Raw genomic sequence first — 70,579 nt, 5'->3', positions numbered from 1 at the left:
TGGAGCAGTAGAGCAGCACAGAGGTTGGTAGTGCTTGTTAACATAGTGGTATGGGGCTATTGGTCATCTGTCAATGTGAAAAGGGGAAACCATTTGCCTTCATTGCAATTTAACAAGCCAGTAAGACCTTCAAAGCAGGCATCACCTAAGGGAATCAGAGCAGAACAGAATTTCATAGTGGCTATGTTGAAAGCTGTATGTTTGGGGGAGGTTTAAGTGGTTTTTTTTGTTTGTTTGTTTGTTTTGTATAGATTTTTTAGAATTTTTACTCTGCTTGGAACATGTGTCCTCTTATTCTTCATAGGTCATCTTTCTATTCCCAAATTCCATGTCATTTTGGGAACTCTTCAGACTCCTTATTATATAATTAACCAGGTCTGGGCACGGCACCTTGCCAATGCTGTCCCACCACACTTGCGTGGGGTTCCCTCTTGATGAGCCATAGGGGCGCCAACAGCTTTCCTGACAGGAAGGCGTCTGAGCGCTCCTCCATAGGGCCCTTTGGCTGAGGCTTCTTCAAGTACGTTTGAAAATCACGTCTGTCTCCCTGGAACATGGTTCTTGCGGTGCGCGCAAGCACCGGCCTTCTAGGTGAGATGGCTGCACTGTGCCCAGCCGCCTCACACACGCTTCTGAAGGCACCTGTGTTCTCTGGCAAGAACGTGTTTAGGGACGCACCTTTCCTCCACAGTGTTGTTGAAGGGGAAGGCTGCTCTCTCAGCAGACCTGTTTCTCGCTCCCAGGGAAGGGCCTGGTACGTTCCTCAAGCCTCCACACACCCTGTGGAGAGCACTGCTGTCTTCTGCCTGGGAGGATGCTGTTTTGGGGTGACCGGCTCTCACGGCGGTTTGGGCCCTGAGCCTCTTCGGCACCGGGCATGGGCTCTGGCTTCCAGAACAATGCTAGACGAATGGTGGCTTTCCCCGCCCTGTTGTTCCTAAGAGTGGAGTGCATGGCAGCGTGCTGCCCCTCCTGAGGCAACCAGGCGTTCATTGAACGGAACCTTCTGCACACACCTCGGTGTCCTAGGTGAGGTGCTTTCCGATTTCCTCTTGCCCCCTACGCACTGTGTGCTACACGGGTGTTCCTGCGCAAGCCCATGTGTGCGGCTGCACCATCTCTCGCTGCGGCTATCAGAGCCAAAAGGCCCCTTCGCCACAGACGTGTTTCGCGCTCACCGGGAAGCACCAAACACGTTCCCCGAGCTGTCCCACACACTTCGGCAACACCTGCGTCTTGCAGACGGAGGCTGCTTCAAGGTCCCCAATCTTCACTCCAGTGTCGCCCCTGGGCCTTAAGACCAAGCCCCCTCCCTGGCTTCCAAGCTTAGGTTAAGAAGCCGATGCCAAGAGCCCTATGCAAGAAACGCTAAGACGCCTTCCTGTCAGCAAAGCCGTTTCCACGCAAGTAGCTCATGAAGAGGGACAGCCGGTGTGATGCCTGTGTGACAGCATCTGGGAGGTGCGCTGTGGGAATCCATGAGGAGGAATCCAGTCAAGGACGCATCCCTCCATGAGCTACTGCCTCCCAGTCTGGCTGGAGGGCTAGGCAAAGTACCTGGTGCAGGATGCGGAAAGGAACACACCCTGGGCTCTGAAGAAGCAGTTCTGTAGAGCACTCCTCTCCAGGTGCATCTTTTGTCACTAGGGCCCACCTCTCTCCCAAACTATCTCAGAGCCAGGGAGACTGCCTTGGGATTAAAGGGCAGGGCTGCAGCTTCTGGACTGGGATGTGACAACGTCCCTGTCCTCGGTGGGCTGGAAGCCAGGGGGGTTAGAGAAGAGGAGAGAGCCAAGCAGAGCAGAGCAGAACAAGGAGAGGAGAAGAGAACAAAGGAGAACAGAGGAGAGCAGAGGAGAGGAGAGGAGAGGAGAGGAAAGGAGGGAAGGCCAGGTGGCCGGCTGGGCCAGGCCCAGGGCGCTGGGTGGGCGCTGGGGGGCGCTGAGGACACAGCGCGCGCGCCCCGAGGACGCACCCGGTTGCCACCCGGGGAGGCACACTGAGGCCGGGCTAGGGAGTCCCGGGATGGGAGAGTGCCTGGACGGACTTTGGCGAGGCCCCGGTGCCGCAGGCATCTGGGCCCCTGGGCGGGCGGGCTGGGAGGCAGGCGCCAGGCCCAGGGCAGGTGGAGAGGGGAGCCACAGCTCGCGCCGGGGCCCAGGAACCGCGCATCAGGCTCTTGGGGAGGCCAGCTGCCACAGTAGGCATCTATGGCCATACCACCCTGAATGTGCCGGATCTAGTCTGATCTTGGAAGCTAAGCAGGGTCGGGCCTGGTTAGTACTTGGAAGGGAGACCGCCTGGGAATACTGTAGGCTTTTTTTTCGCCCCCAAACGCTTGTCTTTGGCCTTCCTCTTCTCTCTCCCCCTTCGGCCTCCCTCCCTCTCCCTTGGCCCCCACTGCTCTGAACCCTGGCTAACGCGGCGGCCTCCCAACAGTCCCTGAAAGCCTCAGCCCCTGAGCCCGGTCCCCTCAAGCCCCTTAACCCTTGACCCCTGGCCACCCCAGCCCCAGCATCGCGGGACCCTGGCCCCAAAAGGGCGGCCCGTTGTACGGGAGGCCGGTCAAAACCCTGCCTTTCCGCCTCCACGGCAGGAGGCTCACCAGCGCTTCAGCCGGCCGCCATGGGGGGCTGCTGGTAGGGCGGGGCAGTGTTGGAGGGGGCTCGGGGGCCAGAGGAAGGGAAAGGGGGACCTGGGTGAGGACCATGGCCATGGACTCGGGGAGGGGTGTGGGGGAAATGATGGGAGTCTCCCTGCTGTGAAAAAAGAGAGATTGGAATTCAGGAAGGCTGGAGGTGCAGTCCTCCTCCAGCAGCGCATCCACACGTGGGAGAAGCCCTATGAGTGTAAGGAGTGCGGGAAGGCCTTCAGCTGGAGCTCCGTGTTTCTCCAGCACCAGCGGCTCCACACAGGGGAGAAGCTCTTCAAGTGCAAAGAGTGCTGGAAAACGTTCAGCTGTAGCTCCCGCTTTACAGTGCACCAGCGCATCCACACTGGGGAGAAGCCCTACAGCTGCCAGGAGTGCGGGAAGGCCTTCAATCAGAAGGTCACCCTGGTCCAGCATCAGCAGCTCCACACTGGGGAGAGGCCTTACGAATGCAGGGTGTGCGGGAAAGTCTTCAAGTAGAGTGCAAGTTTCACTCAGCACCAGAAGTTGCATGCTCTCAAGAAAGCCACACAAGTGGCAGGGCCAGCCACAGTTGGACCCCATTGCCCTGCTTCTGGCCACCCCTCTCTGCCTGCCCAGCATGAGCACTCTGCCCCCTCCGTGCCAGGGGCTGCCCCATCTTCCCCACGCCCCGCGTTCCTTCCTCCCTCCCTGCCTCTCTTCATGCTACTCCCCTCCTCTGATATGGCTAGTCCTTCCCCTGTTCAAGTAGTGCATTTCTTTCTCCTGGGAGCCCAAATCCTCCCCATGAGCTCCTTCATGGGCTTGACCACCCACCCACTTAGAGTTATCAGTTTCCCTGAGCTCCTGACCATGCCTGTGTTGTTTGTCTTCTGGGTCCGTGTGGTCATTATTGTTTTCCCAACTCTATTTATGTTCTCACGGTGTTTGAGAACCATGTTTGATTCTAAAACTTCTATCCCCTGGGTAGAAAATGCTAGGAGTTGTCCTTTATGGTGTCCAGTTTGGGCCTGTACCATCAGTCTGCACCTGCCTTCCTACTACATTAGGTAGAGTTTACAGAACATTTGGGAGCTTAAGGATATGGCATTCCAATGGCATGGCCTGTTGTAATTTAAGAAATAGGGAAGATGCAAAGCCCATGGGAGGAGGTAAGCAGAGAAAGTATCTAGTGATGGCTTTCAGGAATTATGGAGGGCCATTTGGTGGGGCAAGAGCAAGGCTCACTATGTAGAATGGGAGCCTGGGACTTCTTATTACCTCAATAATGACCATGATGAGGATCCTGTGTAACCAAGCAATAGACCAAGGAAATAACCAGTAGAAAGAATATGAAGTGATGAGTCAGCATTGATAGCAAGAATGTAGACTGTCTCTAAACTTGATTGGAAGGGGATGTGGTTCTCTTTTGTGGTTCTTTTTCTCTTTTTGTTCCTTTTCTATTCCTGTACACTTCCTTGTTTAATTTCAGTGCCCACGCAAACACATTGGTACGAAAAGTGATCTGGGACCGTGGGTTAGAGCACAGGTGCCTAGGTGTAGCCATCTCAATTCTACATGGAGCAAACTTGTTGGCCTCACACTGATGAGCCTCCGAGGGAAGGAGAGAAACCTAACCCTGTCTTGCTGTAGCTCCTGCCTCAGAGGAGAGCTCATAACTAACCATACACATATTCAGATGTGTTCTCACATCTACTCCACATCCTCTGTGATTAAATCTGCATTTTTGAGTCCTGGTACTTTTAAGTTAATTTTCATAATTAACACCAAGAAGTGTTTGTGGACACTAATCTTTTTTTTTTTTTTTTTAAGATTTTATGTATTTATTTGTTTGTGGTGCATGAGCTGAGTGAGGTTGGGGGGATGGTGAGGCAGAGGGAGAGGATGAAGGAGAATCACAAATCACAAGCAGACTCTGTGCTAAATGCTGGTCAGATGCAGGACTTGATCTCAAAACCCTGTGTTCATGACCTGAGCTGACACCAGGAGTCAACTGAACCACCCAGACACCTCCTGTTGGTGGGTACTAATCTTACCAGATGTTATGATGTCACTGGTTTGACCATACTTCTCTAATGGTATGGACCCTGATCCTTCTTGCAATCACTGCCTCAGGACAGTGTAGAAGCATGGAAAGGTACTTTAAATAGTTAAGCAGGAATAGAGCACTAAGGAAAAGATATGTATACTGTTAGGATAACACCTTACAATTATGTCTGCAAGGGAGGGCATAAAGAAGCATTTCGGTCTGGGCTTTGGTTAGACTTGTTGAGATATACTTAATAGGCCTTACCCTTTTAAAGTAGGCAGTTTGGTGAGTTTTGACAAAAGAATATAGTTGTGTAACCAAGATAAAATTTCCATCACCCTTAGCATAGGGAGAAATTTAAATAGTTTGTGGGATGTTGGTGGTTTTTCTTTATTTTCTTGCTTGATAAGGTTTGTGTAATATATAGAATTCAGGAGAAGAAAAGGCAGAACCAAACTTAACTTTCCCAGCTATAGTCGAGCTTCCAGACTATGCAAAATGCAAAGATCCCTCTCCTAGTATCACTGTTAAGGAAAACAGTCAAAATGTAGGAAAATGACAATGACTGGTTTCTTCATCATTATTTCTCTCACACACACATGTGATATATATAAAAGTGTCTTACTTATTTCCCACAAGCCCCAACACATCCTCAGGGTTTCTGGGAGGATTATAGCAAGGAAGGAAGTGGAGGGAGGTGAGAGCCTCTGAAGATAAGCAGAACTTCTCAATGTAGTTCAAGATTAGAAGGAAGCAAGGAGTGTACGGAAAAATAAATATCAGCTCTGGGCCGAAAAATGGCTTTTGATTCCTCACAGCCAATAGATTTATGGGTTTCTGATGATGGTGACTATTATTGTCTCATTTATTTTTTTCTTTTATCATTAATTCAGCAGGCAGGTAGGGTTCCCCACATTGTTGTGATACAGGCTCCATAGAACTTAGTAGATGTCAAAGGCTGACTGATGTGCTATTCTTAACACAGGAACTGGTGTTGCCGGTCGTTGGCACTCAATAGGCATGCAGGTGTTTTTTGACAAGGGCCATGTATTGCTCACAGAAAGGATGAATCTGTAAAAATAAACTCATACATCACTTAAAATCCAATGTAGAGTTCTTCCAAGAGTTTTATTTTCTCTAAAAGTGAAATGACTATGAACATACTGACTCTCCCCTCCCTCCCAAACTTATTAGTTTAACACAAGCAAGAGGACTGTCCACTTCCTTCAGGAAAAGGGTATGGGTATCATGTTATCAGAATTGTTTAGTTTGAGACTTTTGCCTTTGTCAGTGAGTTGGCAATGTTATTTAGGACACTTTGAAAATAACAGAAACCTATTTCAGTGCAAGTAAGTACACTTAATTATAAGGATTCCTATGTATAGCCTGGCACCAAGGGCAAGAATGCAGCAGGAGATCTGGAGCCTGGAAAAACCCAAGAGGGAACAACAGGCAGTCTCTGCTCTTTCTCCACTTCTCTCCCCACAACCACCACACCCACCCCACTTAAGATTTTATTTATTTGAGAGAGAGGGATAGAGAGAAACAGCAGAGGGGAAGAGAGAAGCAGGCTCCCCGCTGAAGAGGGAATCCAGCGTGGGGCTCCATCCCAGAACCCTGAGCTGAAGGCAGATGCTTAACTGGCTGAGACACCCAGACACCCCTCTTTCTTCATTTCTGATCCCTTCTTCCCTGTTTGCTGCACTCTCTGTCTCTAGGCACGTAGTAGAAGTTGCCACAAGTTTCGTGTTTACAACCCCATTCCAGGGAGCAGCCCAAACAATCTCCAAGACTGTGGCACATCCCTGGGGGAGAGAATCTGATCTGCCCAATTTAGGTGAGGTGTTCACTGGTCTACTCTTCCTGGCCAAGGGGTTATGCCACATAGTGTGAGTGAGGCTGCTAGGGCCCCACTCTGGTAAGGGGAAGAGTTAACTGAGCTGATCAGACACCGGGAAAGTATCTTTCAGACTTCTGAGAGAGCACCTTTTCTCTTGTTTTTGTTTTTTCAGGTCTCCTGACAACTAAGATAACTGAGGAGAAGCTTCAGGGTATTTTTTCCCCAGTGACTGGAAGCTTTTAGGAATTTACCTTTGACAGCTCTCTGTGGGCAGTGTTGATCATCTCCCATTAATGTTTCTTGGTTCAGAGTAAGCTTTCAGTCTGTGCATTCAGATCTCTTGTTGATGATTTGTGATTGGCTAGTTTTGGGGTGGAAGAGCTGGAGTTACAGGAAATGAGGTTATGTCCCCCTCTGATTTCCCTATGCTCTGTGTTTGGAGTAAGCAGGCTCTTCTGGCCATGGGTTGAGTGACAGTGAATCTCTGTGGCTCTTGGGCCTTTTTCTTTGGGGTCTGTGTATGTACCCCACTTAGCAGCTGCAAGCCTGGCTCCCTGGTTAGAACTCTCCATCTGGTTCATTTCTTGTTATAGTTCTCCTTGATTTTCCTTGTGTTTCCACAGCCACTCCAACACTGAAGTTGGGTGGTGATAAAAATGTGGCTGCATGATTTCTCCTTTAATCTAGCTACCACTGCCATGCCTCCCAAAGGAATAGGTCTCCAGCAGGTACTCCCTCCATCTCCCTTAACTGATCCTACCCTAGACCTGATTCCCTGAAGCTGAGATTGCTAAGTAGCACTGATGAAGTCCCAGAACCTAAGTCAGGTTCGGTGGGGTGAGGAGGTTCGGAGCCAACGACTAAAGAAAGAATTCTTAAGACGTCATTGGTGCAAAATGGTGGTTTATTAAAGCACGGGGACAGGACCCGTGGGCAGGAAGAGCTGCTGCTCTGGGTTGTGAAGGTGGGCATGTTATATACCCCACGGTTGGGGGGAGGTGGTGAAGGAATGGGAGGTTTCAACAGAGTTCTCACATGCTAGGGAGGGCCTACAAGGTGCCGGGGGGGGGGGGGGGGAGTCTTTTGCCCTTATGGCCTGATCAATGTCCGCTTTAGGTCAGGCATTAACATCAAGATAATTGGGAGATTCTTGGTGGGGCATTATGATCCGGCTATCATTTACATTCCCTTCTACCCCAGTCTCCTCCAATTTATGGTGGGAGGGGGACATTAGGGCTTCAGGAACCAAGAGTTATTTGCCCCTGGAAATTTGTGCTATTGATAAGGTAACCTCCCTGTTTAGGTCTCTAGGACATCTTGTAGGACAAGGGATATTCCTGTTCTGCAGGATTGCGATCCCTGCAAGTTAACTATTTATCGTTTTATGGAAGTCAGGGGTGCCTGAGGAATGCTACACATATGGAGGGGAGTGGGTGAAGAGGGGGTGCAAGGCGCCAGCTTTTGCTTTGTCCTCAGCCAGCCTCCTGCTCCCTCATCAGCACCGTCACAGAGCTCTCATTCAGGACAGCCCTTGTATCCTTTAACAGAGATCAGGCATACGGTGGGCAGACCTCCTACAGTCCAGTCTAAATTGAATGTGCTCGGGGGTCTTCAGTGTTTACAGTTCGGGCTAATTCTCTAGTTTTCGGCCTTGTCCTCAGGATAGCACTCAGTTTGTCAAGTCTGGCCCTACTAAGACCTCAGAGGTTAGAGCACAGACTCCACACCACTGTTATTTCATTTTTACCAGTCCAGCCCCTGGACTGGGTTCCAGGAATAGTGCGGGCTTCAGAGACGCAAACAGCTCTTTCCCTGTATGACGCGCCCTGCAAGCCAAGAAGTCTGGCTTTTCCATCACTGTTGCACATGGGATCCCCAAACATTTCCTTCGTTCCTGGCCCTCCTGCGGCCCCGTCTGTAGCCAGCTGTTGAGGTCTGCACAGGCAGGGTTGCAACCGGACCCTCCATACCGCCGCTGGACATCCGCAACACTGACACCTGCCCTGAGACCGCGCAGCTTCGCAAGCGCGGCGCGGGAGCGTCCCGGACCAGCGCACCACAGAGCGGGAAACCTCCTGCTTCCTAGAAGGGAGGGCGGGCTCCAGCGGTGTTTCCCGTTCGTCGCTGGTTGGTGGAGTCCTGGCGCTCCCGCGGAGAGGAAACTCGGTCGCCGGCGCTCGTGGTCCCCGTGAATTGCCGCTCTGAAGCGAGGCCGCTCCGCCCCTGTAAGGTCTGGCCGGCTTTGACTCGGAAATGCCCAGTCGAGGAGGCAGCTTACCCGCGCGCCAACGCGCTCCGGGGTTCCTTGGTCCTGGCGCGCACCTGCCTCGGGCCCGCCTTCCTATTGGCGGGAGGTGTTGCCTGGCATCGCCTGTTTCCCGGAAGTCCGAGCGGGTCTGCGCCCCCTGCCACCCAGCGGCGCACTTGAGCATCTTTTTCCTGCTCTGACCCGCGGTCCGGCCGGCACCTGCCTCTTGTGCAGTAGCCCTTCTCCGTCCAGGCGTCTTCTGCCCTCCTTTTCTCCAGAGGCAGCCTTTCTTAGTCGTGCTGTCAAAGATGAGCAAAGCCGGGCAGGTGTAATCAGTAATAATTATTACAGGAGGGACAGGAGTCCAGGATGAACTGGACTTCTGTACCAGTCAGAAGAGACTGGACCTTTTAAAGCGAGAATGGAGGAGGAGGGTGCGGGGTGAGCGGAGGATCCACAGGGTTAGGGGAAGTCACGTGAAACCCATATGGGTTTGCTGACTGGTGTTAGGGAAGTTTGGCTCCTACCCAGAGACTGGGAGACAGGGGCCCTGTCTTCAGGTGTTGGTGGGAACAAACAGTAAATTCTTTTGACAGCCCTGAATTTTCTCAGACAGACACTCTAAAAGTGGGCTAGGGTCATCCTTGGGATGTGGTCTTGAGCTGTTAATGTTTTGTTGGTCTTTACCAGCCCAGGTTAAGGCATAGTAGAGAAAAGGGCTCTGTAAAGCCTGGCTAGAGTTTGGCCAAGGACAGAATCTTTGTCAATGGTCAGAGTCACTGAACACATTCAGGAAAGACTATTTTCTCCTCAAATCCAAGCAGTCATCGAAGCCAGGATTCTCTCCAGCTGAAGCCCACTTCTGGCCAATGGAGTGTAGTGGCTTATTTTGAGAAGCCTTGTGCCTTGCCAGCAAGCAAGTGAGTGAAAAAATAAACGAAGGAGTAATTCTAACTGTGGTTGAGGGTAGAGGCCAGGCTGCCCTGATGTGATAGGATAGTCATTGTTCTGGGTCCAGGAGTCCAGGGATGGTGGGGAGAGATGGGGGAGTAATGCTCTTATGCACTGCAAGAGAGGGGCAGTCTCACCTGGAGGTCTTCTGCTGTCTGAGAGATCTGAGGCTCTTCCTTTTCCAAAATCAGGGAACCAAGCGGGAGGCTGGGACTCAGCAGCTATTCTCCAGAAAGTGTGGTCTTAGTTGATCCTGATAACCTTTCTTAGATTTGCTGTCAGAGAAGTCAGTCAAGGACTCAGGCATGACATGGTTCCCTGTGCTACATGGTTACAGAAGGTATATATGTGTGTCTATGCACATGAGGGTCTGTTTGTTTGGGAAAAATGGTTTGAGGTGAGATGAGGTTATCCAGGGAAATATCTTGGATTAGAGAAAGGACATGATATTCAGAAGATCCATTTAAATATATGGAGTAGAAGTACCTGCCAGTAAAAATTTCTGGGAATTATAAATCCATATCACTTTAAACAAATGAAGTCTCTGAACAGGCAAGAAAAGTCGTTTAGAGAAATATGTTCACTATGTAAATTGTGTAGGCAGAATAGCATAAGATTAGGACTTTGGTCTTCATTCAACAGGTATATACCGAGCACCGTGTGTGCCATGCCATGACATAGGCTTTGGCAGTATTGGGGAACATTACTAATGTTACATAATGTATTGAGTTCTTACTTTGATGGATTCATTAATTTAATAAATATTTATGGAGTTCCTACTTTGTGCCAATGGTCACTAAAATTGCCTTCACAGAGCTCTTGGTTCTAATGAGTGACACAAACAGCGCACCGGGGAGTGTATAATACACTATCAGGGAGTGATACATGTTAACATGGAAGGGTGGGGAAGGAGATAGAAAGTGACAATTCTGCATTGAATTAAGGGCAGTGATATTTGAGCAGAATAATGCAAGGGAGCAAAACAGGCAGACAAAATGTTAATGTCCTAAAGCGTGAACTAATCTTAAAATACTTGGGTTTTTAAGCAATAGAAAGAAGGCAAGGGCAATGAGCTAATCAGTAGTTAGAGAGGACATAAGAGAAAAAGAAAGGGAGAGGGACAGACGGAGTGAGCCGGGCCATTTCTTGTGTGTCTTTGATATTTTGTACATGGGCATGGCCTCCTCTTCCTGGAGCTATAAAGGAAGGTCTCACTGAACAGGTAATGTCTGCTTGGAGATCTACAGAAAAGGAAGAACCAGGGAGAGGCAGCCAGGCTGGTGGGAGAACAAACACAAAAACCAAGAGGTAGGAGAGGATTGGATTTGTTGAAGAGAAAGGGAAGTCAAGTGACCAGACCACACAGAACCCAGGGAAAGTATGGCGCTGGCTGAAGTTGTAGAGAAATGCAGGGGCCTGCTTTGTATGACCTTAGCTCATGGAAGAGATTTTGGATTTCATCATAAGAGCAACAATTGGCCATTGAAAGGTTTCTGAGTGCTTCATGCAGATGGGGCTACTGCATAGAAAGTCTGTTGAGGTTTGAGGGGCTAGTTAGACTATTGTAGGAGCCTACCCAGGAAATTGTTGCTCTCTTGCTATAGGGTGCATTGCTATCTGGGTCGAGCAAATTCCCTTTCTTATTTTCTCAAAATATTCTTAGCTAGTCTTTTCACCTATTCTTTCATATAAATTTTAGAATCTAGATTCTTTAGGATTTTGGAATAAAAATAATTTCCGGGGCATCTGGGTGGCTCAGTGGGTTAAAGCCTCTGCTGTCAGCTCCGGTCATGATCCCAGGGTCCTGGGATCAAGCCCCACATTAAGCTCTCTGCTCAGTGGGGAGCCTGCTTCCCCCCTCCCCCGCACCTGCCTCTCTGCCTACTTGTGACCTCTGTCAAATAAATAAATAAATAAAATCTTTTAAAAAATTATTTCCATTGGGATTGCCTTGACCTACAGATGAATTTGAGAAATGACAGTTTCATAAAACGAATGCTTCTCATTCAGGAACATGTTCTGTTGTCTTTTGTTCAGCTCTTATGTTTTTCAGTGAAGGAGTGTGTGTGTGTGTGTGTGTGTGTGTGTGTGTGTGTGTAAACTATAGATCATGTCCAATTTTTAATTGATTTTCTGGGCATAGTATTTCTTTTTCTATCACAATCTTCATCTCATCAGCTAATTTTTGACTGATCATGCCTCCCCTTCTGCGCCTAGCTCAGGGCTTGAGTAGGAAATTTTTGTTTTGTCAGCCACAGTGACCTTCAAGGACATGGTTGTGTACCTCACCCAGAAACACCAGGCCAGGCTAATGCCTGTTAAGAACCTGCCTCAAGATGTGGTGCTGGAGATTTATGGGACTGTAGCTTCTCTAGGTAAGTCCTCTCTTTCCTCTAGGACTCAACCTCTGTACCTTGGAGCTTCCTAGTTCTTTTCCCCTTACAGGCACAGGTGTCTCTCCTCAGCTCAGTTTTCATAACTCTGTGAGCTGAGTTCCCCAGTCATCAGACTCAGAGGTTCCTGGTTGAGAGGAGCCCTAGGTTCTCTTTAGTATTAAAACAGAGGTTCCCCAATTCCCATTTTGCCCAGAGCAGAGCCTCTTCTGGGAGGCTCTGGGCAAAAGCTCTTCTGGCTCTGCTCTGGGCAAAATGGGAAATGAAAAGTTTTCTGATGTCCTCCTTAAACCCTTGGTTCCTACCTCACCCTTGTTTTCTTGAGATCTTGGTCCTCTACTGCTACCCCTATTTTAGCGCATATTCAGATAGGCCCTCATAAGGTAAGTTTCTTAAGTTTCTTCCCGAGTGAGACAGGTGCAAGGGCTCCGAAGATTCACCTACCTTTTCCTCCTGGGTGTTTCACTTCCCTTTCCACCTGCTAAAAGCAGAGGATGGGCTGAAAGGAGTTCCAGAATCAACTGTGATGCCCGGTACTCTCCTGTTCTAATAGCTTTGCTGGAGCAAGGGGAGGTCTCATGAGCCCAGATCTCTGGACACAGGTTGGCGCAAAGGTCCTGAGAAGGATGCCTGAGTGGCTCAGTTGGTCAAGTGTCTGCCTTCGGCTCAGGACGTGACCCCATGGTCCTGGGAACAAGCTCAATGAAGGAGCCTCCTTCCCCCTCTGCCTGCTGCTTTCCCTGCTTGTGCGCTCACTCTCTCAGTCTCTGACACATAAATAAATAAAATCCCAGAAAAAAGAAAGGTCCTGAGAGATGTCAGTACAGGTAAGTAGGAGAACCTGTGAGCTTCCTTTCCTACTTCTACTCTCCCTTTGTTTTCCTTCTCAAATGGCTGCTGTGGGGGATGAAGATGGTCATTATTAAAGCATTGTAGGACATTTGGTGAAGGCTCAGTGGAGCATCGGCCCTGAACTAGATAGGATATTCCCTAGGGACCTATGTCTGCAAGGGTTCTGCACATTCTGCCACATATTTGTGTTACCACTCTCCTCCAGCCACACACCTTTTATTTCATATAATGGGATAATTTAATTTTCCACTATTTTCAATTTAGATATGTATTTTAATTACAATTAGAGGAATTTAGGCTCCCATGAACTAGCCCGGGAGAGCATACAGAACATTATCATTCATTGTTTCTATAAGAAAACTTAATTTTTCTTTTTTTTTTTTTGAGGTATTGTTTATTTATTTATTTATTTCAGAGAGAGGCCAAGCATAGATGAGTTGGGAAGGACAGAGGGAGAAGAGCAAGAATCCCAAGTGGACTCACACTGATTGTTGAATCCCATGTGGGGCTCAATTCCATAACCCTGAGATCCATGACCTGAGCTGAAATCAAGAGTTAGACACTTAACTGACTGAGCCACCCACGTGTTCTGAATATGTAATATTTCTTTTTCTTTTTTTTTTTAAGATTTTATTTATTTATTTGGCAGACAGAGATCACAAGTAGGCAGAGAAGCAGGCAGAGAGGAGGAAGCAGGCTCCCTGCTGAGCATGGAGCCCTATGCAAGCTCAATCCCAGGACCCTGAGATCATGACCTGAGCCAAAGACAGAGGCTTTAACCCTTTGAGCCACGCAGGCGCCCCATATGTAATGTTTCTAAACAGTGACCTAATGATAAACTCTATGAGGAAATCATGGTCATAACTGGGATGGAAACTGGCTTTCTTCATTTGAAAGAAGTCCATTAAGCAAGATTTTTAAAAATCCAGAAGAGTACATTGAGGCCTTTCCTATTCTTCTCAGCCTATCCCAATTTCTCAAACTATACAGAGCTTTTATGTAGCACTGCCACTTCTAATTCAGCCTTGCTGTCACTCTGAAGCAGTGCCTACTCAGGAAGGGCTCTCCCCCAGGAAGGACTTAAGACTATTTTGGTGAGAAAACTTCCCTGCATCTACTGTGAATTCTCTTTATGGGTTATCTTCATTAGCTTGCTAATGACCCTCACAGGGGGATTCAGGGAACTTTTATTTCATTCTTTTATAATGGGTAGGCAATAGGTAGGATTTGGGAGAAAAAAAAAATCAAAATGCAAGATTAGTGTATCCAGATACAGTCTGAGTCAATCCCAGATCTCTTAAGAAAAAAAAGAAACAAACAAACAAACAAACAAAACTGTAGGAAAAAAGACAATGATTTTGGTTTCTGAAAATTATATTTATTAACTGTTTTCCAGTAGTACTTATGAAGAAAACCCTGAAAAACCATTGTAGCAGTTTAGAGCAGGAGAGAAAAATATGGGATCTCTGTGGCTCTAGTTGATGGACAGAAATTTGTCCTATTCATAGCCCATCATATGGGGATGGGAACACTGAGAAGACTGAGACTGTATGTCTTAAATTGTTTGTAATAGTCCTTCATGGGCAGATAGTTTATAAAGAAGTTGATCATAATAGTAGATTTCAGAGACCTATTCTGCAGTGGGTTAGTGTTTTTTTTTTTTTTAATCAATGACAAGATAAAACAATAAAAGCCCATCTAGAATAATGCCTTATATACAATACAGGAAAAATAACATCTTTGATGGAGAGAAAAACCTTTGTAAACTGTACAGATAAGAAAAAAAAATGTAAGTGCTTTTCTTACACTTAACAGGAAAGTTTTTCTCAGATACTCAGTGACTAATGGAATTAGTTTTGGAAATAGGATTTAGGCTTGTAGTCAGAACAGGAACATTGGGCAAATGATAGCAGAATGAAAGAAGATACACTGAGTGTGAGGGAAAGTTTCCTTAGAAGAAAGTTTGAGTCCATAAAAGCCAGGCTGGGGATATATGAAAGGGAGAAGGACATTTCTATATATAAATGGCCTTGAAGATATGACTAAACATCTTCATTATTAAAGGGTGTGCTCAGCAAAAGAAGGAAGAATGAGGAGGACATCACGTCCAGAAAAGCATGGGTCCATTGTAGGGAAATTGTGGATTCAGCATGACAATTGTCCACGCTAAACAGTCCATGCTCAGAGCAGGGCTGGAAATTTGTGTGTTCATACTGTTAAGGGCAGAAAGATAGGTTCTAATAGGACACCTGGAGGGCAGCACTAAGGAAGTCATGGCCAACTATTAGGAAGGTCCGAGTCCTGTCCTGGCAGCACTCCATAATAAGCCGGATCAAACCAAACAAGTCCAAGATGGTGGATGCCATAACAGGAAACTCCTGACCAAATTAGGAAGAAACCCTGCTTCACACCCCAGATAATGAAGATTCTTCCCTCTAGTTAACAGCTGTCAATACAAGATAGAAACCCAACGCCTGGGCATCCATCTCTCTCTCTCGAGCTCACCAGCTCTCCTATCTCTAGAATGTACTTTTCACTTTAATAAACTTTACCTCTTGTGTCACTTAACCACTGTGCTGTGTGTCTGTCTTTGAGTTCATTCTCATGACAAGTCCAAGAACTCTCAGCAACTCCTTTGGATCTGTCTGGGTCAAGGCCCCAGGGCCCGAGGTCTCCCCAGTTCACCCAGCAACAATACCAAGAAGGGTTTGTAAAACAACAACAACAAACCCCCCCAAAACCAAACTAGGATATCATAAAGTCAAGCAGTAGAAAATATGCAACTAGGAATTTTTTTAAAAGTTGTGCAAGAGAAGAGATATAATCTTTACATACCATTTGGCTCTGTAGTGAGCACTATTTACATGGTACAGGGAAAAGGACTTTCCAAGTTGCTGGAGTAACTGGAGATAGAGATATTTTGAGTGACATCTGGGCACTGCAATCATTATTGCTACCTGACAGATTCTGGCTATATTGTAGGGATGACCAAAGGGTCCAGAATTTATAAACATTCTATACGTATATACATATGTAAAGTGTATATACAACAGTGTATACATTTGTGTGTGTGTGTGTATAAATTCTTCTGATTAGGTTGAGTATAAAAGCATGACTCAAAAAAAAAAATGAGTTTCTTTGATATAGAAGGACCCACTCCAGTATCCCAATGCGGGGCTTGATCTTAGGACACTGAGATCATGATCTGAGCCAAAATCAAGAATAACATGTTTAACTAACTGAGCCACCTAAACACACCTGCTTCTGCTTTCTGTGGTTACCTCATTTTCAATAAAATCTTGTAAAACTTTGCTAATTAAATCTTTCTCAACCATATGTAAACGTTGCATGAAGTTTTCCAAAGGTATTTGTCATTAGCTAGATTATAGCAGTGATAACTTAGCATCATTTCCATTAGTTTCATATTTCTTCTTTTTTGGCATAAATATGCAGATAAATGGACATTAGATATTATACGTGTACTTTGTAAAGTCTTAAGTGTATTGTATATAATACCTTCCTAAGACAATGCTGAATCAAGATGGTCACACAGCCATATTGTAATTAATGGGAGAAATGACATTTTTGTGCTATGTCAGATGTTGAAATAATTGTTTCTCTTTTTTAAAAATATTTTATTCATTTATTTGTTTGAGAGAGAGAGAGAGAGAGACAGAGAAAAAGAGAGAAAGAGAATGCAAGTGGGGAGAGGGAGAGGGACAAGAAGACACCATGCTGAGCATGGAGCCTGACATGGGGCTTGATCCCATGACCCTAAGATCATAACCTGAGACAATATTAAGAGTCAGACACCCAACCACTGAGCCTCCGGTTGCTCCAATTGTTTATCTTAATGAAATTTGTGTTCTGGAATAATTTGTAATTTTTTGAGCTTGGAAATATATAATATATTTCCCGTGGAGATTAATAGTATAACAGTCTAATTGACTTGTAATAAATGGCCTTAATGTTTTTTGTTTTTAAACACATTGCCCTCATAATATAGGGAAGGTGCTCTTGTTTAAAAGTGGTTAGAAGAAACAGCTTTAGGATGCCTGGTGTAAGGGCCTGGTTAGCCATAGGGAGCCATTTGGTTGTAAACTTAGATTGACCCTGCCCCTCCCAGAGGAACTTACTTGCAAAGCCCAGATACAAGGACGGGCCAGGCCAGTGGAGACATCCAATCAGTAGGACGTGCATATATTTACTATTTACTATGGTAAATTGAAATTCAATTGGCCACCTGTATGGCCGACTTAGCATGACTGTGCAGTTTTCTCTGTGTGTTGCAATCTCACTGGCCACCTGTGTATAAGCCAGGCTTAACCACCTCTATAAAAGTTAGTCTGTGAGGCTGGGGTAGCAGAGTTGTCTGGAGCAGCGTTGTTGGGGTCATCATCATCGTCGCCTCTTGGAAGAGAGACAGCCCTGACTGGTCGGTTTGATTTTTGATGCTTGGTGTGAAATAAAGCTTTGCTTGACTTTCGCTTTCTGTCAGTCTCGTTCTTTTCATCATGGATCCTAACACCTGGGTGGCTCAGTTGCTAAGCGTCTGCCTTTGGCTTGGGTCATAGTCCCGGGGTCCTGAGATCAAGTCCCATGTTGGACTCTTGGCAGGGAGCCTGCTTCTCCCTCTCCCACTTGCCGCTTCCAGTCAGCGACGGGAGAAGAATTAGGCACAAATAAGTCAGCTGCAAAAGACTGGGAGCAGGGGACAACAGTCGAAAAGAACCGCTGCCACGAGCAACTCCACAGTCTCACTTTTATTGGATAGAAAAAATCCCGTATTGCAAGCAAACAAGGAGGAGGACAGAGTTTATAGTTAAACAAGCACATTCAAAGGACTCAAACTCACAACAGGCGCTTCTGGGAAGAGAAAGGAGCGATAACGGAAAAGGGAAGCAGGGATGCAGGCGGTTTTCGCTCCACCCTGAGCTGACCGGGCGTTCCCGGGTGCTCGGCTTCCCTGAAGCAGGTGGCGTTCCGCCCTGGGTGGGCCAGGCATTCCCGGCTGCCCAGCTTCTGTGAAGGGGCGGCAATCCGCCCTGAGTGAGCCAGGCATCCCCAGCTGCCCAGCTTCACGGTCGTACATCGTCCTTCTCCCCAAAGACCTGTTGCCAGTATATGTATTTCTAAAGGCCATATCTAAATGTGCTTGGTAACTAGTAAAATCCTCCAGGGGTTACAGTTTAAGTAACAAATTGTTCTGAGGGGCAGCAGCACCCACTCCTGCTTGTGTTCCAGCATTCACTGTGTCTCTCTCTCTGTCAAATAAATAAAATCTATATATGTGTGTGTCTATATATACATATATATTTTTTAAAAGAAACAGCTTTGATGCAGGGTGGCTAAGTCCAAGGACCCAGAAGGGATCCTGCAGGCCGAGCCAAGAGGGTCCTTGGCTTTGCACAGGATGGAAATCAAACAGAAGCTGAGAGAAGTAAGAGCAGACTATACATACAGACAGAGCATCTGGGAGACTTGGAAAGGAAAGGGAAGGAAAATGTGTTGTCTTTGCTCAGAGCTTTTTTTTTTTTTTTTTAAGATTTTATTTATTTCCTTGACAGACAGAGATCACAAGCAGGCAGAGAGGCAGGCAAAGAGAGTGGGGGGAGGCAGGCTTCCTGTGAGCAGGGAGCCCGATGCGGGGCTCAATCCCAAGACCCTGGGATCACGACCTGAGCTGAAGGCAGAGGCTTTAACCCACTGAGCCACCCAGGTGCCCTGGGACCTGGGGTTTTTACTGAGGACAATTTTCTGGTGTACCTGTCTTCTCAATAATCCAGAAACAAAGTGTTAGGTGTCCTCCATAAATCTCTTATGCCCTGGGACCAGGGGTCTTGATGAGCCACTGGTCTTGGAAAACTTTCATGAAGACCCCATTTAGTCCTTAGGTTGAAATGCCAATTGAGTATTACCCCCACCTTAAAAGACCACCAGAGACGTGAGTCAAAGCCAATCAGCAAGGGTCGTTTATTGCAGGTTCAAACCTGGACCTCTGCGCCGCTCATTGCCGATAACGCCGAGAGGTCCAGAGCTGGGTTGGTGCAGGGTTTTTATAGACAGGTACAAACAAGTTTCGGGTAGGGCCGAGCTTATTGATTGATAGTTTGAACACAATTGGGAGTCTCCTGGTGGAATGTTACATTCCTGCTATCAAGCATCCCTGTTAATGAGATTTAGGTTTAGAAGTATTTACTTTTCCTTCTACCTCCGCCTCCTTCGGTTTTTCATGGAGGGGAGGGTGACATTAGGGTTATTGATAAGGTAACTTCTTTGTTGTAAATCTCAAGGATATTTGCAAACCAGGGGAGACTCCTACCTTGCAGGACTGTGATCTCTGCAAGTTAACTATTTATCGTTTTATGGCAGTCAGGAGTGCCTGAGGAATGCTACACATATGGAGGGGAGCGGGTGAAGGGGGGGTGCAAGGCGCCAGCTTTTGCTTTGTCCTCAGCCAGCCTCCTGCTCCTTCAAGGTATTATCTGTTGTATTGGAAAACTCCAACAAAATCATTAAATCCTTGACCTTTACAGGGAAGACATACACCATCTGTTCTATAACACCTGTGTAAAGCAGGGGCATACGTCCTAGCAGGAACAGAAGCAGGAGAAGGAATGAAAAAGCAGTTTTTCATGAATCCCTTTAGTTTCCCTGTCGCAGCCTGATCTCAAATCCTTTTCCTGATTCCATGTTGCCTAGAGACTCTCCGTCCTCTACCCAGGGAGAAATATGGAAGTGTATTTTCTTGAGCTGGTGAACCATAGATGTTTTTCAGGGACACTATGTAAAGGTGAGGGGGCAGGAGTGAGCCACCCAGTTCTGGAAAACTGGAATTATCAAAGGATGCATACTGAATTGCTAGACTCCTCACCTTGCTCAGCTTCTAGAATGTACTAGAACATTCTTCCATTCTCCCTAATATTGGAGAAGAGGGCATGTAGTCAGGGCTGAAGAGCCCCTGGATCCTGGGTTCCCAAACAGACTAGGTTTCGCCACTCGTCACTGACAAAACCCAAAGGCAGAGAAACAAGTGGTGGTGAAACAAGAAAGGAATTTATTTCAGTGAGCAGATTACTGTCTCAAAGACTGTCTCCAAAATGCCAAAAATACTTCAGGTTTATGTAAGGAAAATGTGGAACAAAGTGGGTGGGTACATTCAGGTAGGCAGTGAAGGTTAAAAAAAGATCATTGTCTTGGGATCAATCAGGGGTAGGGTCTTCCTGTCTCAGAGCAGTTCTTGTTGCTTGAAGGGATAGTTTTGGTTCTCATCAGGGGATACTTGGCCCTGTAGATCTCCTTCCTGAGCCAAGAGACAAGCTGGAAAGAACAATCCACCTAAAAATTTTGAGGTCAGAATGGAGGGAGCCAAAGTCCTCTTTCAAGTGGGCAGTTCTTAATATAGAACAGTAGAGCTTGGCTAGTGGAAGCCATGGCTATGATGCTATTCTCAGGAGTATTAGAGCCTTCCCACATTGGCAACCTCCAAGAAGAGCTTTTTGGGATAGGGTGGAGACTTTTGCTTGGCTTGCAAATATGTAATAAAGGCAAATCATGGTGGCTATCCCATCTGCAGGTCTAGCTGTGTAGTGTGGTGCCCTGATAAGTCTTTGAGGATGGAGTGGTTCTGAAAACTGGCAGAGGAGAAGCTATATGAAATATCTGACTCAATATGAAGGACCCAGTATTCACTCAGAAGGCTGCTGGGCCCTTAGTTGAGATCTGTTTCCTGGCTGGACCTGGAACACAAATCCACATATAGGGTGGGAAACGGATGAAAAGCTAACTGTTAATAGCTCTTTTCCCTAAACTGTGCCACATCTTGGAAGTCTCAACAGCACTTCTATCTTCGAAAGCAAAAAAGACAATTAGAAAACAAAACAGGGGCGCCTGGGTGGCTCAGTGGGTTAAGCCTCTGCCTTCGGCTCAGGTCATGATCTCAGAGTTCTGGGATGGAGCCATGCATCGGGCTCTCTGCTCGGCGGGGAACCTGCTTCCCTTCCTCTCTCTCTGCCTGCTTGTGATCTCTCTCTCTGTCAAATAAATAAATAAAATCTTAGAAAAGAAAAGAAAAGAAAACAACCCGCAAGCATTTACTGTGCGCCAGGCACTACTGTAAGTACTTTGCTAATCCATTAGCTAATTATTAAACCTCAACAGTCCTTTGCGGTTGGTATCACTATTGTGTGAGGGGCTGCTCACACAGCTAAGACCTCCTACAGCCAGGTTTCCGGAGCTATGTAGTCCATGTTCTCCACAAATGCACCGTTGGCTGTTCAAATGGTGGGCCCCGCATACTTCGCCCACTGCAGCGCCGCCACAGAACCTAGCTGGGCAGCTTCAGGACCTGAAGAGCAGCCAGGAGTGACAAACGCCAGCGAAGCCTGGCTGAATCACCAAGAGTGGGTGCTGGATTTTGACAAATGCTTTCTTTCCGTTCCGCGGTCTGAGGGGGCCAGACCATGTCCCCGGGAGGAGCTACCGAGAGAGGGCGCTGCAGGACCCCAGCCTGGAACCCGCAACTCTGGCTCGCAGTCTCAGAGAGAAGGAACAGCGGCTGTAGCCGCTCGGCTGGGGAACCACAGAGACGCGCACGTTTTCACGTTCCTAGAGAGGAGGGGAAACGGCTCTAAGTGTTTCCGGCGGAGCGGGTCCTAAGCTTTCCCGGGAGCGCAGGTTCGCAGCTTTCCCACGCGTTCCCTGTTATCTGCGGCGCTCGGCGGTAGTGGTCTTGGGCTCTGGGTCCGGCTAACGGGGCTGCATCCCCACGGCGTTCTCCAGCACCGGGTTCCCCAGTCCCTGTGGCTCTGGGCTGAGGGGATCCTGGAACAGAGGGGGCCCCCGGCGGAAGACGGCATTTGAGGGGTGCCCGACAGCAGCAGCAGCAGCAGCAGCCCTACTCGTTCGTGCTTCTTACTTTCTCTTCAGCCTCACCTCGAACCCCGAAGGCGCTGTGTGAAGTGGGGACCCCAGCCATGCTCCAGATCACGTGGCGCCAGGTGAGCGAGCATCCTCTCTGCCTCCGTCGTCCCCCTTACCGGCCCTCCCACCCTTAGATGTCGGGTGAGAACAGATGTCAGTCAGCATCCGGAGCCCGAGTTGTCCAGCATCGGTGGAAACGAGACTGGACCCCACATTTAAAGTCACAAGAAAGGCTTTATTGGGGCTTAAGCTCGAGCACAGGGGAGTAGCACAAAGAATCCTCAGGTTGACTCCGAGGAGAGGTCAAGGAGAATTTTTTTTAACCCCACTATTTTTTTTTTTTTTAAGATTTTATTTGTTTGACAGACAGAGTTCACAAGTAGGCAGAGAGGCAGGCGAGGGGGGCGGTGGGAAGCAGGCCCCCGCTGAGCAGAGAGCCCGTTGCGGGGCTCGATTCCAGGATCCTGGGACCATGACCTGAGACGAAGGCAGAAGCTTTAACCCACTGAGCCACCCAGGAGCCCCTCAAGGAGAATTTTTAATAAGATACTTAGGTAGGAAGATTGTGCCGTCTAAGCAAGTAGAGCCGGGCATTTATTAGCACCTACACACTTAAAGGTCATGTTTCTTCATGCATCGCTTGCGTCATGAGCTTGTTAAATCTCCACCCCCTGGGTATGAGTTTTAGTATTATAATGAGGGAAAAGTCGTGAAAGTTCAGCACTCGTGTGGATCTTGGAGGAGACTGGTTTGGACCGGTCGGGGCTTGCTGCTTAGCGGATGCTTTGCTCTGAAAGCAGTGATCACAGCCAGCAGGGAGTTGTGCTAGAAAAGCATTAACGGCCGGCGGGCAGCGGGGAGGTGCATGGGAGCTCCTTCCCGAGGTTCCCGTTTGACAGGCTTGTGGCTTTCATTGTGCGGCTGTCACTATCAGGTACGTGTTCCGGCAGAGGAGGTGGAGTTGAGAGGGACGGAGAGATCAGAATGCCCAAACTAAGACATAATTAGGATGGAAAGGCAAGTGTGAGGGGTTGATTGGGATAGATTTGCAGTGGAGGCTGAAAAGTAGAAATCCGCATCATTGCATATTGTGAAGACCCTTTTCACCTCTGTTTACAAGAGTGTTCTCTTCCCTTGGACAAAGTAATTCTAGTTTTTGTTGTTGTTGTTGTATTTGTTTTTGTTTTGATAGATTCCATTGGATTTTTACGTAGACATGTCATCTACAAATAAAGACGGTTTTACTTTTTTCTTTCCTGTCTGGATACCTTTTCTTTCTTTTTCTTGCCTAACTTCACTGGCACTTAATGTTGAGTACAGGTGGTGAGGGCAGATACCCTTGTCTTATTTGTGATCTCAAGTGAAAGCATTCGATATTTCTCAGTTAAAGCCGACATAGGTTTTGTTTTGTTTTGTAAATGCCCCATATTACATTGATCATGTTCTGTGCCTTGCTTGCTGAGAATTTTTATCAAGAGTGGGTGCTGGATTTTGACAAATGCTTTCTTTCCTTTTCTTTTTCTGTTGTGTTATGTTAGTTACCATAAAATACATCGTTAGTTTTTGATGCAGTGTTCAAGATTGTTTATGCACCACACCCAGTGCTCCATGCAGTATGTGCCCTCCCTAATACCCACCACCAGGCTCACCCATTCCCCCCACCCCCCTCCCCTCCTAAACCCTCAGTTTGTTTCTCAGAGCCCACATTATATCATGGTTCATCTCCCCCTCCGATTTCCACGTCCCCCTTCATTTTTCTTTTCCTTCTAATGTCCTCCATGCTATTCCTTATGTTCCACAAGTGAAACCCTATGATAATTGACTATCTCTGCTTGACTTAGTTTGCTTAGCATAATCTCTTCCAGTCCTGTCCATGTTGATACAAAATTTGGAAATTCATCCTTTCTGATGACTGAGTAAAATTCCATGTGTATATGAACCAACCACGTTTTCTTTATCCATTACTCTGTTGAAGGGCATCTTGGCTCCTTCCACAGTTTGACTATTGTGGACATTAGTGGGTACGTAGGGGTATGAACATAGGGGTACGTATGGCTCTTTTCACTGTATCTGTGTCTTTGGGGTAAATACCCAGTAGTGCATTTGCTGCGTGACAAATGCTTTTTCTATGTTGTTTTAGAGGACTTTATGGTTTTTCTATTTTAGTTTCTTAATATGGTGAATTACATTAATTTTTCAAATGTTCAACCAACTTTGCATTCCTTAAATAAAAACCATTTGGTCATTTGTATTATTCTTTTACTGTATTTTGGATTCTCTTTTGTTAAAATTTTGTTTAGAACTTTTGCACTATGTTTGTAAGGGGTATCGATCTGCAATTTTCTTGTCGTGACTGTCCATTGATTAAATAAGTTGGAAAGTATTCTGCCCTCTTGAGTATTTTGGAAGAATTTGTGTAGAAGTATTTGGTAGAATTTCTTCCTTAAATATTTATTCCTTAAATATTTGGTAGAATTCACCAGTGAAGCCACTTAGGTGTAGAGTTTTCTTTCTAATAACTTTAATTAATTAATTTATTTATTTATTAAAGATTTTATTTATTTATTTGACAGAGAAAAATCACAAGTAAGTAGAGAGGCAGGCAGAGAGAGAGAGAAGGAAACAGGCTCCCTGCCAAACAGAGCAGAGAGCCTTACGTGGAACTTGATCCCAGAACCCTGAGATCATGACCTGAGCCGAAAGCTGAGGCTTAACCCACTGAGCCACCCAGGCACCCATGATAACTTTTATTTTTAATTTTTATTTTTTTTAAGATTTTATTTTTATTTATTTGACAGATAGATCACAAGGAGGCAGAGGGAGGCAGAGAGCGGGAGGGGGAAGCAAGCTCCCCACCTAACAGAGAGCCCAATACCGGGCCAGATCCCAGGACCCTGGGATTATGACCTGAGCCGAAGGCAGAGTCTTTTTAACCCACGGAGACACCCAGGCGCCCCGGTGATAACTTTTAGAATACAGTTTCAGTTCTTCTCCTTAATGAGTGTTGTTAATTTGTCTCTTTGAAGAAATTTGTCAATTTTTAAATAGGCTATAGACATTAATGGCATAAAGTTGTTAATAATATTTTCTTATCCTTTTATTATCTGCAGTTTTTTTGAATTAATATTGCCAATTTATTTTTTCTCTTTTATTTCTGATTAATCTAACCAGAGATTTATAAGTTGCATTGATCTTCACAAAATACCAGTTTTTGCTTTTGCTAATTTTTTTTATTGTTTTTTGTCAGTTTTACGTTGGATCTCCACTTGGATCTTTATTTTGTTTGTTCTACTTAGTTTGTGTTAAATTTGCTGTTTTTCTAGATTCTAAAGGTGAATCTGAGGTCAGTGATTTAAGACCTTCTCTCCTTTTTAAATTTTGTAACACAGGCATTTAATATTATAAATGTCTTCCTAAGTACTGCTTTAGCGCATCCCTCATTTTGGTACATTGTGTTTTCATTTTCCTTGAGTTCAAAACACTTTCTGCATTCTTTTATGTTTTATTCTTTGATCTGTGTGTTATTTAGAAGGGTGTTATTTAGTTCATAAATATTTGGGAATGTTCCATGTGTCTGTCTGTTACTTCTAATTTTTTTTTAAAGATTTTTGTTTATTATTTATTTATTTGACAGACAGATCACAAGTAGTCAGAGAGGCAGGCAGAGAGAGAGGAGGAAGCAGGTCCCTGCTGAGCAGAGGAGCCCGATGCAGGGCTCCATCCCAGGACCCTGAGACCATGACATGAGCCAAAGGCAGAGGCCTTAACCCACTGAGCCACCCAGGTGCCCCTGTTACTTTTAATTTAATTCTGTTGTGGTTAGTGAACATTCTTTGCATGACTTGATTTCTTTTTCTTTTATGGTCCAGAATATGGTCTACTTTACAAAATGTTTCTTGGACACCTGAGAAGATAGTATTCTGCTGTTTTGGGGTGGAGTGTTCTGTAAATGTCCATTAAGTCAGGTTGGGTAATATATTATTTATGTTTGCTAAATCCTTGTTGAGAAGGGTTATTGAAATTTCCATCTATAATTAGGGATTTCTCTATTTCTCTTGCAGTTTTTTCAGTTTGCTTTATGTATTTTGAAGCTTTGTTACTAACTGCATAAACATGTAGAATTGTTATGTCTTCATGATGACCTAATCCCTTTATGGTCATAAATGACTTTCTTTATCTCTTAATATTCTTTGCTCTGGGGCATCTGGGTGGCTTAGTGGGGTAAGCCTCTGACTTCGGCTTAAGTCATGATCTCGGGTTCCTGGGACCTAGCTCTGTGTTGGGCTCTGAGCTCAGAGGGGAGTCTGCTTGAGGATTCTCTCCCTTTTTCCTCCCCAAAATAAATTAATTAATCTTTAAAAAAATATTATTTGCTCTGAAAAATACATTGCCTTAAGTCAATAGAGCCATTCCCAGCTTTTTTTGATTAGTATATATATGTTTTACATCTTTTTGCTTTTAACTTATTCTTGTCTTTACATGTAATATGCATTTCTTGAAGGCAGCACATAGTAGGCCCTTGCTTTTTAGAAAATCTAATCTGATAGTGTTTACTGGTTAGGATGTTTAGATTATGTATATTTGGCATAATTATTGGTATGGTTAGATTTGAATCTGTCATCTTCCTAATTGTTTTCTAATTGTCCTGTCTGTTCTTTGTTCCCTTTTCTCTTGATTTTCCACCTTCTTTAGGATTAATAGTATGTTTTACTCCATGTTTTCCTTTTTGTTGGCTATATATAAACTATAACTGTGTTACTATTAGAAATTGCTGTAGGGTTTGTAGTATGCATCTTTAGTTTATCACAGTTTACCTTCAATTTATTGTCCTTTAGGCTTTTTGAGGTTCTCTCACTACTCCCTGATGGCTCTGTTCTTTTTGCCTTCAATCTTTTTCTGTTTCCTTTTTGGTTAGTTTTTATTGCTATGCCTTCAAGTTCACAAGTTTTTTTTTTTTTTTCTTCAGTGTCGAATTTGCTGTCAATCCCATGAATTGTATTTTTCATCTCACACATAGCAGTTTTCATATGTAGAAGTTTGATTTGGGTCTTTATAAAAGTATATCTTTGGGGTGCCTGTGTGGCTCAGGTGGTTAAGTGTCAGACTCTTGATTTCTGCTCAGGTCGTGTTCTCAAGATGGTGAGATCCAGCTGCATCAGGATCAAGCCAAGTGTAGAGCTCCATGCTCAAAGAGGAGTCTGCTTGAATGAGATTCTCTTCTTCTCCCTCTGCCCCTCTCCCCCAGCTCACACGTGCATGCTCTCTCTCTCAAATAAAGAAATCTTTACATACATATTTCTTTATAAATATGATATAAAGAAATATGTATGTAAAGATATACATACACACATACATACAACTTGTTTCTATTTCACTTTGAATATTTGGAATACATTTATAATAACTGCTTTAATGTCCATCTCTTTAATGCTAACATTTATCAGTTCTGGGTTGATTTTGATTGCCTGGTCTTGTTAGGTCACCTATTCCTGCCTCTTTGAATGCCTAGTAACGTATGATTGAATGCCAGATATTGTAACTTTTATCTTGTTTGATTCTAGGTTTTTTTAGTCCCCAAAATAGTTTCTTTAAAAAAATATTTTTTAAAGATTTTATTTTTAAGTAATTCCTATATCCAACCTATATCCAACATGGGGCTTGAACTTAAAACCTTGAGATCAAGAGTCGCATACACTGAGCCAGCCAGGCGCCCCTTCCTAAAATATTCTTCAGTCTTTTCTGGAATCAGGTTCAGTTACTTGGAAACAGTTTGGTTCTTTCTGGTTCTGATATTTATTATTTGCTAGTAGAATCTGGAAAGTAGAATTCTGGTCAGCCTAGGAGTAATTATTCTCCGCTACTGAGGCAAGAGTTTCCCGAGAACTCTATCTAGTGGCCTATGAATTATGAAAGTTTCCAATGTGGATAGTGGAAGTAGGCACTGTTTCTGGCCCTGTGTGAATGCCAGACATTGTGTCCTTCAGTCCTTTCAAATGATCCTTTCTCTGGCTTTGAGTAGTTTCCACACACCTGTGCCCACTCGAGTGAACCCTCTGCAGATAATTGTTTTTTTTTCTCTGTGCAGCTCTCTTCTCTATGGTATTCTGTCTCTAAACTCCACTGTCTTGGTCTCCTTAGAAGCTACCAGGGAATCTGCTCAGCTTTGCCTCATTTCCTCCTCCCTGTGTTGCAGCCTGGAAACTCATAGTAGTAAGCATGGCAACTCACAGGACTCACCTTGTCATTTCCTGTCCCTATGGGATTGTTATCCTCCATTGCTGTCACCTAGTATCTGATAACTTGTTTTGTGTAATTTGTCTTGTTTTGGTTTAGGCAGGATAAACCCAATCGCTTTGACTCCATTTGAATGAAAAACAGAGGTTTTCACTCAGCATTTTTATATTTTATTTTTTTAAATTCATTCATTTGAGAGAGAGATTGGGAGAAGGGGAGAGGGGGAGAAAGAATCCCAGGCAGACTCCATACCGAGTGTGGAACTTGATGCAGGGCCCATCTCATGAAGCTGAGATCACAATCTGAGCAGAAATCAAGAGTCTGAGGCTTAACTGACTGAGCCACCCAGGGGCTCCTTCGCTCAGCACTTTTAAAAACATTTCCCCTTTACTTTTGCCCTATTGTCTGTTGCCATCTTTACTCCACAGTCTTTGTGTATGTATGTGTATTTCCTGCTCTGAAGTCCTTTAGGATTTTTTTTTTTTTTAAGATTTTATTTATCCCTTTGAGAGAGAGTGAGAGAAGCATGAAGGGGGAGAAGGTCAGAGGGAGAAGCCGACTCCCCATGGACGTGGGAGCCCCATACCAGACTCGATTCCAGGACTCCGGGATCATGACCTGAGCGAAGGCAGTTGCTTAACCAACTGAGCCACCCAGGCACCCAGGATTTTTTTTTTTTAATGTTTTCATTTTTCTGAGACTTCTCAGTGATCTTGTGTAGGTATTTTTCATTTACTACTCTGAGTACTTGTCGGTCCTCTCTCCTCCCTGGTGCTTTTAAACAGATAGAATTACCAAGTTTTAAAAAGCAGAGCACAGGGCGCCTGGGTGGCTCAGTGGGTTAAGCTCTGCCTTCGACTTAGGTCATGACCTCAGGGTTGTGGGATCGAGCCCTACATTGGGCTCTCTGCTTGACAGGGAGACTGCTTACCCCTTTCTCTCTTCCCCCTGCCTCTCTACCTACTTGTGATCTCTCTATCTCTCTGTCAAATAAATAAATAAAATCTTAAAAAAGAAAAAAAAAAAAGCAGAGCACACTTAAAAAAAATCCTAAGCTCATTCTTGGTTTTGTATGATGATCAGCCTCCTTTTTGTTTGCTTCCCCCTCTGCCAGCAGTTAACATTCAGCTTTCTCTGCTCTTCTAATTTAGTACATTCATCCTTTCTGTCTTCTAAAATTCTGTTAACATCCTTGGTCTCCTTAGACTCTTCTCCTCGTGGGCCATTATATTACTGTCACTTTAGTGGGATTAGGGTGGGAGTGGAGATCAGTACAAAAGTGCTGTGGGCTGTGTTTATACAGATGTTCTCTGTGCATGTGCACACAAAACCCTTGGAAAGGAGCCAGAGGGACAGGCACATAGAGCAGGGCCTGGCAGAGTCAACACAGAGGTCAGCAGGGGAAGGAGGGGCTGTTTGTGGGGATGACCACACAGAGGTACAGTGGGTCTTGGACTCTCCTGTTGATGAGGGTGATGCCAGCTGAGGGCTGGCCCCCAAGGGCATTAGAAGGCACTGGAGAACTGTCCTTGGCAGTACCACCACATCCAGTAGATCTCTGCCCCAATACTTAGGCTCCTCTGCCTTCACACAGAGTTTGAGCAGGAACCTGTTGTTTCAGGAGCCAGTGACCTTTGAGGACGTGGCTGTGTACTTCACCCAGAATGAATGGGTTATCCTGGACCCTTCACAGAGGGCCCTGTACCGAGAGGTGATGCTGGAGAATTATGCAAATGTGGCTTCCCTGGGTAAGGACTCCCTTCTCCCTTCTGTTGTCTTTCTCTGTCTTTTGTGCATCCTGGCTTCTTCTTTTAGACATCGTGTCCTCTCTGATAACCCTTATGGGCAGTTGCTCCAAAGGCTGAGCTTCTCAGAGGCTACTGGTTGGGGAGAGTTTCAGGTTCCCTGGTTTTGAAACCTGCTGTCCCCCTGGCCCTGGGAGGAACTCTGCCCCATGCTTGGAGGGAAAGGAAGAGCTCTTGGGAGCTCAGCAGAGCCCTTTGTCTCTGTCTTCCAAGTTCTATGAAGAAGATCTGGGACTCACTCGTGTGAATGGGGGTTATTCCAGGACTCTGCCCCCATTTGTGGGAATTTTCTTTCTTCTAAGATAGCGCAGGCTAACTTCTCTTCATTTCCCTCCCTGACTCAGTGAAGAAAAGTAAAGACAGTCAAGAGGGGACCTTGCTTCCTGATTCCCTTTACTTTTTGTTCCTGTTTCTTTCTCCTGGGCAGCTTTTCTATTCACCAGACCTGTTCTGGTCTCCCAGCTAGAGCGAGGGGAGCTGCCATGGGGCCTGGAACCCTGGGAGCCTGCGGACAGGGAAGCTCTCAGAGGCATCTGTCCAGGTGAGCACGAGAACCTACCAGCTGCCTTTTTTGCTTAGCCTGCTTTCCTATATTCACATTTGAATGTGTGTGAGACTTCTTTCTTCTAGAATCATTATATGTGATTCTGTGTTCATGGTAGTAGCCTCCCTCTAATGAGGAAGGGCCAGTCTCTTCCAGGGAAGGCATGGCTGCAAGATTTCTCTGCATGTTCACCTTTGCCTTTCTACCTCTCCACCTGTTAAGGGACAGCATGTGACTGAGCGGGCAGCTCTTCAGGCATGAGGGCTCTTTTGAAACCTGTCTTGTGGAAAGTCTATTTTTCCACCAGTTTGTGTTACAGAGATGAGGATGTCAACCACCTTAGAAGGAAAATAGGCTTCTGGGGCCTATCTGGCCATCCACATATTCACAGCGTATATTCTTTCTTCCTTTCTTTCTTTCTTTTTTTTTTTTTTTTAAAGATTTTATTTATTTATTTGATTGACAGAGATAGCAGGTAGGCAGAGAAGCAGGCAGAGAGAGAGGAGGAAGCAGGCTCCCCGCTGAGCAGAAAGCCTGATGCGGGATCATGACCTGAGCTGAAGGCAGAGGCTTTAACCCAGTGAGCCACCCAGGTGCCCCCAGTACATTATTTCTATGGGAACATTTTTTTTTTAAAGTAAACTCTATCCCTTGTATGGGGCTCAAACTCACAATCCTGAGATCAAGAGTTGCATATTGTACTGACTGAGCCAACTGAACTCCTCTTTCTGGGAAACTGAATTACGAGTTCCCAAACACTGACTTAAATAAAAATAAAAATAAAAAAATTTACAATTGAAAAAATTATTTAAAAATAAAAAATTCTTTTTCACAATGGAGATTTTCCCACATACGCAGACACCAGCACAGCACACCCCGTTATTCCTTTGCCTCAACACCCACCTGAAGCCTGTCATTTTTCCCCTACAGACTCTTAAAAAAAACTTTGATTTTAACAGCTGAGCTTTTGAAACAAAACTTGGTATAACAGAAAGGTGAATGGCTTCCTCATTTTGATTGATATGCGAATGAAAAATAACACGGTGTACTTTTTCCTGCCTTTGTTACTCTTTTTCACCCCTGCTCTGCCTGTAAAATTTCATGTGCTCTTCAGACTCTTCACAGAGAATGTCCATAAGTAATTCCCAACTCCCTCCCACCCAGGACTTCAGGTTATCTGTGTAAAAAGCATTTTTAAACAGTTCGCTTGTAAACACACAAGGTTGCCCTGGCCCAGTGCTGAAGATTATATTAGCCTGCAAAAGGCCTTAATAGGAGAGGGAAAATTGCCTTGGGTTTTCTCTGTTTCACATTCTCAATATCATAGTAAACTATACACAGCTTGTACAGTACTGTAGGAAAAGCACCAGAGTCATTACCAGATCCTCCCTAAGGCTTACGTCTATTCTTGGAAGGGTTCCTCACACGTGCAGTGCATGCTATTTTGTTTTAGTTTTTTAAAGACTTTATTTATTTGACAGAGAGATGGGGAGTGCACAAGCAGAGAGGGGAAGTGGCAGACAGAGGGTGAGGGAGAGAGGGAGAAAAAGTCTCTCCGCTGAGTAGGGAGCCTAATGTGGGGCTCAATACCATGAGCCAAAGGCAGATGCTTAACGACTGAGCTGCCCAGGGACCCTTGCTCTTTTATTTTAGAAGCCAGCCTCAGTGTCTTCCCCTTTCCTTCCAGCTATGGTGTGTTAGCCCACCATAGTTCCCTTAGCCATTGCGTAGGAGGCTGCCACTTTACTGGTGTCAGCCTGGTGACAGAGACCATTCTCTTTTCAAAGATTATGACATGGATAATGTTGTAAAAAATAAGCAGCTTTTAAGGAATCAGTTGTGGGACCCTTTGTAGTTTGAGCTGCTTGACCTGCCCCTTCTTCAATCTGGTGGTCTTCCTCTGACCCTGGGGTCTCTATTCATCACTTGTCCATACATTCTTATCTCACCCATTCACTCAGGAGAAAGTGGTTGGTCTTCCCACCCTAGTAGGTAACAGTCTTTGCTGTTTTCCAGTCTTTACACTCTTATAAGGCCACTCTCCTGGCCTTGTTTGCCTTCCACCCATAGTATCTTTCACGTGTGGGGCTCTGCTGTGTGGTTGTCTTTGGTAGTCATTTTGTGTACCTGTAGGAAAATAGTTACATAGAGCAGATGAGAACAACTTGATCCTTTTCCCCTTCAGCACTGTCAGAGGCTAACACTTGTGTTGGTTTTTTTTTTTTCCTCACATGATGTCAGGAGGTGAGGCCAGAGCTGAGAAGGAAGAATCAACTCCAAAGGAACACATTTCTAAAGAAATAGAGTCCCACAGACTGACATTAGGAGGGCTGCCAGGGAATGTTCCCCAGCGCCTGGACTTTGGGAGCAGCCTAGAGCAGCAGCATGGTCACTGGATAGCTAAGAAGACCATGTCAAAGAGGAGAGATTTCACAGCTGGGCCAACCAGCCATCTCAACGACTGCACTGTCGGGAGTGAGGAGCACTGTGAGAAATCTGGGAAAAACATTAATGTTAGCACACAACTCCTGGATCAGACAGTTCCTAGTGGTCAGATATCATATGAATGTAGAAAATGTGGCAGATATTTTAGTCGAATGGCAGATTTTCAGGGATGTCACACTGGTGAAAGGTCTTTCAAATGCAAAGAATGTGGAAAAGCCTTCAGATACAACTCATTACTTATTCGACATCAGGTAATTCACACTGGAAAGAAACCATTTAAATGTAAAGAATGTGGAAAAGGTTTAAGTTCAGACACAGCCTTGATTCAGCATCAGAGAATCCACACTGGAGAGAAGCCCTATGAATGTAAGGAGTGCGGCAAGGCCTTCATTAGCAGTTCTGTTTTCCTCCAGCACCAGAGGTTCCACACTGGGGAGAAACTCTATGAATGTAATGAATGTTGGAAGACTTTCAGTTGTAGCTCAAGCTTTATCGTCCATCAACGAGTGCACACTGGGGAGAAACACTATGAATGTAAAGAGTGCGGGAAACGGCTAAGCTCCCCCACAGCCTTGACTCAGCATCAGCGCATTCACACAGGGGAGAAACCTTTTGAATGTAAGGAGTGTGGGAAGGCCTTTAGTCAGAAAATCACCCTGGTCCAGCATGAGCGAGTTCACACCGGTGAGAAACCGTACGAGTGTGAGGTGTGTGGGAAAACCTTCAGCTGGTGTGGGCGATTTACACTGCATCGGAAACTACACACACAGAAGATACCTGTGCAAGAGTAAGGTGGTCTGCAGCTGGGCGTGCTGTGCCTCTTTGTTTCTCCCCTTTCGTGTTCTTCACTAGTGCGCTCTTTACAGTTAGAAAAGAAGAAACAAATCCCCAAACTCAAATGTACAAAGAAATGTAACTGGCTGTGACTCTGGATTTTGTGGTGTCCCTGAGTGCCCCTCAGGACGGATGAGGGATGGGTGGGAGGACCTACGTCAGAGAACACCACTGTGAATTACCAAAACTCCAGGCTTTAAGAGGAGATCTTAAAAAGATTCTAGAGAAAACAAAAGTTCAGGAATAAGAATGCACTGGATTTCATAACAGCAGTCTTGAAAGTTAGAGGACAGTGGTATATTCCTGCAAAATTCTAAGGGAAAATAAGTTCCACCCATTATTCAGTACCCTCAAATGTGAATTGAGTATAAACTTGTAGATTTTCAACCTTTGTCTCCCATGCATCCATTCTCAGGTGTGCAACACTAAACCAGGGATCAGCCAAAAAAGAAAAAGATAACGTGAATACCCTATCACAGTCTATATTAGGAGTCTCCTAAACTCAGAAACAGAGGGCCTTTATCCCTGTGGAGCCATCTGTATTTTGGAGGATATTCCTAGTAGGCTACAGGTTTTCAGAGACCTACCTCAGGTGCAGTGCCCACCCACACCACTACTCTATAGTCCCTTCTCAATGCTCGGTTGTAGTCTGTGCCTTTGCAAAAGTTGAGGTATATATACCCTTTGAGTCAAATGCAAGGCCCTATTTATCAAAAATTCGTCCATCTCATTGCTCTTCCAAGTGACCTCACGGCAGGAAGCATTTCCTTGCAACTTCACTTTGTTCTATCTTATCACAGAAGAAGCATCCGTTATTATCTGTTACCAGTGGAGACGAGGGGAGATATAAATGTGTTCCGTTTTTAGCATCCCTCTTTTGCAAGCTGCTTGACTTTGCCCATTGCAGGAAGCAGAGTAGTGGATAACAACACAGAGCCAGGTGTGAGCCCAGGTGTATCACCTTGGTTAAGTTACAGACACTACTAATTTCCTTATCTGTAAAATCTGGATGATGGTCTACCTCATATGTTTGTGTTGAGGATTAACTGCATTAATACATGCAGGAGTGCTTAGAACAATGACTAGAACCTGGTAAACAATAGTGTTATTTATTATAATACCATTGCTAAGTGATGACTTATGTATATACCAGTGAAACAGTCACCACAGTCAAGATCATAAGCAGAGCCATCACCCCCCAAAATTACTTATGCCCCTTGGTAATCCCTCTCATAGCTTTTCACAGCAAGTGCTGATCTGCTGTCACATTGGATGAGTTTTGCTTTTCTATGATTTTACAAAAAGACTATTTTGTGTACTTTTTTTGGGGGGGGGGTCTGGTGTCTTTCAGCATAAATTATTTTGATATTTATATAACATCTTCATTATATATCAGTGGTTCTTTTTGGGGAGGGGTGGCTGAACAGTATTCCACTATGGAAATAACAAAAATTGTTCATTCATCTCCTGATGGCCATTTGGGTTTCCAGTTTTTGGTTATTACGAATAAAGCTGCTATGAATATTTGTGTTTAAGTCTTTGTAATGGTGTATACTTTTGTTTCTCTTGGGTAAATAAGGAATGGAATGCCTGTGTCATAAGGTAGGTACATATTTACATTTTGAAAAAAGATTTTATTCAAAGAGGGAGAGAGAGCATGTGCCCTCATAGGAGCAGGGTGGGAGGTTGGGGAAGGAGAAGCAGACTCCCTGCAGATCAGGGAGCCTGGATGCCCCAACATGGGGTTCGATCCCAGAACCCTGAGATCATTACCTGAGCCAAAGTCAGATGCTTAACTTACTGAGCCATCCAGGTGCGTGCCTCAGTATATATTTACATTTTTAAGAATCTTCAAAACTTCTATAAAGAAGTTGTACCATTTTATATCCATACCAGCATGTAGGAGAGTTATACTCTCATGTCTTCATCTTTGACTATGCTTAATACTGTTTTAAATTTTAGCTCTTAAATAAGTGTAATGCTGTCTTCTTACAATTTTACTTTGCATTTCCGTAATGACTAATGATGTTGAACACTTTCATGTGCTTATTTGCCTTCCATATGTCTTAGGTTAAATGACCATATCTTTTGCCTATGTTTTTATTGGGTTTTCTTTTTATTGATATTTGGGAGGTCTTTTTTTTTTTTTATTTTTTTTTAAGATTTTATTTACTTATTCGACAGACAGATCACAAGTAGGCAGAGAGAGAGAGAGACAGAGGGAAGCAGGCTCCCTGCTGAGCAGAGAGCCCAATGTGGGACTCAATCCCAGGACCCTCAGATCATGACCTGAGCCGAAGGCAGAGGCTTAACCCACTGAGCCACCCAGGCACCCCGATATTTGGGAGGTCTTTTTGAGATGGGGAGTTCTTTATATATTGTGGATACAAGTCCTTTTTCAGATACATTATTTGTGAACATTTTCTCCCATGGGGCTGGGCTTTTCATTCTCTTAATTTTTTTTTTTTTTAAAGATTTTATGTATTTGAGAGAGAGATTGAGTATGAGCAGGGTTTGGTGGGAGGGACTAAGGGAGAGGGGTAAAATGGGGAGCCTGGTGCGGGGCTCAATTCCAGGACCTTGAGATCATGACCCAAGTGAAAGCTAGATGCTTAACCAACTGAGCTCCCCCGGTGTCCCTCATTCTCTTAATCTTTTGAAGAGCAGAAGTCTTGTTAATGAGGTCCAATATAACAGTTTGTTCACTTATGGATTATGCCTTTCATGTCATATTTAAGAAATTCTTGCCCTACCCAAGATTGTTTCCCCCCGTTTTTCTTCCTAGAAGTTTTGTAATTTTAGATTTTATGTTATGTCATCTATTTTTGTCTTAAATTTTGTGTAGGGTATGAAGTATGCCTCTAAGTTCCTTCCTTTCTCCTCTTCATGCCTTTTTAGGTGCATATCCTAGTTTTGAAAATGACTCCTCCACTGAATTGCCTTTGCACCATTGTTGCAAATTAGTTGTCCATACAGGTGTGGGCCTACTTTGAGATTCTATTTGTTCCATTGGTCTGTTTGTCTTGATGCCATTGCCTTAATTACTGTAGTTTTTCTAAGTATTGAAGTCACACAGTGTTAGTTTTCCTATTGTGTTTTACCAAAGTTGTTTTGGCCATTCTAGGTCCTTTGCACTTCATAGGAGTTTTAGAATCAGTTTGCAAATTTTTATAAAGCATATCCAGGGATTTCGGTTGAGATTGTCTGACTCTTTAGATCAATTTTGGGGAGAACTCACATCTCAAATGTATAGTCTTAACTCAAAAACATGGCAAATATCTCATTTGGATCTTTATTTGAGCAGTGTTTTGTAATTTTTAATGTATAGGTCTTTCACACCTTTTGTCAGATTTGTCTAGGTATGTCTATTATAGACATGCTATCGTCTATTTTTTGATGCTATTATAATAGTAAATTTCTAAATGTTCATTGATGGCATATAGAAATGCACTTGATTTTTGTATTGACCTTGTATCCTGCAATATTGCACAACTCACTTATTCTAATAACATTTTTAAGATTCTGTAGGATTTTTTAACATTGATCATGTTCATAACCATTTTACTTCTTTCCAATTCTGGATCTTTTTTCTTGCCTTATTGCACTGACTAGTGGCTTGGGGATAGTGTGTTTTTAGGGAGAGCCAGTCCTTGTGATATTGACCAGGTGAGGGACATCCAGCTCCAGATTTTTAATTTTGCTGATATGAGCAAGCTCCCTGATAGCTGTAAAAGCACTCAAGTTTCCCACCTCCTGGTTCACTGTGCTTTCTAGCTGCCTGTACATCAGCACTGCCTATATACTCTGTCCCTCTGGTGAGGCGGTTCTGGGAAAGAATGGGACTTTTGCATGCTCCCAGTTTTCTCCTCTGATTCCCATGATTCCAATTCTCATTTTCACAACTTGGGGATTTTTGTTTGGGTCTACCAAAACTTTCTCATTTATTCTCCCTGCACTCTAATACCAGATAGAGGAATACCATGCCCAGTATTGTCCCCCTTCAAGTTAGATCTGATTGTGATAACTGGCTAATACTTTTTTTTCCCCTAAGATTTTATTTCTTTGAGAGCAAGCGAGCAAGTGATCATAAGCAGGGGAAGCAGCAGAGGGAGAGGGAGAAGCAGATTTCGCTGAGCAGCGATCCCCATGTGAGGCTCCATCCCCAGGACCCTGGGATCATGACCTGAGCCAAAGAGAGATGCTTAACTGAATGAGCCACCCATGCACCCCTGGCTAACACTTAAGGGTTTGTGATGTATATGTGTATATGTGCACCCATCTTTCTAGATTAATTAGTTGTTCATTTTGATCAGCTTAGAGAAGAGGCAGTTTGGAAATAGAGGTCTTCATCATGCTGTTGTTCCTGGAAATCTAATTCATTTACTTAAAACAATTGTACAGAAGCTTTACAATAAAAATACAGGAAATTTTATAAAATATATGTTTTCTGTGGTAGAAAAAATCTCAGCATTAGGCTGAGATTGGTCCGTGGTGATTCTAATTCTTGCATTCATGCCCTTGTGTATCTCATCTAATATTGTATTATGAGAGGCCTGTCTTGGTAGTACATTGAGGTGATGATGGTGCATGACTTCTAAAGCTATGTCATCACACTGCAGTTGGCCTTGACATTTTTTTTTTATTTAAAAAAAGGTTTTATCTAATTTTTAAATAAACTGTACACCCAATGTGGGGCTTGAACTCATGACCTGAGATCAAGCGTCACATGCTCCACCAACTGAGGCAGCCAGGTGCCCCTGGCCTTGGCCTTTTGGATTGCTTACTTTAGGTAGAAACCTGTAGGAAAATTGTGAGGACACAACTGTGTGCAGAAACCCATGTGGGAAGGGACTGAAGTTTCACAGCAGTAACCAGTAATTTAAGTTTATATGTAAGCAGCCCCAGGTGACTCCTGCATGGAACTTCATGAGAGATCCCAAGCTGGGATCTTCCAGCCAAACCACTCCTGAATTCCTGGTCTACAGAAACTTTAAGAAACATGTTGAATGAATATATTGTTCTCAGCCACAAAGTTTTGGGATGATTATGCAGCAAGAGCTACCTATTGTACTTTACATGACAGGACTTTAAGCTATAGTTAGTGACAGTCTAATTCCTGTGGAAGGGGAATAGCACTCCCGCTGGTCTGGAGCATTAACACTCCTTACTCCCTGACCTAAGGCCTCAGTCTGTAACAGAACTATTTTACTTTCTTCGAAATTTGCAGACCATTGACCTTGAGAAGTGAAGAACTAGAACCTTCCGAAGCCCCCAGAGGCCAGCAAGTCTGTTTGAAGCTACTTCGACTTTCAGATCACTCCGGCAATTTTTTTTTTAAGCAAAATATTCTTTTTTAGGTTACACGAATGATTTTACTAACTCCCTTTCTGTATCTGTAGACCTTGCCCTGCTTTCCAGAAAGAAGAGAGTACTGGGGCACATCACGAAACAAGAACTGGACCCCCATGCAGAACCCCAGCACTGAAAATATTTCTAGCTGGCCTCAAATCTACATGTGATGAAGAAATGCTACGGGCCACTGCATACTCTTTGCTGATTAGCTGCTTTAAACCCCACTGGGCCAGGCAGAACTCTCAAGAGGGGGCTTTTGGACAAGAGTCCAACTTCTCTCTTGGTTGCCTTCCTCCTGAATAAAGCTCAGATTCCTTTTCAAATAAAACTCCTCTCGAGTGATCTTTGAGTTAGCAGGCAGCCAAATGGGTTTGGTAACAAAAGGAATAGAAGCTCCTGTGGTAGATCCATACATCCGGATACCAAGGATCATTCTGTCTTTTAGCAGTGGGAGGCCCATTGCCCTCCATGGCAACGAAGTGCTTGGTGAGTAGGAGGCGTGTATCTGAACATGTACTCAACAGAAATAAAGTTCGTTCCTGCTGGCAATCACGCTGACCAACCCTGGTCACTGGAACACGGGGACCCAGTGACTTTCAAAGTCTTGGTCACTGTATTGAGGGGACCGATTTTCAGGGGTGTTTGCCACTGATTGGCTCCTATTCAGAAGCTTGGGCTGCCATTGCTTTGCTAACTTTCAGAATTGGGACCACCTAAGTGAGGCTATCACTTTATTGGCTGATTTGCAGAACACGTGTACTGACCTGAGTCAAATTAATGGCAATTACTTGACTATGAAAAACATTTAAAAATATATATTTTATTTATTTGAGAGAGAGTGAGAGAGAGCATGAGAGGGGAGAAGGTCAGAGGGAGAAGTCCCCCGATGTGGGACTCCATCCTGGTACCCCGGGATCATGACTCCAGCTGGAAGTTGCCTAACCAACTGAACCACCCAGGTGCCCTGAAAAACGTAGTTTTAATGTTAATTGTTTTAACTTCACACAGCAAACCGGCAGGAGAGACTTAAGGGATTATCCAGATCTTTATTTATGGAAGGTATGATTTTTTTTTTCCCCAGCCAGTGTTGACATTGTATTTTAGTAGCAGTTACTCGGTGGAAAAATAGCTCTAAACTACTGATTTGTTGGTAAAATTTTCGGGAAAATCTAAACAGAAGACATTTAAGTAAATGCTGGGGACCCAAGGAGTGTCCTTGGTTTGGGCCTCCAAGATATGAAGCACCGGGAGCCTTTCTCCTCACACTAGCACAGCCCGAGTGACGCTCCGAGTAAAGGCGACCGACCGCTGACCGGCATCGAGTTAACCTGGACCCCACATGGGTCTAGACGGGGTACCTGAGCCTATACGTCCCGGACGCCACCAGGAGGCAGCCGCCGCAGCCGGGGGAGGCACCAGTTAATGACCACGCCTGCCGCGGCCCGCCCGCAACCCCTCCTCTTCCGAGCGGCTGGCCGAGTCACGTGGGCCGCACCGCGGGGACCACAGAGATGAGCCGCCTCCGTGCGGCCTAGAGGGGCATTGGGGGGCTCGCGCTCGCTTCCGCGTCGGCTTGCCTCTCTCAGCTTTTTGGTGTTCTGAGAGGGAGAGCGTGGGTTCCAGCGAGTTCTACGTGTAAGGTCCGCCCGGCGTCGGCTTCCTCGTTTTCCCTAGCGGCTCGTCAGCGCCCCCCTCCCCTGAGCTCGGGCCCAGTGCGGACTCACCCCCTCCCCTGACTCCCGGCGCTTGGGCCTCGCGGAAGCCGCCCGAGGTGGCCGAGCGGCCTTCTGCAGCCTGGTCCTACCCCTTGCCCTCCGCCGAGGCGTGATCCTCTTTTCTGCCCTCAGGAACTTGGCTCAGCAGCTTCCCGCGCCCACGACTGACGTTTCTATTTGGGGTCTCGGAGTCCCTGGGTGGAGATCCCGGTCGGGTCTCTGGTCAGCATCATGAGTATTTTACTGTTAATACGCATTTTGCCATCTCTGTGCCTCCTTTCCATTGACAACGCTTTTGGGTCAACGTCATGGTTCCTGTAAGCGCGTTTTTAGGTGTGTTCAGACCCAACATTGTAGGGATAGGATTTGTCTTGGATCTCTCAGTCCGCTGCGTGTGAATGGGCTCAGGAACACTCTTGGACTGAGCAGGTGATGGGGATTGTCCTGAGGACCAGGCAGAGCAGTTCATGAGGTTGTTAGGGCCATCAGCTGCAGGGTGGGTCTGAGAGAGTCTCTTCCCAGTGCTGGAAACGAGGAGACTGGGAAGGCTATGGGCGGCTGTGAGTGTTGGAGGTCAGGGTGCATTGCACTCACGGCTCTTCTTCTCTTAGCTCCTAAGGTTTTTGCTTTTCCAAATCAAGAAGACAGTGCACGAAGCCAGGGGACATCAGCCATGCTCCAAACATCTTGGCCTCAGGTGAGCTGAGCTTCCTTTCAGTCTTTTAAAATTACGTTAGCTATCAGGTAATCAGGAAAAGACCAAGAAGGCCTGACTTGGCCATGCTCCCATTTCCCCCTTAAGTTTATCCCCACAGCCAGGGCTCTAAATAATGGTGGAGGAGATAAGTTGTGTGTATGAGAGTGATGAGTGTAGATGTGTAGGGTTAAGTGGGAAAAGAGACACCCAAGCTAAGAAATTCTCCCTGAATGTGGAAATCCAAATCATGTTCTTCATATAAAATTTGCCTACTGAGGTCAGAGAAATTTTTTTTTTAAAGATTTTATTTATTTGACAGAGAGAGAAAGATCACAAGTAGGCAGAGAGGCAGGCAGAGAGAGAGAGGGGGGAAGCAGGCTCCCTGCTGAGCAGAGAGCCTGATGCAGGGCTCGAGATACCAGGACCCTGGGATCATGACCTGAGCTGAAGGCAGAGGCTTAACTCACTGAGCCACCTAGGCGCCCCAAGATCAGAGAAATTCTGTATTGAAGACATTGTTCCTCAAATTGCAGATGTATTGCAGGGAGACCAGCATTGTTCTTTCCCTATGCACTTTGTAAGTGATGGGTATACAGTACTGGTAATGTAGATAAGTCTCCTTTTCTCATGAAAGGCACCTTTAGCAAAGTAGATAGTTTATAAACCAACTAGTAAGTTAATTACATGTTGCTAAAGTGTGGTCAGAAATGTGGTCCCCAAGTGGGCAGCATCCACATCACCTGGCAGGTCATTAGAATTGCAAATTCTTGGGTTCCACCCTAGACCCAGAATCAGACTGAGGAGTCCAGGAATTTGTTGTAACAAGCTCTTCAGGTGATTTTTTTAAAAAAAAAAAATTTATTTGAGAGAGAGAGAGAGAGCGTGAGCATGAGCAGGGGGAAGGGCAGAGGGAGAAGCAGACCTCCCCGGTGAGCAGGGAGCCTGCCAGGGCCTCGATCCCAGGAGCCCAGAACCATGACTTGAGCTGGAAGGCAGATCCCTAACTGACTGAGCTACCCAGGTGCTGCTGTTCAGATGATTCTTAATGCCTGTACCTTTGCAAATCTGAGAAGCCTTGAAGCTCCCTCTCAAGGTAGTGGTCAGGAAAGCCCTCATAGAGGTAGTAGCATGGGGTTGAGATCCCAAGAATGAGCTAGAAACAGTTTTGGGGATCGCTGAAGAGAGAGCTAAAAAAGAGCTTTCTGAAGAGAAGAATGTCAAATGCAGAGGCCCTACAGTTGGGGAGAAAGCTGGGTGTGCTCTGGAAATAGGGCGAGGTCAGGGAAAGTAGTTCACTGTGTGGTGGGAGAAGTAGGCACATGTCTTGTAGGACAGACACTGTCAAGACTTTGATTTCTATTCTGAGTTCATTGGGAAGGCACTGAAGGATTATTAAGCATGGTAGGTGACATGGTTGGATATATGTATTTTTTTTTTAAAGATTTTTATTTATTTATCTGACAGAGAGAGATAGCATAAGCAGGAGGAGTGGCAAGCACTTGGAGAGGGAGAAGCAGGCTCCTGCTGAGCAGGGAGCCAGATGCAGGGCTTGATCCCAGGATACTGGGATCATGACCTGGGCTGAAGGCAGCCACTTAACCAACTGAGACACCCAGGCACCTTGTTGGGTATTAAAAAGATTTTCCAGCAGACTTTGTCTGACTTAGTTGGTGGAGCATGTGACTGTTGATCTCAGCATCATGAGCTCAAGTCCCATGGCCCCATGTTGAGTGTAGAGATTAAAAAAAAAAAAAAAGATTTATTTTTAAAAAATGATTTTTCCAGCCCTGGTGGTATGTTAGTTGTAGAAGGGTTTGAGTCAGTAAGAAGCATATTGTAGTCCAGATAAGAGATAAATATTGTCCTTTTTTTTTTTCTTAAAAAAATACAGGCTTGGGGCACCTGGGTGGCTCAGTGGGTTAGGGCCTCTGCCTTCGGCTCAGGTCATGATCCCAGGGTCCGGGATGGAGCCCCGCATCAGGCTCTCTGCTCCACAGGGAGCCTGCTTCCTCCTGCCTCTCTGCCTAGTTGTGATTTCTCTCTGTCAAATAAATAAAAAAAATATTAAAAAAAAAATATATATATAGTCTTTATTTTCAGGGAAATTTTGGGTTCTCTCACTCTCTCTCAAATAAAATCTTAAAAAAACAAAAAACAAATGACATAATCTCATCCTTTTTTATGGCTGCAAAATATTTCAGTGTCTGTGTGTGTGTATGTGTGTGTATCTCACATCTTCCTTATCCGTTTGTCTATTGATGGACACTTAGGTTGAATCCATATTGCGGCTATTTAAATAATGCTGCATTAAACATAAGGACACATGTATCTTTTTGAATTAGCCCAGTAGTGGAATTACTGGATCACATGGTACTCGTCTTTAATATTTTGAGGAACTTCTGTGACGTTTTACACAGTGGCTGCACCAGTTTACATTCCCTCACACGGTGGGCATGTGTTCCCTTTTTTCCACATCGTCACCCACACTTGTTATTGTCTTTTTGATTTTAGCTCTTCTGACAGGTGTGAGGTCATACCTCATTGTGGTTTTGCATTTCCCTGACGGTGAGTGATGTTGATCACTGTAGGTCTTTGGAGAAATGGCCTTAGATGACACATCTAGAAAAATGTTGCGGTGGCTAATGTCAGAGAAATTACTGTCTGTGTTCTCTCTAAAGATTTATATGGTTTCAGGTCTCACCTTTATTATTTATTTATTTATTTAGATATTTTATTTATTTATTTAACAGAGAGAGACAGTGAGAGAGGGAACACAAGCAGGGAGAGTGGAGGAGAGAGAAGCAAGCTTCCTACTGAGCAGGGAGCCTGATGTAGGGCTTGATCCCAGGATCCTGGGATCATGACCTGAGCTGAAGGCTGAAGCTTAAAGCTTGAGCCACCCAGGTGCCCCCAAGGTCTCACTTTTAAGTATTTAATCCACTTTGAGTTTGTTTTTGTGTGTGGTGTAAGGAAGTGGTCCAGTTTCAGTCTTTTGCATGTAGCTGTCCAGCACCATTTATTGAAGTGACTGTCTTTTCCCCAGTGTATATTCTTGCCTCCTTTGCCACAGATTAATCGGCCATATAAGTGTGGATTTATTTCTGGACTCTATTTATTGCACTGATCTGTGTGTCTATTTTGTGCCAGTACCATACTGTTTTGATACTACAATTTAGTAGTCTACCTTGAGATTTGGATTTGTGATACCTCCAGCTTTGTTTTTCCTTCTCAAGATTGCTTTGGCTATTTTTAGCCTTCCCTATAATCAACATCCCTCACCAGAGTGCTACTTTTGTTACAGTTGATGAACCTACAGTGACAAATGACAATCACCCAAAGTTCGTGGTTTACAGTAGGGTTCACTCTTGGTGTTGAGCTTTCTGTGGGTTACAAATGTATAAGGACATGTATCCATCATTACAGTATCATACAGAGTATTATTATAGTATCATACAGGGTATTTTCATGGTCATAAAAATCCTCTGTGTTGTACCTGTACATCCCTATCTTCATAGTTTTGTTATGTAGTTAGAATCATACAGTATGTGGATTTTTCAGATTGGTTTCTTTCACTTGATTATATGTGTTTAAGTTTCCTCTATGACTTCTCTTGGCTTGAGAGTGAATTCTTTTTAGTGCTGAATAACATTCCATAGTCTGGATGTACCACAGTTTATTCATTCCCCTCTATTGAAGGGTATCTTGGTTGCTTCTATGTTTTGGCAATTATGAATAAAGTAGTTAGAAACATGTGTGTGCAGATTTTTATATGTATATAAGTTTTCAGCTTGTTTGGGAAGATACCAAGGAGCATGATTGTTGGATCATATGGTAGGAGTATGTTTAGTTTTGTAAGAAACTACCAAACTGCCTTCCAGAGTGGCTGTGCCATTTTGCATTCCTGTCTGCAATAAATGAGATTTCCTGTTGCTCCAAATCCTCACCGGCATTAGGTGTTTTCAGCGTTCTAGTTTTGGCCATTCTAGTGGTACCTCAGTGTTTTAATTTATCTTTTCCTATTGATGTATGATGTATTTTCATATACCTGTATGCCATCTGTACATCTGCTTCGTGAGGTGTCGCTTCTGGTCTTTTGTACATGTTTTAATAGGATTCTTACTTTTGAGATTAAAGAGTTCTTTGTATACTTTGGTTAAGTCATTTATCAAATAGGCCTTTTCAACTATTTTTTCCCTGTGGTGGCTTGTTTTCTCATTTAAAAAAAAAGATTAAAAAAGATTTTATTTATTTGTCAGAGAGTGAGAGAGAGCACGTGCTTATGCACAAGCAAAGGAAATGGCAGGCTGAGGGAGAAGCAGACTCTTGGCTGAGCAGGGAGCCCAATGTGGGACTTGATCCCAGAACCCTGGGATCATGACCTGAGCCACAAGCAGATGCTTAACTGACTAAGCCACCCAAGCTCCTCTTCTCATTTTCTTATATCCTATTTTTTTCCAGTTTTATTTATTTATTTTAAAGATTTTATTTATTTGGTTGACAGAGAGAGAGAGTACAAGCAGTGGGAGCAGAGGGAGAGGGAGAAGCAGGCTCCTTGCTGAGCAGGGGGCCAGATGTGGGCTCCATCCCCAGTACCCTGGGACCATAACCCAAGCCAAGCCGAAGGCATATGCTTAATCGACTGAGCCACCCAGCTACCCTCTTTCAGTTTTTAAAAGGAAGATGTATTTGACAAGTTTCATTTAGTGCAATACACCTAAAAGGAAATCACAATACAGTGAAAGATTTAAATGAAGGCCTCAGAATTTCATACAGACACCCGACACCAAAATCCTAAAGTATCTCCAATTTTCCCCATTAACTTTATTTTATTATTGTTATTTTTAAAGATTTTTATTTCTTCATTTGAGAGAGAGTGGAAGCGAGAGAGATCACAGAGGGAGAGGGAGAAGCAGACTCGCCACTGAGCAGGGAACCTGATGTGGGGAACCTGATGTGGGGCTAGGACCCTGGGATCATGACCTGAGCTGAAGGCGGATGCTTAACTGACTGACCCACCCATTCACCCCTGAAGTATTGGCCTTTCAGTGTAGGGTTTAATTCCTGCTCATCTTTTCTTTCATAACTTCTTTTCTTCCATAACTTCTTTTCTTCAAAACATTTTAGGTAGTCCTCCGTACTTACTTTTCAGGTGACACTGTTATTATTATATTACTACTATTATTATTTATTTTTAAGATTTTACCTATTTGTCAGAGAGAGAGCACAAGCAGGGGGAATGGCAGGCAGAGAGGGAGAAGCAGGCTCTCTGATGAGCAAGGAGCTCGATGTGGGACTCAATCCCAGGACCCCTGGGATCATGACCTGATTGAAAGGAGATGCTTAACCGACTGAGTCACCCAGGAGTCCCTATTATTATTTTTAGAAGTAACCTCCACATCCAGTGTGGGGCTTGAACTCATAATCCTGAGATCAAAAGTCCCATGCTGTATGGACTGAGCCAGCGAGGTGCCCCTTAGATGACTTTAAATGATATCTTTTCTCTGCACAGATGTCATTGACTTTTTAGATGGGAGTGTGGGTTTTATTGAATTCTTAGGCACAATTGGCTATAATTGTTTACAAATTTGATTCTTCCCACTTAGAAACACTGTTTCTCCTTTATTTCCGTTGTCTTCATCTTGGTCTTGCTTATTTTTGTTAGGTCTAGTCTTAACTATTTGTATATAAATGACATCTATTTTCTCCCATTTTATCTTTTTTTTTTTTTTTAAGATTTTATTTTTATCTAATTTCCACACTCATCAGGGGCCCAGAACTTACAACCCTGAGAGTCACATACTCTACCAACTGAGCCAGCCATCCCCCCCCCCCACACATTTTATCTTCTAATTGTTACAGTATTAGGAAAGCTAGTGATTCTGGTTTCCTTACACTATATATAGCCAATTTAATGAGTTATTTTTGTCGGTTCTAACTATTTCCCATTTATTTCCTTGGCTCTTGAGTATTTTTAGGCAGATAGTTACTTCATCTGCAAGCAAAGATGTTTAGGCTCATTTCCTGCATTTATGCTCCTTTTTTAGTCTTGCAGAAAGGAGGATCTCTGCTCTTGGTAAAGCACCAGCCATTAGTTTGAGTGCATATGCTCTGGCATTTTACTCAGGGAGGTATATGCTGCTGTTTTCTGACCTTCTTCATAAGTTTTAAAAAGATTTATGGTCAAATGATTTTTGACATTCATTTAGCAAATTTATATTAAGCATCTAGATCTGTCAGGCACTGGACTGTGTGGTAGTGAACTGGTTATGAACAGAACGGGGTCCTTGTCTTATCTACCTGTGTTCTGTTGGAGGCAGATCGTTAATGAACAATCTAATTTGTTGGATGATGAGAAAGGTGGTGGAGAAAAATAAGGTGAGGTACATAGGGACCATCATGGGAGAAAAAAAGGTATATCCACAACCCAGCTAGTTATCTTGCAGTAAGTTTTCCTTTTTCCAGACTCCAGAATCATGGTGATATTTGGTGGCAGGTGGGAGGGACTGTGGGGGAGAAAGAGATTGGGGTGGCAGACTGGGATGAGGAGTAGGAGATTGTGAGAGCAGCCCTGAAGATGAGAGGAAGTGAGGTCTGACTTGCTCTGAGTGGAGGTGAACTTTGGTTCGCCTGTGAGCCTGTGGTTGGTGTCCTCAGAGGCCTTATTGCTTTGCGGTTCTGTCTGCTGTTAGGATATTTTTTTTGGCTCAGGTTATTTTCGGGGCCCTTTAGACCTTGTCATTGCCCAGTTTAAAGGCCAACTCTTGCCTTGAGTAGTTTCCACATTTGTTCTTTTTCTTTCACTGTCTCCTTTTGAACTGGGTTCCCTAATTGTTGTTTAAAAAGGACACCCTTAGGGTGCCTGGGTGGCTCAGTGGGTTAAGCGTCTGGTTTCAGCTCAGGTCATGATTTTGGAGGTCATGATCTCAGGGTTATGAGATCAAGCCCATCGTTGGGTACCACAGTGAGTGTGGAGCCTGCTTAGGATTCTCTCTCTTCTGTTTTCCCCTCCCCAGCCCCAATCCCCACTCACACTCTTGCTCTCTCTCTCTAAAAAAATAAAATAAGAGGGCACCCTCACAAGGACCTTAGTGTAGAGCGGCCATGAACATTGTGAATGCCAGCATTTATCCTTGGGATACATTTCTTCTGGGCTTCCTCCAAGAGTGGTTGCAGTAGCCTTCCCTTCTCCCTGGCCCTGGTGCTGTCCTCAGCACAAGGCTGCTACCCCAAGAGACGGGCACATAGAGTTAGGGGCTTAGCTGAATGAACCCCTCTTGGTAAGTGTTTTCGTTTTTGGTGACTGGAAGAACAAAACTGACTGCATAGGGTACTGAATATCTCCTAGGATGTAGACTCTGGGGGCGGGGGCATCAAGGTGAGAAGGTACAGAAATCATGAAACCTCCCATGTGAGAATCTAGTTTCTGTGGTTTGTACTGTCCCGACTGTAGAAGCAGAGAAGGTAGCCAGTGACACCATTAGGGATTGTTTTTGGGCGATTCAGAGTCTGTGGCTCCCAGGGTGGTGTGTGAGGCTTTGAAAGAGCTGAACCCCCCCCCCCCCACACACACACCAGTCTACACTCAGAGAGGGAGTCCCTGTGGCTTGGAGGGAGCATGGTAAAGACGGATTGATGGGTGCTGTTGGGGATTAGGAGTTTCAAAGATGGGACAGCACCAGGTAATGATGAGGATCAGGGGTGAGCCATGTTTTAGGGGAAGCTCGTAAGCCTGGTATGGGAGGTAGCTTGGTGTGTGGGAAGAGCCCAGGTTTGCTCTTTGATGGATATGGGCTGAAATCCCAGCTCAACCAGTTCCTGTCTGTATGGTCTTGGGCAAAGTAATTAATTTTTCTGAATCTTAGTTTCATCAGGTGAAAATGGGAGTAATAATTTCTATGTCATATATATGTTTTTTTAAAAAGATTTTATTTATTTATTTGACAGAGAGAGAGATGACAAGCAGGCAGAGAGGGAGGCAGAGAGAGAGGAGGAAGCAGGCTCCCTGCTGAGCAGAGAGGCCAATGCGGGGCTCGATCCCAGGACCCTGAGATCATGACCTGAGTTGAAGGCAGTGGCTTAACCCACTGAGCCATCCAGGTGCCCCCATATATATGTTTTTAAGATTAAAGGAAATACGGGGTGCCTAGGTGGCTCAATCAGTTAAGCGTCTGACTCCTGATTTCAGCTCACATCATGATCTCAGGGTCTTGAGATTGAGATCTGTGTTGGGCTCTGTGCTTAGCAGAGACTCAGCTTAAGATTCTCTTCCTCTCCCTCTGCCCTCCTGATGTTTGTGCTCGAATGCTCTCTGTTTCTCTCTCTCTTTCTCTCTCAAATAAATAAATCTTTAAAAAAAGATTAAATGAAATACATGTCCTAAAGGTACACCCTCCTAAGAGCTTGGTGCCTAGGGTCTTAATTAACAAGTATGAATTCCCTTCATGTGTGGGAACATGGATAGCTCCAGGGGGAGGCAGAGAGGGGCCCACCTTGGCAGGTGGGATGGAGCTCAAGACTGGGGGATGGATCTGTGTCCAGAGACAAGGCACTGCTAACTTTCTTTGAAGGTGGGTGAGGCAGAGAAAAGACCAGAACAGGCAGGCTGCAGGTTTCCTTCAAGGGAGCATTCTGATAAGGTAAGAAAGAATGAAAAGAAATTTAAAGAATGCTGGATGGAAATACCTTTAAGGAGTGGGTCCTCTGCACTGGTGGAATGTTGGGGAAGACCGAGGAGATGCTGGGTGCAGGGAACAAACGGGGTGTGCGTGTATACTCTGGATGGGCAGAGACATAGTGAGTGGCAGTAGCCTGCAGTGGCTGGTGTTTAGAAAACAGGGTGACAGGATTGTGGTGCAGGAGGGACAGAGTCAGGAACATGGGGATTGATATAGTGACCAGGCAGAGAGCCCTGGCTGCCAGGCTGTGAGAGGGAGATGACAGTTTGTGGCCTCAAAGCTGTGTGCACGGGAGTGTTTTGGGGTTCTCCATTTGGAGCATTGGCTGAGGGCTTGCCCCTTTGGGGTGCTAAGTGTTCTTCTCACTAGAGCAGATCTTTCAGGAGGCTCAGAGTTGCAGACCCTGGCAACCTCTTCTCTGCAGTCAGCCCTCTCTTCTGCCTTCACTGAGAGCCTTAGCAGGAGCCTGTTTTTTCAGGAGCCAGTGACCTTTGAGGACGTGGCCGTGCACTTCACCCAGAATCAGTGGGCCAACCTGGACCCCACACAGAGGGCTTTGTACCGGGAGGTGATGCTGGAGAATTATGCGAATGTGGCTTCGCTGGGTAAGGACTCTCGCCCTGGTCCTTTGTGATAGTTTGACATCTTCCTAAGACGTTTTGGGGCTTCTAGAAGTCGTTAGGTTAGATGGCCCCAGAGGTTAGTTCTGTAGTTGCCAGTCTCTGGAGATGCTGGCTGAGGAAATCCCTGATTCTCTCTGGTTTTGAAATCAGACTTCCCTATATCCTGGGAAGGGGCTGGTTCTGGGCCCTGAGGGAGAGGCCGCTTCCTGATGCACTAGGTTCCTCCATGCTGCCAGTGTTCTGGAGATGTGGGTCCTCCCCCCATGGGAATCAATACCTATGTTCTTCCTGAGGGGATCTCTTCCTTTAGGTCAGGGTGAGACTGCAGTTTCTTCCTGAGGACAATGGCTATCTCCTTGGCCTTGCCTTGGAGCATGGTTTGAAGTTCTTCCTCAGAACCCCTTGATAGCTCACTTGTTCTCTTGGGCATTTCATCCCATCCCTTCCTCCCTCCCTATGTCAGCCTGTTGTGAGGTGGGCCTAGCGAGATCTCAGGAAAGCTCTGGAAGTCCTCCCTCAACTTGTTTTTCCTTTTTCTTGTTTGAGTAGCATTTCCATTCCCCAAACCTGATCTGATCTCCCAGCTGGAGAGCGGTGAAGCACCATGGGGCCCAGATCCCTGGGAAGCAGAACTTTTGAGAGGCATCTGTCCAGGTGAGTAAGAGAACCTAGTGGTTTCTGGTTTTGCCTTCCCAGTTTATTAGAAGTGTTTCTTTTGCAGCAGAGAAGACATTTATAAGGCAATACTCAGTACACTCTCTGACCTCTGCCCAGTTCAGCCCTGTGCCTTGGAAGACCAGTCCCCAGTAGTGTGTGGCCACTCAACTCCCACAGAAAAGCTCTGACCCAGTAGCTCTTAAACCACTTCTTTTCTCAACAGTGGAAATACTTAATTTTAAACCAGCTTTATGCAAAGGAGTGGGTTTCAGCTGTACTTTGAGGAAAGTATGATTCCGTGGGTCAGACTGAGTTATTTGTGCCACAGCTATGAATGTTGTTTTTAGGTCTTTAGCAATCAAATAATTGCCTTTAATTTGCCTTTTTACTATTTAAGTCACCGACAGGTTCTATATGCCAGAATCCTTAGGTCTATATTATATTTGTCTTATATACAGCTGTAGAGGGGGAGGCAGGGGCTGTTGTCCCACCACTGCGCCCAACACACACACACAGACCCCAACACATACACACACATGTGCATGCACACACACACATGTGCACACATGAACACACATGCACACAGCGTAAAATTTCCCTGAGACTGCTCACCAGTCCTCGGAGCTCTTGATTCCCTGGGTTTTCTTCCTTTTGGAGAAAGTTTCCATATATGCTGTGATTTTGTAAATTTTAGTTCTTTTAGCAGAAATATGCCTGTGGCCTACAGCTCTCCAGTTCAATTTGTATTCTAGCTGATTTCCTGAATCTTTTATCCTAGAAGATTATGTGGAATGTTACTTATTTATTTATTTTAGGATTTGTTTATTTTATTTTATTTTATTTTATTTATTTTTTTTTTTTAAAGATTTTATTTATTTATGTGACAGAGAGAAATCACAAGTAGTTGGAGAGGCAGGCAGAGAGAGAGAGAGGGAAGCAGGCTCCCCGCTGAGCAGAGAGCCCGATGCGGGACTCGATCCCAGGACCCTGAGATCATGACCTGAGCCGAAGGCAGCGGCTTAACCCACTGAGCCACCCAGGCGCCCCTAGGATTTGTTTATTTTAGAGGGGTGCCTGGGTGGCTTCAGTCGTTGAGCATCTGCCTTCAGCTCAGGTCATTATCCCAGCGTCCTGGGATTGAGCCCAATATTGGGCTCCCTGCTCGGCGGGAAGCGTGCTTCTCCCTATCCAGCTCCCCCATAGTTGTGTTCCCTCTCTCATTGTGTCTGTCATTAATAAAATCTTTAAAAAAACAATAATAAGATTTATTTATTTTAGAGAGAGAGAGAGAATGAGATGGGGAGAGAATCCTTAAGCAGACTCCATGCTGAGCACAGAGCCTGAGGCAGTGTTTGATCCCACAACCCAGAGATCAGACCTGAGCAGAAATCAAGAGTTGGACACTTTTAACCGACTGTGCCACCCAGGCGCCTCATGTGGAATATTTAAGAATAAAATCATTGGGCCATTATTTGGAATTTAGGATGGTTTTCTGGCTTGCAGGTGGGGACATTGAAATAAAGTGTTTTTGAGTTTGGTTTGCAGCTTGCAAGATCCCTGCTAATGTGAGAGCTTTCCGACTCTCCCCAAGAGCGTGAATTTCCTTCCCTTTTTGGGGTCTCTTTCTCTCTCTCTCAAAAATTTTCCATTTCTTGCTGATCCTCTTAGGTCTCACATCTTTTTTTCTCTTTTCCTTCCTGCCTGCCTTTTCCCCTTTTCATTCTGGAAGGTCTCACTGTGCTCCTTTCACTTGTCTTAGTCCACTTCCCAGCCTTCCTCATAGGAGGCACTTCCCGCTGTTTCCAGTGCCATCTGCCCTCCAGATAGTAGATTATCATTTTTCTTTCTCTCTCTTACCCTCCTGTAGGGATGTCTGTAGCCACTTTCTGAGTGTGTTTTTCAAAATCAGATTCTGTAAGAGAAAACAGGAGCCCTGGATCCTTTTGCCCTCCCAGCTCAGTAACTCCGAACACTTTTGGTTTCTTTGGACAGGTGGTGAGTCCTGGATGAAGGAGGAGGAGCCAGCTGTAAAGCAGGAAGCCTCTGAGCAGCCAGAATTGTCCAGAATGCCCAGAGGAGGACTGCTCAGAAACGTCTCCCAGCACTTTGACTTTAAAAGCAAGGCGACATGGCAGACTTTCAGTCTGAATCCGAATCTGATACTTCGGGGTGGAATGAAGTTTTACGAATGTAAAGAATGTGGGAAAATCTTCAGATACAACTCAAAGCTGCTTCGGCACCAGATGAGTCACACTGGGGAGAAGCCCTTCAAATGTAAGGAGTGTGGTAAAGCTTTTAAGTCCAGCTATGACTGCATCGTACACGAGAAGAACCACATTGGAGAAGGGCCCTACGAATGTAAGGAGTGCGGCAAAGGTTTGAGTTCCAACACGGCCTTGACTCAGCACCAGAGGATCCACACTGGAGAGAAGCCATACGAGTGTAAGGAGTGTGGGAAGGCCTTCCGAAGGAGCGCAGCTTATCTTCAGCATCAGAGACTGCACACGGGAGAGAAGCTCTATAAATGCAAGGAATGTCGGAAAGCTTTTGGGTGTAGGTCACTTTTTATTGTCCATCAGAGGATTCATACAGGGGAGAAGCCCTACCAGTGCAAGGAGTGTGGCAAAGCCTTCACTCAGAAGATAGCTTCCATCCAGCATCAGAGAGTGCACACCGGCGAGAAGCCCTATGAGTGCAAGGTGTGTGGCAAAGCATTCAAATGGTATGGCAGCTTCGTTCAGCACCAGAAATTGCACCCTATGGAAAAGAAGCCTGCCAAGGTCCTTGGGCCATCCCTGATGAGTCCCCCGTGCGCCTCTTCAGCCTTCTCTGCTGTTCCTGTCCAGGGCCCATGCTCTGCTGCCATGGTGGCCGTGCCTTCACTGACCTTTCCATGTGCTATGCTCATTCCTACCTCCGGGCCTTTGCTCATGCTACTGCCTGCACCTGGAATGCCTTCTTCACCTGTCCAAATAGTGCATGTCTTCCAGGGCCTTCCTTCCACTGTGAAGCCATTGCCAGTTATTCTGGCCCCTTCCCCTCACACCTCATGAACTTTATCTCAGCACTCTTCTGGCTCTTGGGCCCAGCAGACCCTCAGCTTCACTTGAGTTTTATTTGTATATGTGTGCATGTGTTTTTTTTTTTTAACTTTACATGCATTACAATTGTTTCAGCATAAACTCCATTTTAATCTGTATTATATGGGAAGACTGTGTTTCTGTATTTTCTTCCAGGTAGAAAGTGAAACTACCTGACTTTTGCACTGGTCTCTTTCAGGCTTGAACAGTAAAGGCTGTATCTGCCCTGTGGGGGCGGGGATGTTGGAAGTGCTGGAAGGACACTTGGTTGCATTCGAGTGTCTGGGAGTGAGGCCGCCCCTGTGCTGGGCCATTGTGGTTAGAGCCAGTTGGCTTGGGGGAAGCAGATGAGGGCACAGGAACTGAGGGCAGGATGGGGGGAGCGGGGAAGCACTGAAATCCCCTTCAAGCCACAGACTCAGAAATTAATGCAGCTTGTTCAGTGGGCTAAGGCGGTCGGTCCATCAACACAATTGAAATCATGTTGCCCTTGGCATGATCACTGGGGATCTCCTATGTCTATGCAAAAGATCATGTGAAATGACCAGTGAAAACCTAATGTGTACAGTGATCACAGTCATTTATGTGAGTGATAGCAATCATGTCTGTAAACACAAAGTGTGTTTTGTGTTTTTTTTCTTTAGTTTTGCTCTTAATGTCTAGATACTTCTCTTTAACTTTGGTTTTCTAAGTAAATACACACCAAAGTATTCATCTTTGTTCCACTGTTGTATACATTTTTCTCCATGGCGTTCTGTTGGCAAGCATTGGCTTCTGCGTTTTATGTTCTCCAGATAGCATGAACTACAAACATGAATTTGGTGAATTATGAAAGAAATAGCATCAGTGTTAAGCCAGCTTGGGGGAAATATGAATAAGTCTCCTAAAGTATTTTTTAGGAACAGAGGGAGCTGTCTGGTGGGCGAGTGGCTAAACTTCTGTGCTAGGTCAGTGAAGTGGAATTTTGGATTTCTCTTGGTTTTGACCTTGATGGGGATCTTTTACAGCTCCGTGGAGGACTATGTGAAGCAATTTCTGGAAAAAGAATTATTGGCATTAATATAAATTAACTCCTTAAACATTGATGAAAGGGGCCATACGTTTTATTCTTCTAACTTGCTTTTTTATTTTTTTAAGATTTTATTTATTTATTTGACAGAGATCACAAGCAGGCAGAGAGGCAGGCAGAGAGAGGAGGAAGTAGGCTCTCCGCTGGGCAGAGAGCCCAATGCGGGGCTCAATCCCAGGACCCTGGGATGATGACCCACGCCGAAGGCACTGAGCCCCCTAAGTTGCTTTTGCTACCTCGATGTTTCTCCACGGCAGTTCACAGAAAAACCTTTAAATTAGTGGTTCTTTTCTTACACTTTCCCGTGTGGTCTGAATAACCTGGTCTGAGAAGAGTAATTTTCTGGCCTAACTCCCAGAACTTCTGTTTTTGGATATCTGTGGTGATGGCTAGACATACAGTGAGAGAGCAGCCCTGAGCACAAAGTGCTGTTGGCCGTTGGAGATGTGTGTTGACAAGGGTTTGGGAGGGACTGCCTTCCTGCAGGGTGGGTCTTCAAGGCAGAGACCTCTAAGAGCAGGGTGGATCCTGTTGGTTTCGAAGAAGAGAGAAAAGCAATGAAAACATAGCGGTAGAGAACAAAAGAAAGGGGCAAAGAGGTCTGAGGTAGCCATGAGGTGTTCTAAAGTTCTCCACTGCCAGTGGCTTGGGGGTTGACATTGGCTACCTTTTGCTATTTGGTTGCTGGCTAAAATAATGAAGAAACATATTCGTATTAGTTAATACCCCTCCAAGGAACTCTTTGATTAAAGTGAGTACATATGGTGCTTGGATGCTGTGGGTGATCGAGAACTGAACAACGGTAAGAACAGGATGCAGCATGGGCTGGAAAATGGCAAAATGCTGTACTCAGAGCAATATTGACAAACTTGGATGCATCCTTTAGAAAAATGAGCTTAACCCTTGCAGTTCAGCAAGTCAGGGATGGTGTCTAGTTGTGGGAAACAAATTAACCACAAACTAAAGAAAACAAACAGATCAGAAAAAATTGAAAACACAGTTGGCAAAAACAAGATACTGCCACGGAGTGTTTGGGGAAAATGGTGGTTGGACATGTTAGCACTCATGTCCTCCTGAAACCCCACTAAAACAGCAAAAGATTAAAAATTAAAAGGCACCAATTTACAAGGACAAGGAAAATATGATGGGAAGAGCTTGGAAGCTGGAAGATGGGTGAAGAGTTAGTACTTTGAATAGCTCCTGGGGGAAGCTGAGCTGCCTATGTGGCAGATTTCCCACAGAGGCTTAGGAGTTGAAGATGTAGGTTTCTGTGGAGGATGTAGAGGATGCTGGTGGAGCTAAAATAAGAGAATTTGCTAGTTTTTTTCAAAGCATTTAGAGTCTCAGTTCATCTCCCCTAGCACTCTGTTCACTGGAGTAGTAAAACAAAAGTTTTGGAGGTCAGGGGTACCATGCTGAACATCAGGTCCTTCTCTCTCACCCTTCTGCCCCTACTTCTGTTCCACAGTGCTGCCAGCTAGACTTGTGTGCCTTCTCAGCTAGAAGTCAGAAGAACTTCTTTGGGAGATCAGGTGAATCAAGAGAAAAGAAAGATAATACATCTCAGATTCCTCAGTGAAATGGCTCTCCAGGAATCTTCCAACTATGCACAGAGAGCTTCTTAGCCAGGCCACACCCCACCACCCCCCTCACTTTAGCCAGCCTTTTATTATTGTAATTAAAAATTTTTTTTAAAAAGATTTTTATTTTGTGAGAACATGTGAATGATGGGGGAGGGACAGAGGAAGAGGGAGAGAGAGAATCCAAAGCAGATTCCCTGCTGAGTGCCAGGCCCTATGTGGGGCTGGACACTATCATCTGACCCAAAATCAAGAGTTGGATTTTCAGATGGCTGAGCCACTCAGGTGCCCCTCCCTTAGCCAGCCTTTTAATGCTCCATTCTGAGATATAAACAAATAGCCAAGGATACGCAGGAGGCTGGAACAAGAAAAAAGAAAGCCCACTTGAAAGAAACTATGGCAGGAAGAATTTATTTTGAGGTTAGAGAAGAGGTTCACATTTATGAAACAAAGGCTGATCCAAAAAAGGAAAATTCAGAGAACAACAATAAAAAAAAAAAAAAAAAACTCTTGAAAACTTAAAGTTGGTATCAGAAATGAGACTTAGAGTGAGCAAGGGAATCACCTAGAAAGCATAGCAAAAAGAGGTGAAAGCAAAAAGAGATGTAGTGTAGGTGACCTAACCGACGTTAGAGGGGAACAGAGAAACAAATCATCAAAAGAAATGCTGCCAGGCGAGTTCCCAGAATGGAAGCCTAGGGTTCTTGGCCTTCATGAGCACGTGTTAAGTACTTGGAGTAAAGTTACCCCACTTCAGGCCTCTGTGTCCCTCCTGGCAGGAATAAAGAGGAACTCCAGATCCATTCCCCAACCTACTGTGCTCGAAACTTAGCCTGCCCAGCCTTCTACTCTGGAGCCTCAGGGCAGCCTCTGCATGCACCGGGCCTTGACCTCCCAGGATAGTCCCCGTCTCCTGCAGATTGAATCAACTGAATCCTCCACATCTCTGCTTTCCCCCTTTGTCTTCATCTTTTACCTCTTCAGCTCCTGAAAGCTTTTCTTCCCTCTGCTCTCTGAAATGGCCAGTCCACTGGTAGCAAGTCGCCTGTGTGCCGAACCTCTCAGCATTGCCTTTATCTTTGTGCTCTAATCAGAACCTGTCTGTCCCTTGAAGATACTGCTACCCTAGAGCCCTCTGACAGGGTAGTCCCCTCTCTCACACAGTGCTGATATACAGCGTGGGTCCTCTTTGTTTCTTGTTGCCATTTCCAGACCATTCTGCTCCCTCTTCCCTTTTCCAAAAAACAACCTTTGAATCTCAGGGCATCAGGCTGTACTGCTGGGCTTCAGGGCCATACCCCTCTATTTCTGGAAGCTTTTAGTTCCTGGCCTGCTGTCATTGTCTTCAACATTATTCTTGTTAGGATTCTTGGTAATTTCAATACCTGATCCTTTCAGTACCTCGCCCTCTCGTTTCCTTCCTGGTCCTCCATCTTACCCCAGCCTCTCCTCTGATCAGACCCTAGATCTTGTTGCTACCAAGCACCTCATCTCCTCTGTGACTCAGCACTTTACATATCCTGCCCTCTTAGCTCTTTTCATTCTCTTTAGAATCCTGAGCTAACCGTCCTTCACTTCCTTCATGCGTGCCCTTCTCCTTCGCCCAGCACGAATTCCATGCTCCATTACTGTAACAGCCCCTTAGGTCTTCCTCAACTCCTTTGTCATCATGTTGACTTGGCAAAACCCCACCTCAGATTAAATGCAGTTCTTTGCCTTCTCAGGACCTGCACCTTCACTACCGAAAGCAATCAGGAAAACACACTACTGTGCTCAATTTTGTTCATGACTAGTAACTGCAAGTGGGCCCTTGATGCTTCCCGACAGTCATACTACATTTCTAGGGTCCATGTCACTCCCCCACTCCCGTAGACTGCTGTTTCCTAGCTTCTTTCTTCTCAACTCTGTGGCATCTCCTTCTCAGTCCTCGGGCTCAGCAGATGATCATTTCTGCCCTCTGCTGGGAGAGCAGTTAGGCTTCAGAAAGCCTGAGCGACACATGGAGAAGATAGGTAGAGCCAAATTGGGCCCAGAATCGGTAATAATGTTATAACTTTATTTCTGCTGATCTACTTGCTAATTACAGTGAATTTATGATGTTAGAGGAAATTTTAATTGGCCCAAAAGTTCGAATCTACTCCTTTTTGCTACCTTTACAAGGACACCTTGGATTTTAATAATGATAAAAATAGATACTTTCCTGGTTTACTGTTTAATATTTAAGCACAGTACATTGCATGTGAGATTTCCTGTCTTAGGTTTGTATAAAAAGAAGCTCCAGAGATGGTAAAGGACCTTTCTCAAGGTCATAGTCGTTGGGGACAGACGTGAAATATTTTGATGCCCACTTTCAGTTCTTGATGTTAACTTTTGAAGGAAATGTCACAAGTATAGCGATTTTATGTCTACTGAGAGATTGTTACAGGGCAGAGGTTTTTTTCTTGCCCTTGTTTTGTAGGGCCATCTCAGCAGTTCAGTTCAGTTTTTGTTTGTTGTCAGTGACTACTAGCAGATCGCTTAATTAATTGCAGAAGCAATGTCCATTAGACTGTCAAAGTGTAAATAATGAATTGCAGCCATTGTGGCAGCAGAAATATGAAGCTACATTGCACCTGTTCTTGAGAAGAGAGGTTCTCTTTACAGGTGTGATGTTCTGGGAACAGGTCAGTTTTCCTGTACTTCTCAGGTTTCTTATTTTCCATTAACAGGATGGCTAGTTGTTTTACAAACACTGAGGGTTTCCATCATTTGTATAAATTGTCCACTTTTAACTTCTTGATCACATAAAGCAGCTCCTTTTTTAACACTTTTTTTTTTTTTTTTTTTAAAAAGCAAGCCTTTTATCCAACATAAGGCTTGAACTCACGACTCTGAGGTCAAGTGTAACATGCTGTGCTCATTGACTGAGCCAGCAAGGTGCCCTGCATGTAAAGCAGTCCTTAAAAATAAAATCACCGTTTTTCTAGTTATAGAAGAAGTACATACTAAAGCCAAAATCTTACCTAGAAAAGCAACTCGTCCTGAATTTCATCACTTTTAATACTTTGGTATACGTACAAATATGCACCTGATTACACAATCATGCCCACACACGTGTATGCATACATAATTATAGTATGCACATTCTATCGTAGACTCCTTTTTTCAGTTAGCAGAATATCATGTGCTGTCCTAGTCAACAATTAATATTATATGCATTAGCTGCATAATATTCCATTACATGGGTTTGTATTCTTTACATAACCTATTATTATTGACCATGTAAGATAATTCCATTTTGAATTTCTTAAATACTTTGATGAACATCTAGTACGTACATAGTTGCTATAGTCATTATCTTTTTATTTCTGCAGACTTTTTGACAATAAATGCAATATTTTCAATAAAGTAGGTCTCCCTTTTGTTCTTCTCTTTCTTATTTGCCTCTTCTATTATTTCTCCAGAGTTAAACTAGGAATAATGAATGGCAATCTTTCACACATTTAAAAAAGTTGATGTAGGTGTCAGTGTCCCAGGGGCACTAGAGAGAGTTATGCAATGTACAACTACATACATGCTCCTCTGTTTGTCTTGGTGGGTTGTTAGTCTCTCAGCAACTTGCCTTTTTTCTCTTCACATTATGCTTCAGTGATACTGCTAGAAGACTGTGGTTCAGCAAAATGAGGGAGTGAACCGAAAGAAATATTTAGAGGCACCATGGGGGCTCAGTCAGTTAAATATCTGAGTTGTGGTTTCAGCTCAGGTCATAATATCATCGTCATGAATTTGAGCCCCATGTCAGGTTCCCTGCTTAGCACAAGTCTGCTTCAGATTCTTTCTCTCCCTCTCCCTTCCCCTCTGTCTCTCTCCTCACTTGTGTGTCCTCTCTCTTTTTAAATACATACATACATACATACATAAAATCTAAAAAAATATTTAGAGTCTAGGGAATGGAGGAGCCAACATTCATAAAGTAGTGAAGGGCTGGGAAGACATTGGTCTTAGGCACCAACCAGTTCAAATTTGAATAGGATGATGAAAAATTGTGAGGCTTCCAGGAAAAAAGGAAAAAAAAAATCTTTATTCCAGTCCCATCTTTATACACTGTTAGAATGCCAAGGATAAAGAAAAGATCCTTTGGACTTCTGGGGGTGGGAAGTGATGGGGAATATGCCATACATCAAGGAACTGGAATCAGGAGGACATCAGATTCTGCATTAGCAATATGGGACGATCCAAGATAGTGGAGCAATTCGTTTAAATTTGAAGAAAATTATGTTCAACCTAGAATTCCATTCTTAGCAAAACTATTCATCAAAAGTAAATTAATAGGGGGCACCTGGCTGGCTCAGTTGGTAGAGCATGCAATTCTTGATCGTGGAGTCATAAGTTTAAGCCACTTGTTGGGTGTAGAGCTTACTTAAAAAAATAAGTGAAGTTGGAAAATCCTATTACAATCATTATAATAAAGATAGGTTCAGTTAAGAATCTTCAGTGGGGAGATATAATGGAGATTAGAATGTTTGTATAGTCTTAAGATGTTTAACCATGGAAATATAAGTTGCAAGAGAAAGCACAGAAGAGTCTAGAAACTGTACAACACCTTGACTGGATGATCAAAATTACTACCAACAAGGGTGCCTGGGGACTCAGTTGGTTAGGTGTCTGCTTTTGGCTCAGGTCATGATCCCAGGGTCCTGGGATGAGCCCTGTGTTTTGGCTGGCTCCTTGCTCAGCAGAGAGTCTACTTCTCCCTCTCCCCTGCCCCCCACCTCATGCTCTCTCTTTTTCTTTCTCTCAAATACATAAATGAATAAATAAAATCTTTAAAAAAATACCACCACTAATGAGGGGTCAATGGAAATTATGTTCTCTGTTATGAGTATTCTATCATGGATTGAATATGCTGAATCCACAAGGAAGCATGAGTTAAAGCTGAGAGTACATTCTATTCAAAAAGGAGTTTTACTCTTAGAAAAGAGACACAGCTAAGTGGCCTTTAAGTATTGTCATGTCTGGCTGTGGTATTCAGAACTCCCATAGCCATCTCCTGAGCCAGTGGGAATTCAGATAAGGTGACAGGGCTGAGCTCAGAGAGTCCTAGAGAAGTAGAGTCCTGACCACACTACACTTTATATTTCTTTTGGAAATATTTTTAAAGTTAAAATTAACATAATATAAGGTTAAAAAATAGAAAACTACTCATTGACATCTGAATTCTTCATCCAGACATTACTGTGAACAGAGTGTACATTATTCAGGTCTCTCTCTGTGTATATAATTTTAAAATATATGCACGCATGTGTATGTACACATACACATATACAATTTTTTATAATTCCCAGTGGAATCATACTATAGCTCAGCACTTCTCCAATCTCGAATGTGCTTAAGAATTATCTGGAGGACTTTTTTTTTTTATTTGACAGAGATCACAAATAAGCAGAGAGGCAGGTAGAGAGAGAGGAGGAAGCAGGCTCCCTGCCGAGCAGAGTTCCCAACCCAAGACCCTGAGATCAGGACCTGAGCAGAAGGCAGAGGCTTAACCCACTGAGCCACCCAGGCGCCCCTATCTGGAGGGCTTTTTAAAATCCCCTAGTGCTTATTTTAAGCACTCTCCTTCATTCCCATCACCTATTTCACCCATCCTCCCACCCAGCTGCCCTCTGGTAACCACCAGTCTATAGTTAAGAGTCTGTTTCTTGGTTCATCTCTCTCTTTTTTCCACTTTGCTCATTTGTTTTGTTCTTAAACTGCACATATGAGTGAAATCATATGGTATTTATTTGTCTTTCTCTGACTTATTTCACTTAGCATTATACTCTAGCTCCATCCATGTTGTTGAAAATGGCAAGATTTCATTGTTTTTATGGCTGAATAATATTCCATGGCATGCGTGTGTGTGTGTGTGTGTGTGTGTGCACATCTTTATTCATTCACCCATCAATGGGCAACATTTGGGCTCTTTCCATAGTTTGGCTATTGTTGATGCTGCTGCTATAAGCATTGAGGTACATATATCCCTTTGAATTAGTATTTTTGTATTCTTTGAGTAAATACCCAGTGGTATGATTACTAGATCATAAGGTAGTTCTATTCTTAACTTTCTGAGGAACCTCCATACTGTTTTCCACAGTGACTGTACCAGCTTGCATTCCCAAGAGTGCGTGAACTTCCTTTTTCTCCACATCTTTGCTAATGCCAGCTGTGTGTATGTTTAAGATTTTATTTAGTTATTTGAGAGAGAGAATGAGCAGTGGGGAAGATAAGAGGAGCAGAGGGAGAAGCAGACTCTGTGCTGAGCAGGGAGACTGAGGATGGGCTCCATCCCAGGACCCTGAGATCATGACCTGAGCCGAAGGAAGACGCTCAACTAACTGAGCTACTCAGGTGCCCCTCACCTGCTGTTTCTTATGTTGTTGATTTCAGCCATTCTGACAGAAATGAGGTGATACCTCAATGTAGCTCTGATTTGCATTTCCCCAATAATGAGTGACATTGAGCATCTTTTTATATGTCTGTTGGCCATATAGATGTCTTCTTTGGAGAGATGTCTGCTCAGGTCATCTGCCCCTTTTTTAATTGGATTATTTGATTTTTGGGTCTGGAGGACTTTTTTTTTTTTTTTTAAAGATTTATTTATTTATTTGACAGACAAAGATCACAAGTAGGCAGAGAGGCAGGCAGAGAGTTGGGTGGAGGGAGCAGGTTCCCTGCTGAGCAGAAGCCCAATGCAGGGCTCGATCCCAGGACCCTGGGATCATGACCTGAGCTGAAGGCAGAGGCTTTAACCCACTAGCACCCCAGGCGCCCCTCTGGAGGACTTTTTAAACACAGATTATTAGGTGCTGTCCTTAGAAATGGCAAGATGTAATATATAAAATCAACCCCATAGAGGTGCCTGTGTGGCTCAGTGGGTTAAGCCTCAGTCTCCCAAAGCACTGGTGGACAAGTTATCTGGAGTTCTGTCACCTCAGACATTCTGAATATGCATGACTCACATCCCTATCCCTCCCACTTCTCTTCCTGTTCATAGGGGAACAGCTGTCTTCATTCTAGAACCTTCCCTTTCATCCAGAAAAACAAAAAGCCTGCATTGCATCCTCTCCCCAGTTTAGTTAATTATATCAATATATTTATACTTTTGATAGCAAATCTCTGGGTGCCTGCATAGCTCAGTTGGTTAAGCGCCTGCCTTCATCTTGGGTCATGATCCCAGCATCCTGGGACTGAGTCCCACATAGGGCTCCCTGCTCAGCCCTATCTGCTTCTCTTCCCTCCTCTTCTTGTGCTCTCCTCTCAAAAAAAATAGAGAAAATCTTTAAAAAAATTAATAGCAAATCCCTGCTGCTAAACAAAGGTATTGTTTTCTGTGGCAGTAGACTCCAATTTGCTGCATCTTTTTTTTTTTTTTTTGAAAGAAATAAGCACTTATTAACTGCCCCTACAGGGAGAGGAAAATTCAGATTTTAGTAACCAAGATACCTAGCTACTCTCCTGGGAGAGGAAAAAAATGTTGACTCCTTGATGATTGACAGCAGCAAAACCGAGAAAACAAATCACAAGCCACTTTTTTAATCAGCCCGCCACATCCGCGACACGCCAGATGCTGCAGTAAACTCTGATATGTCATCGGAGGAGCCTTTGAGTAATGTTTCCTGCCTTGTCCTTGACTGATTTAACATGTTCTTTACAACATACTTCCCCCCCAAATGACTGTACGCTTGGTCTGTTTGATTTTCTACCTACTCCCAAATGGAGGTCCATTATCGAGATAGTGAGAAACAGGTTGGCAGAGACCTCCAGGGAATAACAACCGAACTGGATCTAAAACGATAACGGTTCCTGAGAGACGGACCTGTTTTAAGATACAGTGTTGCTTCCCTAACACTAGTGAGATTCCTGACAGGAAATGACACATTGGGAGATTTATTAAATTCATTCATACATTCTCTTAAAAATATTTTTTGGGTCCTTACTATGTACAAAGCCCTGCACAGGACTGGAGACATGATGTGGACAAGTACTCACCCTCCTGAATGTTATAATCCTTTGTGGGAGACAGATCATGGGACAAATAATTGAACAAATTATTATAATTTTGATAAGCATTTGAAGGAAAGGTATTGTGAGAGAAGCCAGGGGAGAGGAGAACCTGAGCTAGGAAGGCACATGAAATTCAAATTCATTTGAGAGGTCCCTGGCTGGCTTAGTCAGAGAACATGAACTTGATCTTGGGGTTGTGAGTTAGAGCCCCATGATGGGTTCAAAGATTACTTAAATATATAAAACTTAAAAAAAATTCAAATTCATTTGAAATACTGAAGGAAATCTAGTGTGACTGGGGTAATACATGAGGGATGGAGGAAGCACAAATTATAGAGTCATTTTACTAGTCCAACTTGCTTATTAAGTAAATATTTTTTGAAGGTCTACCCTAAAGCAGACAAGTGTGGTGCCTGGACTATTTTTACTCACACATTTTATTTTGAAAATTGTTAAAGCTCTAGAAAATTTGAGAGAATGGTACAATGAATACTTGTATACCATCCATCTAGTCAATAATTGTTAACATTTTTTTTCACATTCATATTGTCTATCTTCATACATATCTATGTATCTATTTCCTTACAAAGTAAGTTGTAGACATCATGTTTCACTCCTGACTTCTTCAGCTTATCTCCCTAGAATTTAAGGACATTCTACCAAACCACAATATCATTCTCACACCCAACAAAATCTACCAACAATTTGGTAGTATCATCTACTTTATAGTCTATTGAAAAATTTCCCCCAAGTGTGTGTTTGTCTTTAAACAATTTAATTTTTTTAAAAAACTTTTAAGTAATCTCTATAGCCAACATGGGGCTTGAACTCACAACACTGAGATCAAGAGTCACACACTCTAGTGACAAAGCCAGCCAGGCACCCCTCCCCCAAATGTGTTTTTGAAGATTTTTTTTCTTTTTTCCTCCAATCCAGGACCCAATTAGGTTTTTGCATGGATTTGGTGGCTATATCTCTTCTGGAATAGTCTTCTCCTTAAAAAAAAAAAAGTGATACTGACTTTTTTTAAATTTTTACTTTATTTTAGATTTCAGTATATTTAACATGCGATGTTGTATTATTTCCAGGTGTACAATACAGTGATTCAACAAATACTGATTTTTAAACACTGCTTTACTGAGGTCTATTTCACATTACATAATTCACCAATTTTACTCTACAGCTCAATGATTTTTCAAAACTTCACTGAGAGCTGAAAACGTGAACTTTAATCAGTTTGATGATGCTTTCCTCCTGCCAAAAAGACCCCTCATGCCCAAGCAACCACTAATCTACTTTCTGTCTCTGTAAATTTGCTTTTTATGAACACTTCCTGTATATTGGGCTACTTCCACTGAGCATAACGTTATCCATGATGCAGCATGTGTCAGTAGTTCATTCATTCTTATTGTTGGATTAATATTCCATTGTATGAATATACCAAATTTTATCCACTCGCTAGCTGATGGACATTTGAGTTCTTTCCAGTTTTTGGCTATTATGAATAAAACTGCTATGAATATTCATATGTAAGTCTTTGGATGTATGTTTTCATTTTTCTTGGATAAATCCCTAGGAGTAGAATTGCTAGTTCTGATGCTAGTTTTAGACTTACATTTTTGAGAGGCTGCCAAGATCTTTCCCAAAGTGGCTGCACCAACTAACATTTCTACCACTAATGTCTGGGGGCTCCTGTTTTGCCATATGCTTGACAACTTCTGTTATTTGTCTTTTTCATTCTAGTCATTGTAGCAGGTGGGGAAGGGTATCTCATATGAGTTTAATTTCTATTTCTCTAGTGACTGATGTTAAACATCTTATCATGTGTTCATTGGTCATATGTATATCTATTTTGGTGAAATGTCTGTTCATATTTTTTGCCCATTTTTGGACTGGGTCATTTGTCTGATTGAGTTATAGGAGTTCTTTGTGTATTCTGGGTACAAGTCTTTTATTGGATACATGTTTTGCAAATCTTTTTCTCCCTGTTTTGTTGCTTGTCCTTTCACTTTCTTAATGGTGTCCTTTCAAGTACAAAAGCCTTGAATTTTGGTGAGGTTTAATTTATCATTTTGGGGGGCATGTGGGTGGCTCAGTGGGTTAAGCCTCGCCTTGGGCTCAGGTCATGATCTTGGGGTCCTGGAATTGAGCCCCACATCAGGTTCTCTGCACAGCAGGGAGCCTGCTTCCTCCTCTCTCTTTTTGCCTGCCTCTCTATTTGTGATCTTTGTCTGTCAAATAAATAAATAAAATCTTTTAAAACATTTATCATTTTTTCCTATATGATTATGATTTTGGTGTTGTTATCTATGAAATCTTTTCCTAATTCTTAATTTTTTCCTAATCTTGAAAATTTACTACTATGTTTCCTTCTATAAGCTTTATTGCTCTAGCTCTTACATTTAAGTAACTGGTCCAGTTTTAGTTAATTTGAGTGAAATCCATGTAGGCTTTGCGTAGATATTCTATATCAGGTTGAGGAAGTTCCTTTCCTTTCCTAGGTTGTTAAGAGTTTTTATCGAGAATAGGTGGTTGATTTTTTCAAATATTTTTTTCTGTGTCTATTGAGATGTCTTATTTTTTTGTCTTTTGTTTTATTAATATTGTGTTAATTATAACATGTAATATTAAGACATATAATATGGTGTTATTAGTATTGATTTTTGGATGCTAATGGACCCTGTATTTGTGGGATAAATCCCACTTGGTCATGGTATATATTTTCACATATGTTGTTAGATTCAGCTTATTAATCTTTGTTGACTTACATCCATATTCACCCATATTCATGAGGGACACTGGTTTATAGTTTTCTTTTCTAGTGATGTCTTTGTCTGATTTTGGTATAAAATGATCTTAGCCTCAATAGAATGAATTAGGAAGTTCCCTTGTCTTTTATTTTCTGAATTTGTAGAATATAAGTATGAATTTCATCAGTGAAAGCCATTTGGAATTTTTTGTGTGCATGGAAAGATTTTGAGTGGCTAATTCATTGTCTTTACTATTCAGATGTTTTATTTTTTTCATGAGTCAGTTTTTGTATTTTGTAATTTCTTAGGTATTCGGACAAATTTCTCCTAAGTTATCTAATTTGTAAACATTAACTAAGTCATTTGTAGTATTCCCTTTAACTTCTGAGGGGTCAGCAGAAATGCCCCCTCTTTCATTACTAATTTTTGTTATCTGTATCATCTCAGTTTCTCGATGCAGGTAAAGATTGGTAAAGATTTCTGATTTCATTGATCTTTTCAAAGAATCAGTGTTGGTTTCATTAATTTTCTCTATTTTTTGTTTTCTATTTAATTAATTTCTGCTCTAATATTTATTGCTTTCTTCCTTATGCTTACCTTCCATTCTTTTGCTCTTTTTCTAGATGTTTAATTAATTAACCAATTAATTAATTTTAAAGATTTATTTATTTATTTGAGACAGAATGAGAACATGCATGTGCTTGAGCACAGGGAGGAGCAGAGGGAAAGGGAGAAGCAGACTCCCCTCTGAGCGCGGAGCCTTACACAGAGCTCCATCCCAGAACATCGAGATCACAGCTAGAGCCAAAATCAAGAGTGAGACACCCAACTGACTGAGCTACCCAGGTGTCTTTTTTTCTTTATTTTTAAAATGAAAGATTAGATTAATGATTTGAGATCTTCTCTAATACAGGCATTTTCTTTCTTTTCTAATATGGGCATTTAGAACTATTTCTTTCTAAGCACCACTTTAGCTGGATCCCATACATTTTTATATGTTGTGTGTGTGTGTGTTTAAAGATTTTATTTATTCATTTGACAGAGAGAGATCACAAGTAGGCAGAGAGGCAGGCAGAGAGAGAGGGGGAAGCAGACTCCCTGCGGAGCAGAGAGCCCAGTGTGGGGCTTGATCTTAGGACCCTGGGATCATGGCCTGAGCTGAAAGCAGGGGCTTTAACCCACTGAGCCACATAGACGCCCCATGTGTTGTGTTTTTATTTCACTTGTGATTTCTTCTTTAAACCATGGGTTAGAATATGTGTTCATTAATTTCCAAACTATTTTTGTTTTTCCAAAATTCCCTTTTGTCATTGATTTCTCATTGAGCTCCATTATGGTTGGAGATGTTGTTTTGTGCTAATAAAATTTTAGTTAATGGCTCCCCTCCAAAAGGTGGTTGTCCCCCAGTGTTGATTTGTACGGTAACTTTTTCCTTCCTTCTCGGTATTTCCTGTATCCTTAAAGTTTGTCTAGAGGTTTGATTAGGTTCTGGTAACATCTCTGATAAAAACACTTCATGCTGGGCACATGTCTGTCTCAGTTGGTAGGGAATGTGACTCTTGAGCGCCGTGTGTAGTGTAGAGTTTACTTAAAACAACAAAACAAAAAACTTCATGGAGATGCTTTATCTTTCCAGCTCCAGCCCAGACATCAACTATTTTTCCAAGCAGTCCTGGTATGGGAAAAGGTATTTAAAAACCAAGAGCTGGGAACTAGATGTCTTGTGTTATCTTGAACATGGATTGTGCAAAGTTGGGCTTTGATACGTTTAGTCCAGTTCATGGGTGTGGGGCTATTGGACTTTTTACCTGCCTTTCCAACTCTCTCTTCGAGTGGAAACCTAAACTGAGTAAGTGATCCTGTGATTTTAGTGCTAAAAGATAGTGACCAAGAGGCATTGACTGTTGGTTTTCATTTGAACTTGTAGTCATCATGATGTTTTTTTGTATTTGTTACTGCTGTTTTTAGTGTAAGAAAAGAGTAAACAATCTATGATTATCTGACATATCTAATTCATACAGCTCTCTCATTCCAAATAACACAGTGCCTGACGTGTTGAAGGCTTTCAATAAGTACTTTTTGAATAAATAAATTATGAAAGCATCATTGTACAAATAGTTATTGCCTTCATCATAATTCATGCTGTAACTTAATGTCACCAGAAGGCTAAGCAGTAAATATACAGAGATTCATGAGCTATAAATTATAAAACAGGCCTCACGACATATTAAAATACAAATAAATGACATCTACAGAGCCTAGTTGTTTTAAAATTGAATGAACTATTCTCATAATGATAGGATTACTTTCATAAAATGGAGCAAAAATTATCTTAAAGCATCAAGGAAATGTATATTGGTAGACAAATGTCATTAGCACAGGGGAAATAAACAGGGTGAGAAGCAGCAGGTTTACTTTTTTAAAGATTTATTTATTTATTTGAGAGAGAGAGAGAAAGAGAGGGAGTTCAAAGGCATGAATTGGGGGGAGGGGAAGAGGGAAAGAGAGAATCATTTTAAGCGGGCTCCATGCCCAGTGTAGAGCCTGATGTGGGGCTCGATCTCATCACCCTGAGGCCATGACTGAGTCTGATCTTAACCAACTGAGTCACCCAGGTGCCCCGAGTT

The 70,579-nt window shown here is 43.9% G+C and overlaps 2 protein-coding genes across 9 annotated transcripts; both read left to right on the top strand.

The window, feature by feature from the left end:
• The first annotated feature begins 21,525 nt into the window (after positions 1 to 21,525).
• Positions 21,526 to 35,264, top strand: ZNF620 (zinc finger protein 620). 4 transcript variants are annotated; one of them, XM_045089026.1, is made up of 5 exons: positions 21,526 to 21,621; positions 21,874 to 21,944; positions 29,723 to 29,849; positions 30,334 to 30,447; positions 32,692 to 35,264. In XM_045089026.1, the coding sequence occupies exons 2-5, from the start codon at positions 21,921 to 21,923 to the stop codon at positions 33,684 to 33,686; spliced, it is 1,260 nt and encodes a 419-aa protein (XP_044944961.1). In that variant the 5' UTR covers positions 21,526 to 21,621; positions 21,874 to 21,920; the 3' UTR covers positions 33,687 to 35,264. The 4 variants fall into 4 exon arrangements, with proteins under 4 accessions (XP_044944961.1, XP_004754281.2, XP_044944962.1 ...); XM_004754224.3 differs by having other exon boundaries at positions 21,551 to 21,944; XM_045089025.1 differs by lacking the exons at positions 21,526 to 21,621; positions 21,874 to 21,944 and adding an exon at positions 22,345 to 22,801.
• A 5,287-nt stretch (positions 35,265 to 40,551) lies between these two features.
• On the top strand, positions 40,552 to 55,613 carry ZNF621 (zinc finger protein 621). Of its 5 annotated transcripts, none has more exons than XM_013057110.2 (5): positions 40,552 to 40,716; positions 41,408 to 41,493; positions 50,647 to 50,773; positions 51,341 to 51,445; positions 53,441 to 55,613. In XM_013057110.2, the coding sequence occupies exons 2-5, from the start codon at positions 41,470 to 41,472 to the stop codon at positions 54,499 to 54,501; spliced, it is 1,317 nt and encodes a 438-aa protein (XP_012912564.1). In that variant the 5' UTR covers positions 40,552 to 40,716; positions 41,408 to 41,469; the 3' UTR covers positions 54,502 to 55,613. The 5 variants fall into 5 exon arrangements, with proteins under 5 accessions (XP_012912564.1, XP_012912561.1, XP_012912560.1 ...); XM_013057107.2 differs by having other exon boundaries at positions 40,552 to 40,721; XM_013057106.2 differs by having other exon boundaries at positions 40,552 to 41,018.
• Positions 55,614 to 70,579: the final 14,966 nt, after the last annotated feature.

Source organism: Mustela putorius, unplaced genomic scaffold, assembly GCF_011764305.1.
Source record: "Mustela putorius furo isolate JIRA1106 unplaced genomic scaffold, ASM1176430v1.1 tig00003834_pilon_pilon_pilon, whole genome shotgun sequence".
Classification (NCBI taxonomy): Eukaryota; Metazoa; Chordata; class Mammalia; order Carnivora; family Mustelidae; genus Mustela; species Mustela putorius.
This window is presented reverse-complemented; position numbering and strand designations above follow the sequence as displayed.

What these genes read in the sequence shown, in the direction of transcription:
- ZNF620 (XM_045089025.1), top strand. Translation starts at nt 22,733, where the DNA reads ATGGGAGCTCCTTCCCGAGGTTCCCGTTTGACAGGCTTGTGGCTTTCA. An exon ending in TGTGCGGCTGTCACTATCAG is followed by an intron (nt 22,802 to 29,722) that starts GTACGTGTTCCG and finishes CTGTTGTTTCAG; the next exon opens with GAGCCAGTGACCTTTGAGGA. An exon ending in TCTCAGAGGCATCTGTCCAG is followed by an intron (nt 30,448 to 32,691) that starts GTGAGCACGAGA and finishes ACATGATGTCAG; the next exon opens with GAGGTGAGGCCAGAGCTGAG.
- ZNF621 (XM_045089024.1), top strand. Translation starts at nt 41,347, where the DNA reads ATGGGCGGCTGTGAGTGTTGGAGGTCAGGGTGCATTGCACTCACGGCT. An exon ending in TCCAAACATCTTGGCCTCAG is followed by an intron (nt 41,494 to 50,646) that starts GTGAGCTGAGCT and finishes CTGTTTTTTCAG; the next exon opens with GAGCCAGTGACCTTTGAGGA. An exon ending in TGCGAATGTGGCTTCGCTGG is followed by an intron (nt 50,774 to 51,340) that starts GTAAGGACTCTC and finishes TTGTTTGAGTAG; the next exon opens with CATTTCCATTCCCCAAACCT.